Source organism: Lonchura striata, chromosome 1 (genome assembly GCF_046129695.1).
Source record: "Lonchura striata isolate bLonStr1 chromosome 1, bLonStr1.mat, whole genome shotgun sequence".
In the NCBI taxonomy this organism is placed as follows: domain Eukaryota; kingdom Metazoa; phylum Chordata; class Aves; order Passeriformes; family Estrildidae; genus Lonchura; species Lonchura striata.
Window position 1 is genome coordinate 18,357,472 of NC_134603.1, and position 72,089 is coordinate 18,429,560.

The window sequence follows — 72,089 nt, forward strand, 5'->3', positions numbered from 1 at the left end:
CTTTGTAACACCTTCCATACTAAAAGCAGACCTCTAACCTCACTAACATTTATTGCATTAATTTTGTTTAAAATATTGATCTTAACTGCTTTAGTCAGCAATCACTTTCATTGCTTTCTTTCTCCACTTTAGGTGCAGATGGCTGTATTTGAAATGTTATTCGTCAACTGCTTACAAACACAGAGCCAGGGTATTCAGACAACTATCTGTTCTGCTTCCACTTAGGAGTCTGGCAAATGAAGGACACTAAATAAATTAAAAAGAAAAAAAAAAATGGTGCCTAAATTTAAGAATAAAATCCATGTCTAAGCACTTAAGCACTTAAATATGTGGTCTGATTTAAAAAAAAAAAAAATTGGAATCAAGAAAGTGCCAGCAAGGCCAACTGGGAAGTGATGACTTGGAGAATTCCATCCCTAATTTTGTTGTCTAAATATGAATCCAGGAATAGGGCCCAGGATCTCATTTTGACCAAGATATTTGTATGTATGCTGCCTAGAGCTGGAAGGAATAAATTGGATCACCGATCTCCTCTGAACAGGGAAATCACTGGAATTTTTTTAAAAAGCACTTTCATGTTATTACATTCAGAAGATTGAATACGATGGGCATTGAAAAGACACAAGAAAGTTTGTTCTCATTCTCACCACAGATGTAGGAGCAGAGTACCAGGCCCTACTACCTCGGCACAGGAGACCCAGGTGTTATCAACCCAGAACTAGCATAAGACACTGCTCCTTGCACCGACTCCAGCCACCCACCAGCCTGTCAGGCTCGTACCCCCAAAATTCACTGTTATATAGTTAGCTGAAACACCAAACTTCCTTTTTCTTCAGCAAACTTCACACTACAAAAAAGGGTCTAAAGAAAATAAGATATAAGTCTCTTGCTAGGCTTCTCCATCCAATTCCAATGATGGTATCATGTATTGATTTGCTCTCAAAGATACTCTCAAATGAGCACATCTACATCTCCACTGAGAAGATGGTTTGGTTTGCATGTGGAAAAGCCTTGATTTTCTTTGAAACTACTCTAATAGTTGTAGCTGTTTCTTTCATATGGCTATCAGGCTCAGAATTACCTGAATATGGGAGTTTCCCAAGAGGAGCAAATTATCTGTATTAGCAAAGGCTCCTTTCTAAGTCTGGGTGGTGCCTACACTTAACCAAATCAAATTTTACTTAAAAGCTTTTTAGAGCTTTTGGCTCCATGTGGACATAACATTTCTGGGAAGTTTTGATCAAAAAGCTTGGCATGACTACAATTACAATATTGTTACAAGCACTAAATGGTATTGATATGTTTAAAACAGAAATTCTGTGTTCATTTTATATACAATTTACCTCAATTGCATAAATACCTGAGTATTTGTAGATTAATCAGTTTTCATCCTCTCCTTGAATCTTTCAAATATTCACGCTTACAATAAAACCTAATAATAGCCAAGCAGCCCATAGAATAATCATTTAATTAAAAAAAGGAGTAGCAACACTGATTTCAGAATTGGACAGCAGCTATTGACTTTTAATAGATCTATTAATATAATTTTATAGTTTTCATTCTTGATTATAACTTAAACAGAATAAACTACAACAGTTGTCCAGGGAAAGAGATATAGTTCTACTGGGTAGTTTTCGTATACTGCTGCCCACTTCGTGATCTATCCCCATTTACATGGTTTTCAATGTTTAAATGAAACAAACATTCTCAGATGGGCAGTGACAGCTATGAGTGTCGTAACTGTATTTAATGGAATAAAAAACACAAACTAACTTGTCAGACACACCACGGTGTCAAGCTCAATTACCAAAATAAACAGAGGCAATGGTTAATTTTACTTGCTGCTCACTTGAGACTGCTTCACTGTTGATTTTTGCAGTCTCTTCCTGGGAGGATTACATCTGCCTGGTTTAAAGTTTCACTTCCAAACATCATGTCCAAAACCTAAAAGCTTGCTACAGAAAAAAAAAAAAAAAAAAAAAAAAAAAAAAAAAAAAAAAAGTATAAATTTGGGAAAAGATCCTTCCTTCTCCAGGGAAAATTAGCCTGGATCCTTAGAGGAATGTTATTTAAACAAGCCCCATCTATGAGACAAGAAGTGCAAACAGGTTGTAGCCTGCCATGATGGAAGGCCACCAGAAACTTCCCATGTGAGCAGGCACAATAAATGTGTCTTTCTCCACTGCCTTGAAGTAGATGCCTACATGCCACCCAAATGTCATGAGGAACCATAAGATCAAGTTCACATTGAGAGCAGTTAAAATACACAAGGATGATGAGAGAAACATTTTTTCACCACATTATTTTTTTTTTTTTATTTTAAACACAAGCTAGCATCTATCATTATTTTGGCAATGCAAAAGTGCAGCAGATGTTGTCACCTACTGCAGGGCAGAGAGCTAGTGGATCTCTGCTTACTCACTCAAGCTGAAAAGGTGGCTCATCCTCCCTCCAGCCATTCCTTTGACTTGGATAAAGAAAGAGCCTCCCATCTGGAACTGTTTTCCTGAAGTGATTCACCCCATGCTGTTTCACACACTTGCACAAAAAGACCCAGTGACTGTGAGACCCAAACTGCAGTCTCATCACCATAACAGATCTTGCTACTTCCAGGTCATTCAGCAGAGATCACATCCAAACTCAGACACACTTTGACAAGTACCCACAAAGGGTTTGACCAGACTCAGTCCAAGGCAAAAGCTCACATGCTGACCTTTAGGCGTGCACTGGTCACTCAGTGCACTGAAGCCAATAGTGTGCAAAACCTTCACAGAGGCAGGATCACTCCAGCAACTGATCCGTCTGTACCTTCACCTCTACAGTCCCAAAGCAAAATCAGAGCTTCTGCAAGATTCTCCAGCTGTGGAAATGCCAATGGGAGAAATGAAAAGCAGAGGACAGAACAGTCCTTAGCAGGAGCAAGATGTGGGGAGACTTAGGGACTCCAGGCAAAGTGCAGCCCTAGGGGCAGCTGGGCAGAGCTCAGGCGCTGTGCTGGGTCTGTGAGCACATGGCCCTGAGCACCAGCTCTGCAGGCTCTGGGCTGTGCCAGGCCAGCCTCGTTTAGTCCTTTGCACCATGACTGCTGAGCTCCGGGATCCCGAGTGCAGATAAATGGCACGTTCTTTGCAACATGCCAGTGGAAACCCTACTTTAGCATTGGGTTGAACAGGCCTGTGTGCTTCTCTAGCCTTTCTTCCTCCCTGGTAAGCATTGAAAAGATTGCATTGCTTTGTACAGGAGACTTCCTCATCACAGGGCAAAATAAAGTCACCTATGAAATGCACTGATAAAGGTTTTTCATTTCACATCCAGCAGCTGAAAAACAACTTTACCAGCTTTACCAGTGGTGTTGGTGGGGTTGATTTATTTTTGTCCTTTTTTTCATTTTGTTGGTTGTTTTTGTTTTTTTTGTGTTTTTTTTTTTTGGTTGTTGGTTGGGTTCTTATTATTGTTCTGGTGGGGGTTTGGGTTTTTTGTGTTTTTTGGGGGGAGGGGTTGGGTTTTGTTCTTTGTGGCTTTTTTTTTCCAGTTTAAGAGGCACATTAATGACCCATTTATTGCTGGTAACTAGTCTCTGGGTAGACTCAAATAGTCTGTTGTACTACTATAGACAGTAGTACAGAGGACTACTTGCTGTAGGTTAAGCAATAGTCCTGACATTCTATTCATACACTGAACTAAGCAATATTTTGAGAAATACTAAGCCACATTAATTTTATAGACAAAACCACAGTCAAAAACTGTACTAATGGTCCTCTACTCTGACACCAACTTGAAGGAGGGTGGGCGTAGTCCTTTCCTGCATAGGGGTATGTGCACATCACATAGCACTGTTTCACTATCTCTATGGTTTAGATTACAACGGAGTTTTGAGTTTAGAGCTGAATATATAGAAGCTCTTAAATTACAAGAATTATTATTGCAAACTTGACTGCAGCTACAGTTGGTGTTCTTGGAAGATGAGAGTGCAAGTAACAAGAAGCTAACAAATTCATGCCAGTAAGTTAAGTTTAATTTGCTTTCCTTTTCCCCTCCCTTCTAAAGCTGGCTGAAATACAAGTTCCACTGTAAATGCAGTGACTAGCAAACATGGATGCCATTACAAATACAGCAGTGCCAAGAGGAAGTCCTCCGTTGACTAATAACAGAGTTTCCAATGGCAACCGTAAGATATTCTGGGCACTGAACTGAAGAGATTTAGGGATACATTCTAAACAAGATTTGCTTTTTGCAGCTACATAATATGAATTGCATAACATTTGGACAAAAGGTTTTGACGAAGTTACCAATAACTTGTATCACAAAGGCAGAACTGGAGGTTTTGGTGGCTCCTCAATGACTTTTACATCATCAGGTAACACTGAGCTCTCCTTGTCAAGCCTATTACCAAAGTATGGTTGAGAAAATAAAGATAGTCATTGCTACACAGCCTGGCATTGCAAATGTCCCAAGCTTTTGCTGTCAACTGAGACAATATGAACACATAGACTTTTATTTTGGAAAGAGGAGACTGAATGCTTGATAATACTTTTGTGTAGCATTTGTCACTGTCAGAGCACAATACAGAACATAATGAAGTTCATTTGTTAATTAAGTAACCCATTCTCTGAAAACCTATTCTTTAATGCAACACAGCATCTGTAACATTACAAAATCATTTACTAGAATTGGAAAATTACTTTTATAAAGATCATAATATATGACAGCTTCTCTTCTCAGCAAGCCCTTTCTTGCTGAGTGCAGGGCATTTCAAGCAGTTACTGCCCCTGCAGAGGATTTTTAAACTTTATTTTTAAATTTCAATATGGAAAATACTCTCAATTTCCATTGCTGTAATTCAATAGTTCTGTTGGAGATTGCCCATGCATTTTCATTGGAGTAATTTATTTAACCTTTGAAGTAAACATAAATTTGTCAGAAATATTTGCAAGGTTGACTTGTAAGCTCTACTATGTGGAAATCTTGCCAAAATACAAGCACAAATCAGAGTGCTAAATAGTAATTTCAAAGAGATGCCAAACTAATGAAAATGAGAAGGTGCTAAGCAGCCAAATGACATGAAAATTGTCATCAAATAGCTGAAAACAAGAAACAGAACAAATTTCCTTACAGAGAAACTGATATACTAAATGCCCAAGTCTGACACTGCTTTATTAAAAGCTGCCTCTGAACAAAGCTTTATATACATCATATTTCAGCAGAATGTGCCTGCTACACAAAAATACTGCATTGCTGGTTTTTAACAGCTTGGAGGTAATTGTTATGCACTAAGTAATTTTAACTTTCCCACCGAGTTTCATTTTAAAATGCAACTAAGTTACACGAGATGTAGGTGCAACAGAAAAAATTACTAATGAGGGCTTAAAACTCTAGATGGCACACTCATACAATCAAACGACTACAACAGAAATACACAGCACCAACTATGATATCTTCTGACTTTGATGTTTTCCACCCAAAGCATATATAATCTAGCCACACGTACTGTTCTGAGGCCAGTTTGTGAATTATTATTATAAAAGGATATGCACTATTTCCCCAAGTTACAATTGGGTGATTTAATAAAACATTATGCAATATCTGCAGTTTTGTATTTCAACAGCAGTGATTAAGCTATTTTATGATTCCACATACAATTAATTCTCATGTCATGGCATCCGTTCTGTCACACTCCAACCTACTTCGTGGATAAAACTGAGATCCTACATGTTTCTTGAAGGCCCAGTCTCATGCAAAAAACAGCTCGGTTATACACATTTACAAGCTTTGAAGGAAGTTTTTTTGCTGGTTTGTCTTTAAGAAGGAACTCAGCTGTATTTTATTACATCAAGTCCAGGATCATAATGAATACATTTCAATACACAGCCTTTAACCTATCCATCTATATAAATCAGGCAGTATAAAATCTAAAAGTCTAATCATCCTGGATGGTTGTAGCAGCCATGAAAACAACATTGCAACACTGGTATTAGAATTTGCCAAGGGTACATTGATGCTGTTATACAATCTTACTGAAGCTGTAGTAAATGAAATGATAGCTGTGCAACTGAATTGCCACAGTGCACATCTGAACAACACCCAGAATGATCAGAGGTGCAAAATATTGAATTAGGGTGTTTGACTCATTATCTGAGGAAATAAACCAGTGCCTGAAGACAAAAAGACCACAGTTTTACAGTGTGCTGGATGCTTCGTGCTGATGGTGTAACAAACACTACCCCTCAGAAAGTGCAAGGCACCTGAACAAGCTCTCATGTCACCCTGTCAGTGCAGTACCCCTTGCTCCAAGTGGAGAAGCACCACAGCAAATGGGTGCCCATACCAGGGACACAGAGCTGTAGAGACCAGCACAGAGCCCCAGCGGAAATTCACCATGTGGAACACATGTACAAGAAAGGAGACAGAGAAGGAAGAAAAAAAAAAGGAATATGCATACACCGATCAGAGAATTATGTGGGCATGGAAGCATTTGCCCACAAAGCCACAGAGAAAAATGTCTTTGCCCTTAAGCCAGTACAACAGCATCCTGGAAGCAAAGTCCACAACTAAGTTTTCTCCATTTCTACAGTACTAGATATGAACTCATTAAGAAAACCCTTAACAAACTCTGTTCTCTAATAAAGTGTACTCATAATCACTCCTTGATGTATTTTCCAGAAAGTGTACCTCTGTAGCATGTTTTTACTCTTAAATGTGCAATTAAGAAAAATATTTAGCATATGTTATTCATCTACATATATAAATTTAAGTCTGTATTTTTTTAATCATTTAATAAGTTTATTTCTACAAATTATGGCTTAGAAGCAAGTACTGTACATACAAAAATCTGAGTATACTGATGTGCGGCACGTCATTTCTTTGTGTTGTTTATGTAGATAAGTTATTAATTTCAGTGGGTATTGATCACATTTCTTATAGCAGCAATAAATAGGCATTTTACTTTTCATAAAATGTTATTTTATATAGCATGTAATCAATACAAAATTAACTTTTAACAGCACTAGAGTAACATAACCCACAGGTCATTACAGGTTGAGTGTGGTATTGGAAAATTTCATATTAGTTCTCTGTGCCAAGCTAAGACTGAGTGATTTGCAGGGTCTCCAACATGTCTTCCACTGCCTTCAAGGAGTATTTAGTTTCTTTCTTACTGCGACCTGCAAACTAAACAGGAAAGAAAGAATTTCAGATATATGACAACTAACAATCCTATGTCTAAATCCTGTGGAAATAACAGTTATACACAACAAATACCAATAATTAACTCTATTTACTAAAAAATCAAAAGCACAAAACTAAACCTCAGATTTTTTACAAGAATACAAGCTTTATCACCTTCTTCTATGAAGCAAAAATACCTTCTGTTAAAGGAAGACAGAAAAAAACCCTACTTATCAAGATTTACTGTAAAATAATCCAGACAACATACAATTATATTTTATAGTTCAAAGTAGCCATGTGGGATAACATTGTACTTGACTGTAGCCTCCTATTAAAACTCCAATTTCAGAGAACATTTGAAATAAAGTCTGTCTTGATAAGAAAGAAAGATACAGCTTAACAAATACTACTAGTGGCTTTAAAAAGGAAGGAATAGAAGGACAGGAAATGTTGACCATCCCATGTTGAACTCAAAAGGGTTTTTCTAATGATACTGGCAATTGCCATCACTCATAAGCCATATCTAACAGAGAGGATTCATTGACCAGGTTGGTCTTTAGTCAAATGAAACTCCTAACCATTTTTAACACACCTGCACTAAAAAGTTTTGCATTTCAGGTTGGGAGGGGTGGTAAAGAAATTACAGAAACAGTAACTAAAACTTGCTTTTAGTAAAACAGCCTATCCTCTACTTAAATGTTAACATCTAAACACTCAATAAATTTTCAATTTGAAGTTTTTTATTTCAAATACTACTGGTGTTTTGCATAGTTAGTCCTTGATTTATAATGTGTCCCTTCTCTCTTATAATTAACTTAATTTAGCAAACTCTTCATGACCTGTTAAGAAAGATTAAGTCATCAAACTCAGGTAATATCACACCAGCAACAAGCTGCAGGACCTGTTAACCTGCTTTTGACCCCTAGGCTACAATCTAGCATTGCAATTCCCAATCAGCACTGAGTTTTTTTTAAAAATAGTTTTGGCACAGTAAATAATAAGCTATCTCAAAGAAAAGTTAGGAGAAATTTTGTTACTGTGACAACACTTTACAGCTTAGAGATGTACTGAAAACACTGTCTTTTTCATGTTTTAGATTTCCAGGTGATTAACTGGTGTACCACGTTTTGATTCTAGTAATAATATATATATATAAACCCATTCTTCAGGTTGTGCAGTTTCCAAAGTGACACGCAATAGCCAACTTCAGAGGAAAATCCAAGATTTCTTAAGATATGTCAAGGTGAAAGCAGCAACTTATGTTTTTATCTGATTGAATAAAATATCCTCTCTTTGTCCACATTAAACAGACACTTGGAAATTCCAAATCCTTTCACAAAAATAAGCAAGTTTAAAAAACACAAGTCAAAAGTTTCAAGTGAAAAATTGCTTTCAACTCAAAGCATTCAGAAATTTCAATAAAAAGCATAGAAGCCTAAATGTACTGTGGTCAAAAAGCACTTGGCAAGACACGCAGAAAGCATGCAGAGAAAAGCTCTAAAATAAAGACAGATTTTACTTATTCTCAACATGGACACTGGAAGCAAAATTGACATATGACATTAGTTTAAAAAAATGCTACTTGCTAATTTCAAGAGTGGTTGCCTTCATGATGCTGACATGTAGTTTAAACTGAAAAAATAAAACCAAACTCTACGTCATAACAACCAGAAGCACACTTGGAAATGTAATCACTTCAAATTTGCCCTGACGAACAATTATTTTGTCTATTTAGCCATTACACAGCAATTTGACTGATTGAGCTGGAATCCATTTCTTAAATCATGACTTAATTTTCTGTTTCCCAAATGGTTAGTAACAAAATCACCTCTCTCCAGCCATAAATAAAATGTAGATTGCTAACACAGAAGAGTTTAGCAGTGTACCAAAGAAGCATGTATCTGGAAAATTACTGTAAGTAGGATCACATTAAAGATTTTTGTGAGCATTAATCAAACTCGCCTTCCTCTGCTGAAATGCTTCTACCAGAGGACATGCTAAACCAATTACCTAATTGAAGAGCACCAGGTAGCTTTATTTTGTTTTGGTTTTAAAGTAACTGTGACTCATGTCCTCAGAACAGACAGAAGTTCTTCTCAGGGTCTGCACATTTGGACTTATCCAGTTTCCCAGTCATAAGGCAAAAGTAACCTTGTAATAATAATAAACTTTAAACTAATTCTTTGAATAACGAATTCTTAATTAACTTCTGAAATAAAATATTAAAATTAAATTTTACTTGGGTCTTTTTTTCCACCCAGTCAATTAAATTTAAGAAGCCTGGAGCATAATGACTTTTTTTTAAGAGGATGTGTTAGCAGCCAGGAATTCCAGCTCCGTACAGCAGCCCTAGCTACAAAACCTTTCTGTCTTCCTGAAGAAGTTTACATTTCTCCTAGATTAGATACAGATGAGAAGTACTAATCAGCATGGATGGTTACATATTTAACATCAAAATAATTATATTATCTAGCTGCAGTGTCAAATATCTGTACATTTCAGAAAATTTTTTAGCCATTCTTTATCACCATGTTTTCCTCTAAAGACAGTGCTGCACAGTCTAACTAACATTGGTGAAAAATGTTTTCTTTCTATACTCAAACACTGCTTTCTTTAAATGACAATAAACTAAGAAGTTCTTCTGATTTCAGACAGGAATGCAAAGGAAAACAAAAATCAAGTGCCAAAGCACACTGCTTGAATGACAGAATAAAATTTAAAAAAGGGACCGGTAAAAATATTTCAAGTAAACTGCACACAAAATACACTTAAAAATAATTAAATCATTTTTAAAAAGCAACTGTAGCCAGTTGTTTGAAAAAATAAAGGCAGTTTTCCAAAATTATTGAGCAAACTCCTGGTAATTCAAGTTCAAATCCAAACTGGAAATGGGGAAAGATCTCATTGCAAGACAATTGCTCAAAATTAACTTTTTGCATTAATAACTTGGAATTTAAAGTCACAAATTCATATAATTTGTATAGACGTTCAAATCAGGATTCTAAATTCATCCTGCTCTCTAGAACATGCACCTGAAAAAATTCATTTAGCAGTATGAGAATGTCCAACCAATAAAACAAGTCAATGTCAAACCCAACAAGCTGTTAAGGCTCTTACTGCACTTTACAGGTGGATAATGCATGGAAAGTGTGGAGAATTTACAGAGATCATATAAATATACAGCTTAAGACCTGTCTAGACATACCCTCCCACTAAGGCAGGAGCACTGTATGGGCTTCTCCTGGCACAACTGACCAAGATTTCATCCTCAGGTCCAAATGGTGACAATTTCCAACTGCTCAGCTCATAGAGCAGAGGAGCAACAAATCAACACTGACATAGGGGAACTGCCACCTACTGCATCACCCAACACCTCTGGCTGTAGCTGCTGGAGGTTCTGAGTCTCTGACACAGAGACTGGGGCAGCCAAAAGCTTCTGCAGCACTGTAACAAGGTCAGGAGGGTGGACTGGGGATGTCCTGCCCAGCTGGGCTCACTGGAGCTCCTTGTGGTTCTTCTGGGAAGGGGAATGGGGGCATTCACCCCATTTATTTGTCAGATCCTGGCTTCAGCTTCAGTACTTCCATTTTCTCAAGAGCTGGATTTCCCTATATCCCAAACACCTAACAAGAGCAGAAAAGGAGGCTATATATGTATGTACATATGTATATGTGTGTATCTGTATATGTATGTATGTACATTAGGTGTGTTGACACAGCCTGTTCTGGTAAGCATCAGCCAAAAATGCTTAATGTAGGATCCAAAAGAACTCCACAAAAACAGTAATAGGAATTTCAAACTAAAAGAAAAAAAAAAAAAACCAAAAAAAAACCAAAAAAACCCAAACAAACCAACAATCCCCCCGCAAAGCCCCTAAACCCCCTGCACTTAAAAATGCCCCCAAGCACTACACCACTCCCAATAAAATTCATGTTTTATTAGAGACATTGTATGGTAACAGAAAGATATGAGGAGAAAATAAGGAAAAGGAAAAAAAAAAACAAACAGGTGTGCTTATCTGGATGGGAATCAGTTAACTAGAAACTGTAATGATTAAACATCCATTAAATTTAGAACTAGGAGATGCCTATTTCCAGGTCCTCTGTGCCATTCCACAGCCTGCACTGGTTTTAAATTTCCACCCAGATGAACCCTGAAAGGGACTGTTTCCCAGAAGTGCTAACAAGTCTCTACCAGTACTTTGAACTCCAGTCACAATATTTACTTAAAACATATGCAAATCCACTCTATTCTAAGCAACTGATTTTATTAAGATGTAAAACATGGAATACTGGTTTCCACTACAAATTCACAAATCTTTTAAAATCTGTTTTGTTCTGTCAATTATGAATCTGTGGTGTATTCCATTCTTTAATATTTTTTCTAAGTGTTTGGCTGTTTTGGTTGAATTTGTGTTAGGATTTTTTTCTGTTTCTTTGGGTTCTTTTGTTGTTGTTGTTGTTGTGGGTTTTTTTTGGTTTTATTTGGTTTTTAGCCTGCAGTACTTGAGTTTTCCATCTTCGCTGCGCTTACAGGAATGTCAGGCATACCTCAAGTCAAAAGAAGCCCTGGTTATTTACAAAACATCAGACAAAGTAGTTAATTCATACACACCTTAGCATCATGAGCTGGTAAATGGTTTATTACTGAAAAACAGAGCGATTTAAAGAGCAGAAGAGAAATAAACTTTAGGCACGTAAGTATAAAATGCTTCATTGTCCCTAGAGATACAATGCTCTTCACTGTACAGTCAGAAGCTACAGGCCCAATTAGGAGAAATGGAAAATACCTCTAAGTTGGAATATATCAAAAACACATCAGCCACAAGAAGCTGCACACTTGGCAAGGAACCGAAATGCAGTTAAGTATTAAGAAAACAGCACTGTCTGTAAAAGGAAAATCTAATTTAATTCCATAATAGATGCTGCTTGTAAAAAGGCCATTTGGTAGTATTAACTGTGAAATGGTAGCAAGAAGAAAAAAATTAAATATTGGGTTCCAATACTGAAATATTGCAGGGAGAAAGAAGAGCTACATGTATACAAAGTCTTTGCATTTAACATCAATACTTTTGCTCAACAAAAAAGTTGTGGGGAGAACTGGACAGTATGCTGTTGATGTCCAGGATTACTTATGTATAAACTTTGATTGGCAGATCATTAAGAATAGCTGTAAGGGAGAAATATTTGGGAGAAACAGACAGCAGAGCCTATGAGCTAAAACATGTTTTCATTCATATTTATAGAAAGAAATAGAGGCTTATAACACAGCAGGAAATATAAAAGTTTAAACATAACTTTTTAAAAAGTTGGAAAGACTCCCAATCACTTCAGCAAGCTTTGATTATGGCCTACAAAGTCTACATTTTCACAACTCAATGAGCATTTCTCTACAAAACTACACAAAACCAACTTCAGACAGGAATATTAAGGCAATTAAATATGATTTTGAAAGGTTAGAGTAAACTCAAGGAAAAAAAAATCCTAGAAGTTTCATTTGTTTTCTAGTAAAGTAGAAGTGGATAACAAAGTTACTCTAAGAATTAAGACATAGCAAGTTTTATCAAAATAGCTGTAGAACCAAGTCTTGAAGGTCAATATTACAGTAATGTACATTCAGTTAATGTTAGTAGGAAAAATATGCTTAAAGCTATTAAGTAAATGATAGCAATTAGTAACTGTAAAATTATTAAGGTTTCCAGGAAACCTTAACCTTTTATTAATTAAGGTTTCCAGGAAATCAAACAGAAGCAGAATGAAAAAAATATAAGCAGATTATGCTGATTTACATGTCATATTTAACCTCTTGAACAGTAGCTGATAAAAGTGCAGAAAAGAACTATAGAGCATGTTACGAGTATCATAAAGCAATGAAGTACTAACCTGGTATGCTCTGTTTATTTGGTTTGCAGCCCAGCTGGCATATTTCATATTATCTTTTTTCATTTTTGCACTTGCTTTTGGATTGGAAGCAATATGACTGGCAGACTAGGAATAAAATAAAATAAGTGTAATTATAAAATTTATGTGCATGAAATAAACTGAGAACACTGAGCATCTCCTTACAGTCTAAGCCCTATGCACAGTGATAGTGGAAAGAGACAAAAAAAAAATGCTAAAAGTTACCAGAAAACAGCATCCAGGTAAGAATCAGCTAGACTTTTAAAGATATTGTTTGTTCTATTTAAAGGTACATTAGACTTCAGTTCAGTTCTGTACTGACTTAAGAACCAAACCTGGACATGATCAGCTAATCCAATCTTCTTCTCCTAAAGTAAGAGTTATGAATTAGTTTTCTACATTCAATTTTTTACCAGAGACAATATAAAATACATCACTTGTATGTCCAAGCTGCCATTAAAAACATTACATGTTTCCCTGTAATATCAGAAAACACATTTTAAAAGCAGATAAGACTCTACATAAAATATGCCCACCTTCACCTGAAAGAATAAAATAATATTATTTAAGAACCAAATTAAGTTTTGTACTTATATAAATAAATCCACTGTGCAAAGAACCACTGCTACTATGCTGGTGTTTTTCAGCAGTCACCTTCTAGAGAGGATGCATGACTTTAAATCCTTTTTGAAGAAGTTACCTTCCCATGCCAATAATAATTCTTTTGAAAATACAGGCAAGACTTAAAAGTTAAGAGCACTTCTGTAAGGAGTAGTTACTAGCACAGAATTATCCCTACTCAAATAGTATGTAAAATACTCTGAATTTTAGAACAGTGTTAATCATCTGAGCTATTAAGTTAAAAATCAGGGAAAAAACAAAACAGCAAACAGCAAAGGATAATATACATGCATAAACAAATTTAGAATGATAACATGGAAAATACCTAATCATGCTTACCATGTAAAGTCCAAACAGAGCTCTCATATTTCTGTTGTTAAGCTTCAGTGCTTGTGCAAAATACTTTCTTGACAGCTCAAGGTTTTCAAGCCCCCCCTGAGTATATTTAACCTGTAAAAATGGTAAACTCCTGAAACTTGCACGTCGTTCATACTTCAGGCATTCAATCTCAAGCAACGATACTACAAAAATTTACTCCAAGTTTGTTTCACATGACATTTCTAATCACGTGAATCCTATCAAAAGCCTATCAAAATATATATCTTTGCAATATATACATTTAAAAATATTTAACTATAGGAGAAAAAAACACAGCATTAATTTAATTAATTAATTGCTACAAGATTAAAAAGTGATTATTTTCACCTATAAATACTTGAAACCTTGGGATTGTCTCTTATAAAAAGTAGCAGAAATTTTAAATCTAAATTCTGACTACTAGAAATCCATACTGACTCTATGTTCCCACAGCATGCATGAAAACAGTTCGCAAAACAACACAATGACTTTCATTATGTATTCAAAATAGCACACAAAGTTTAGAGGATTACTCCATTATTTTTCTATTCATTTTTCCAGATATTAGATCAACAAAAAGAGGGATAAATACTAGAAGATATGCTTCAAAGTCTTTTTATGACAAAGCTACTTAGGCTTTCAAGTTTTAATGTCAACCCAATTTTACCCATGTTAACTAAACAAATTAAACCCAATCTAAGCAGTTAACACTATAATTTAGGAAAAAAAATAATCTGGAAAAAAAAAAGACAAATTCAAATGGCTAAAACCTTGAGCTAAAACTTCTAATTTTACCTCTAACTTTTACTTCACTTCCACCAGTGCTCCTTCAGGCAGAAATTAGTGGATTCAAGTATCTGAGTCCACAGTAACAGGCAATACATCATAACCTCCTAGGCAGCATTGTTGTAGAGAAGTTTAGCTTCTCATGCACTTAATTTGAGAAGTGCATAAAGACTTAAACAAGAAGAGTTCATTTAAAATTAGCTTTTATCTTGAATAATTCCTCCCCCAACTCTTATATTTAGCTTAGTCACACTGTGACTGAGTCAGAGTATGAAAACACAATTTCCAGAACATGTTCAGTTCTATGAGATGTTAGCATTCTCTGTGAACTCTTTTAAAATCTCCTAGGGAAAAATTAAAGAAATCATTTTCACCACTTCTGTAACATAAAAACAGAAAATGTAATCAAACATAATTGATTTTTCTGAAATACCTACTTCAGCATATTGTTGACAATATAAGTGGTTGTGAGGATTAGTCATCATAAGCTCCTCTAAGCAGAAGGCTGCCTTTGCATAGCTGAGAAATACAAAAACAGTGATAAAAAGGAAACATGAGTACACAGCTCTTTGCTTCAGTTTTTTTTACAGCACAATACAAGTATTACTTTTCCCCCCAAAAAATCACATGATTCACAATTAAAATGCTTCATTTTAAAATAAAGTTTAGAACCAAGTTACTATTTTTGCATCATAAACAGAGGAAAAATACACAAAATCTAATGGAAGAGCTCACGAAAAGCATTTAACATACTAATCTCTTATTAATAAGTGCCAGTTGTTATCAGCAGGAGTGATGATAGGTATTAGGTACTGTAAGACACTGATCTGAGACAATAAAAATAATTCCTTTTTTTCATAAGAAAATTCAACTACCTGAGGATTCATAAACACAGCTACTGTTCACAGCATTTACACTGTCAGTTAACTTTACCTGCCAACAGTTAACCACAGAACTAAGACAAAAAACCAACAAACTAAGACTATTTCTAAAATTCAAACAGTCCAAATCTATGTATGAAAATAGCATCAGACCTCTCCAAAATGGGCATATCCTTATCATTTGAGATGGCTAGTCCTTGAGTTTTTTAGTGAGAACTTTCAGAGAAAATTAAGAAGTCAAGCTCAAAATGCAGGTTTATTGAGAAGAATCTTGGCTTTTTAATCTGTCAAATAATGGAACTGCATGCAGAATTTGCACCATCTAGAGATATGTGATAGCACTATTGCACAGTTTATTGCATAGGATTCCAAAATTCAGAGATAGAAGGTTTATGATGGCAGTGTGGATAGATATTTAATATTGCAGTAAAAACAATTTAGCAATTATGAGACCATATTAAGCCATATTATCTGTAAAATCTTGTATCCTAAAATAAATATGCTGTGGTTTTCTCCAGTGCATGTTATGATTGTAATGTATCTGTATCACTTATTAATCTGGAGATACAAGGGCAGCCACCTCATTCTCCAAAAGCAGAAGCCAGAGTCCTCATTGCAGAACAGGGTAGAACTGAGGACTGTGTAAACCTTGTATATCTATGTGTGCTAATGAACAAAAATGAGAGCATGGTGATTTCACAAGCCCTGTGACTTGTGACCCTGATAAAACATATAAGCTGATGAATTGCATTCTTTTTTAAAACTTAACTTTTAGTTGCTTTTAGCTAAGATCCCAGTTTTTCCCTATTAGCACAATAATAATAATGATGCTTATGGAAGTATAGAGAGGACAGTGAATTCTTTCCATGAACTGAAGTTCTACATATTGCTTTTCATTGGAATTACAGGCCAAAACAAATACAAGCAAAAGCAATTTCTTTCTCAGGTTTTATTGCACAGTTTCATAATAAAGATTATAGTGAGAAAAACACAACCCAATAATGGGATACGTATATTTGAATCACTCTATCATTCACTTTTGTACTGACAGATTGGCAAGCTCAAATATCTTTCCAGAAAAATTTTTTTAGTAGCTATTTTCTTGGAAAAGGGGCTGGTAGATCTCCCCAAACAAATGGAAATCTAGGTATCAAAATTCCTAGTTTATTCCTGAAGTCATCATTTAAAAGAGTTAAATGACTATTTTCTTTGAGAATGGGATACAAGGAAAGGTGACTGGGGAACAATTTTTCCCTCACAGTGAGAATAACTTCCTTGACAATTTGATTCTTTTACTACCCTCTGAAAAGGAAAGAAGGAAACAATGTGATAGAATTCAGGCTGGCCTGAAGAACCAAAGAAAGAGGGAAAAAAAAAAAAGATATGCCTTTTGGTGGAGGTTTGAATTAATGCTGTGATATTAGAAAACTTGCACTAAGGCTTTGGAGCTAATCCTCTCACACTGGGATTTCCTCCTGTCACTACAGCAATAAAAAAAGCTAACAAAAACATTAAATATCCAATAAGCAAGTTACTACAACACTCAGCATTCTTGATCGCACTGGGTTTTGTACCCAGGCGACCAGATGCCTCCAACTCTCGATCTATGTTTTGCTTTGTGGGTTTTTTTAAAAAAGGTACTAAAAGTTCTGGGAGAGGTAAGCTAAAAGAAAATTGGAATATTGGTTACTGTGATCAATTGATTTAGAAGTAACAAGTAAAATACATAACTTGAAGAAAAAATTATGGGAAGTAAGTGCTGTCCTCTGCTGCACTCAAACCACTTCTTCCAAACATCAGATTTTTAAAAACTACTGAAACATACAGGTAATTAAGTAAACTCTTTTTGTTTGAAAAACAAATGCCTTCTTAAAGTATTTGCTAGCCAAATAAGCCCGGTAATTATTTCCAGTTGAGACCTAGTATATTGGAAATGAGACAGCATACTTTGTAACACTAGTCCTTATAAAAAAATCACTGTGGTTTTTGACGTACACAGAGTGGGTTTCAAATTAACATTTTCTATGCAGACTCAGCAAACAACTTACTCATGTTCATTGATGTAAAGTTCTGCAAGTTCATGCCAAGCTTCTTGGTCACCAACAAATCTGTATTGAGAATACAAGAGAGGGAAAAAGGAAAAAAAGAAAGAATGTGGAAGGGATTCTGTAAATGACTAGCACTGAAGCAAAAGCGTAAATTAAATGCAAATTCCACTTTAATTAAAAAGATTTATCAGAACAGCAAAACACAATCCGTATTCTTTTAAGACACTCACTGTTCCAGATACTCATTCAGCTCTCGGATGGCCTCGAGATTTTTCCCCTGGGCTTTTCGAATGGCAATCTTACGCTTTCTTGCTGCCTATGGGTTGACATTAATAAAGGATTAGGCCTCATAATTCCCTGGGTTTTTGTAAGGAAAGCAATTTGACTGTGCAAATTATTATCTCAATACCAGTGGAATTCCACTGCAGAGACACTGCCAGGTTGAAGTTTATAAACATACCCTATCAGATCCCACTGAGAGACTGAAAACCTCTTCTTACAATCACATTATGTATGCTTTTCTTTGGAGGCACAAACTGTATGCATTATTTCATTCAGATAAATGACTGTCCAGATTCTGATAATTACAAAACAGCAGGGGATGCTAATCTTCAGCCATTCCGACTACCCCACCTTGTCATTCACAAGATCCATGACTGTAGAGGAGAAATGGTGACTGAGCCCTAGAGAATCCCACAGATGCATCTTGGTTGTCTCTGTGTAAGTATGGCTTTCAGCCATATTATTGCTGAAGTGCTGAATGGCACCTTTAACTAATGCTAAATGCACACCAATTCCCTAAACAAGTCTCTCATCATTCTTGGAGTACAAAGTAGGGTCTGCAATGAAAAGGCAATACAAAATAGCTATTTCAATGCAAAAACCAGTACTTTGATATGTGGGTAAAAAATGTATTTTGACTTAAACAATATAAAATCGAGTTATAAGAATTATAATGTATTTAAATTTTGAAATCCATAAAAGTCAGAGACCAGAAGGAAGAAAGATACAGAGGATTGTACTGGCTGATTATTCTTTATTTTAATCCAATATTCCACCTTCTGAATGATGCTGGTTACAGTTTTCAGGACCCACAAGGATCTCATTGAGTCCAGCTCTTACAAGAACGGTTCTAACATATATAAAACCTGTGACCTTGAGAGTACCAGCACCATGCTCAAACCAACTGAATATCAACAGACACCTGAGGTGTGATTCAAAACAAAGGAATCTTCCCAGCCAGGAGCAAACAGCACACCTCAGCCAGCCTGCAAGTCATCAGATCAGAAATCTAACAGAATGGAAGGAAAACACAATTCCAGCAGAACATTAACTCAAAAAAGGAATGCCATTAGCCTCCTTCTTTGCCTCTAATCCCTGTGCTCATGGGTGACCACAACCACTGAGGTCAGACATGAGACAACACACGGGCTGGTGTCTGTGACATCAATATGTACACATGCCCTCTCGTTTGTCATTTCTCCAAGAGATAATATTGATAACAAAAAACATAAAGAACACTTCTCTGGTAATTAAGTCCCACTCTATCCCCTTCATAGCTCTCATACTATTTCGTATCTTCTAAAGAGTTTATATAGGTGGGTATCATCCTTTGGAAGCCTTGACAGGACAACTCTTCAACAAAATATTGAACAATTTTAATCTTTGAATTTCAGATAGCTCTGAAATACATTTCTTCATGATGTACCCTAAGTTCACAATCACATATACCCTTCAAGAGTTTGTGTATATTTACATAATTTTAAACATAATTACTCTCCTAAATAATTTTTTATCCTTTAATCCATTTCAACAAATCAATTGCTTCCAAAACAAAAGAGTGGTAAATTAGTTCAAGCACCCAAATAGAAAAGCTAAAAATGCTTTTAACATTTTATTAATTTCCTTTTAATTCATCCCCTTTATCTCCCTCACAAACACATATTCAATAGAAATTCAGTGAAAACAACTCAAGTGAGAAAAAAATATTTCACTCTTCTGACTAAATGTAATACACAGACAGAGAGAAGACGAATCAGAGGCCAAATCAGAACTCAATGAGTATGGCTGCCACTGCTTCTTTGTCAAACTGCAACCTGTGAATTTACATACATCATTATACTTTTTCTGGGAGACATCTGGCTAAAAGCCATAACAAGAAATTTTAACTGCTGACACATTTATTACTGTAAGAATAACACACTCTCTATTTTACTTTTGCTTTTCTAAAAATTAAGGTAACAGCATAATTAAACTTATTTTCTTTCAATTCAAAAATAATAATCCCACATGCTGATCATGTTGCTGTAACAAACAAAATAAAATAACACCACAAAACAACAAAAAAACCTCAACCAAACCATTGTTTTCTGTCACATTTTATGGAGTTCTCAAAGCATTTGTATAGCAGGTCACCCCCTTCTATGGTGGGGAACACCAGGGCAGTGTTCCCACTACCCAAGGCTGACATTATACACAGCCCAGTGACCTGCCCACTAAGCCTGAAACATGAAAAGAGGAAAAGTGGGGATAACAACGTGCACAGCCAAAGAAATGCATCAAGCAATTACAGCCTAGGAAGACAAAAGGGTTTTTGCAGGTAACAGACTATTGAGTTTACAAATGTAGCTCCTGCAAATAACTCAGTTATTTTCAAAATCTAAAGAAATCAAGAGCCTGACTAAAGTAAACCCTTGAGAACTAAAATAATCCATTAAATATATAAAATCAATCAGTGCATATGAAAACTTAATTTGCAATGGCAAACAGGAACAGTCTACATATAAATCTCTCCTCTCTATTTCTAATGCAACTCCTTCAATTGCATCCAAGTCAGTCCTCCAAGAGAGTGTGGAAAGAGATTTTTTTTCCATAGCTGCTTTATTTCTTAACCACAGCACTCATACGAACATAAATCATAGGAGCCTCAAGACATTAATTTATGAAAAGCTATTATTTTTAGTCACCAATATAAGCTGATGTTTACCTATACCAAGCACGTAATCTAATGCAATCAAATAACAAAGACAAAAGCATTAGACACAATTAACATATACCAGTGGGAGCACTTAGGAACTAAATTAGTTTCATTTACATTTGACAGAATCTCCCTGCTGCACCAAATCCATAGAAATTTCTTCAAAATCACACTTTTACAACTTTTAGAACTGCCTTTTTTTGTCTACCTTCCTCATCACCAAAAATATAGCAGCATCTGGGCTTGGAATCTGCACTCTCCTCAGCCTCAAAATGCTGGGAGATAAGTTTATTTACAGAGAACTCCAAGTTTACAAAAGAGAGGCTCAGCCAGTCAAAACAGTGCTGACATCCTGAGGAGGAACAAAACGTTGTATAGTAGCACAGAATTTCTGAAAGTCTTTTAAAAAGTGCTGGAAAGAATTCAGTGAAGATGTAGAGTTTTTTTTAAAGCAGATTCTTACTTTTTCCATCACATGAATAAAATCATAAAGCCAAGAGATATGCACAGAGGTGTTCAGTAGATCTGTGATTTGCAGAATTGATATGACAGGTGAAAAAATGAAGATATGAAGACAAACTACTATTGCTTTTATTGGCATTCACTACTCTCCTACCTGACTTCCTAGTCCAAGTTTTTCTTTCAATCATTAGGTATATCAGTTTTTAAATAAAAATAAACTTCAATAATTCCAGGAGTCACTACATTAAGAAAAATACATACAAAAAGGCCTGCATTACAAACAAAATATGGACCACAGTTTGTGTGCTGTAAAGTTCCAATTCTTGTTCTCATTTATACAGCCCCTGAGCTCATTGTGTGAGTCAGCTTAAGTGCTGCTCTGTGAGCTGGAGTTCACACAGTTTCCTGAGCATCCTGAGGACAGCAGCATAACTAATGGCATTTACACTCACAGCATCAATTTTTCTTTATTTCCACACAAATTAGACAAAATTCTTTACTGCACAGAACCACTGCCAACACTAATAACCACTTTAGTATACAAAAATAGTTAGTTTTTAAGTAAAGCCAGACTAACACCAATTCTTCAGAAGATTTACCTAGAATTTATACCATATTTCCTATTTATTACCTGCCTTACAAACAGCTGATAAAAAAAAAAAAAAAACAACCACAGGCAATTTCATGTTCCATTATGTTGAAGGCCCTCTTTACCAAAAACCTCACATCTCAAAACACAAACTCATTTTTTGGGGACCTATTGCAAGATACTAAAAAACTGCAAAATGGAGAGTACAAATTTGTTCAATTATTGATTTTAAGTCCACCAAGAATATTCTTGAGAAATTATTTTTTAAATACAGGGACTTGAAATTATTTTGAAGTCTAAAAAGTCTACTAAAATAGTCACAAATTATTACATTGATAAAAATTTTTAAAATAGCATTCAAAGGGTACATTTCTGTTTGTCACATCACAACAGTAAGACTTTCTAGAGCAAGCCTCATACAAAAATTAACTCAATCTTCTTTCTCCTTCCACCTTAAGTAAAAAGGAAAAGGCAATTCCTCCAATGCTGTAACAAGATCTGCAGGGTTTGACCACACAGATACTATGACACAGACTTCCTCCTCAATTTTCCAAAGTTTAAAGCAAAACATTAGAACGGTTTTTGGCTAATTCTCTAAATCCATAATTCTTTATGGAAAGAAATATGCATCTTAAAGGAATACTTAAAGAATTAGTATCATATGGACTAAGCTACTTCAGTATGTACAAATTTATTAAGGAGTGAACCTTTCTAAGGTATTTCTTTTTTAAAGACTAGTAATTCCCAATCTGGCATAAGAACTAATCCTCCATTTGTCATGATTCTTTTTAATTAGCATTAAGTAGACTCAAAATGAAGTGAGGACTTAACATTTATCAACTTCTGCATTTCATTAGTAAAACATAGCAAGAGAGAGTCTAACATTGTTCTAAATTTCACGGCTGTAAATAAAGTATTAGTAGGAGAAATTTCAGGGATTGAGCCCCCTAGGAAAGGAAGAATTTTTTTATCTGTATAACTACTACAGCCTTAAACACATGATACTTTTAATCTTAAAAAGAAATTTTTCTTTCCTTTTAAGGTTTTAGAAAATGTGTATTTGGTCTAAGAGTTTGATCCACTGAAATATTTTCCTTCAAAATATGCAAATCAAAACAGAAGTGTAAACAGCTGCAACTGAGATACAGGGAAAAAATTACACAGATGTCAAAAAAGCACATAAGCAATGCCAACACAAAATCAGAAAATCCACAATAACAAATTTATTCCTACCAGAATTCAGACTTTTTTCAATGTTAATCATGCAAAACAGTTAAAATCTTGCAAACCTATGCAGGCACAGAGCTACTGGTTTGAAGCTGTTTGCTTAGGAGCAACCTCAACGCGAAACATAACTTTTTCTATCAAATAAACAGCCTATAAAGTCTAAGACCAGCACAGAGCAAATTGGTAGGAGGTGTATAGACTGAAAAACTAAAGCCTGGGATTGGCAAACATGAAAAATGGTATATACCAACAAAAAATAAGAACAGTTTACACAGAGGAAAGTCAGGCTTCCCTTATCTAGGGGAGTTCTTCAAGGAGTCCCTAAGTGTACATAAATAAAGAACCATGTAAAAGTCATCTTTGACACAAAATATAATTTCAACAGGATTTCTCATCTTGATGCTGAAAGCTCTGAGGGAAACTAGAGTTACCAAGCCTAACAAAGGAAGGTTTTCACATGGATAAATAAGTCAAAAGATATGAAATAGAGAAAAGAGTTCTCTGCACTGAGAATCACAGAATCACCTGTATTAAAATCTACTGCTCAGCCCTCTTGATAAGAGATGTAACAAGGGAATTAATGGTGATGTAAAGTTAAATGATAAGGACTTATTTAAGTATAAAGAACAAAAGACAAGTGCAAAGAATAGCATTCACAGCAATGAATCATAATGAATACTTTTACCAGCACAGTAAAATGACCTGTGAAATTTAATCTACATAAATGGCTGCATATAGAGTCAAACAATGCTAATTTAATGTACACAAGAAACCTGTCTGAATTTGTCCAGTTAGGAGGGAGATACTGGACTTGCAATAAACAGTTCTACAAAACATCAATTCAGTCTTCAGAAACCATCTTAAAAAATCCAAAAACCCTGCCCCAAAACCCTAAACTGAAAATACTGTGATATTGGAATTATCAGAAAAGAATACAGAAGAGATATCTGTAGCATCACTTTGTTATTTGTAAGTTCACAATGCTCCTGCATTTTTAATACTGACTGCTGTTCAGTCCTTTCATTTCTCACCAAAATATAAGAAAAAACACAGAAATTACATGGAGAACAGCAGAGTTTTAAGGCACAGAATGGCAACAAGAATAGCTGCACATTAAGACTCCTTAGCTCAGAGGCAAGAAAAGTGCAAAAGATCCCTAAAATCATGAGCATTAATAAAGTGAAAACAACTGCTGAACACCAACAGACAAATTCAGAGGCATTAAATAAAATTGTTAGATTGAAGGTGTGGGAACGGAAAAAAAACACCACAAACAAGGGAGATTTACACAATCCATTAAAAAATTACAACATTTAATTTCTCAATTATGTTGTAGATGTAGGCATGGCAAACAAGAAACTTTAAAAGTAAATCTATGCAGAAATTTCATGAAGAGCTATTAAAAACAGAGTTAACATTTCTGGCACAGGAAAATTGCAACATGAAGGTGAATAGGAACTGGCAGAACAGACCACAGTATATTGTCATTGCCCTGCTCTTATACACTTCTGGTATCTGCAATAAGTCAAAGCCAGACACCGGACAAGTAAAATGGACTTTTGCCACAACTGCAAAAGTACAGCAGCTCTTCTGTTCTCAAATACTTAATTTCAAGAGACAGAATCTCCATAACATTTAAAAGTGCTACACGCACAAAACATGGGACAAATGGTAGAATGCACTCTGCTCTCTCACTTCACCAATCACGACCAAGAAGCAAAAAAACCCCACAATGGTAAATGAGGCTCTGTCAAAAGCAAAAAAACAATTTTTTAGGACCACATAGGGCATTCTCAGCTTACCCATCAGGTCCCATTGGGAACTAACTGAAGCAAGAACAGCTGCTCTTCACAACTCTCACCAACTCCATCCTGTGTCAGTCAGTGCCAAGCTATCGTGTTCAACTCCCTTTAAAACTATCACTGTACACACCTATGTTTAGGTCTAGTTCTGTCTTTCCTGGCAGAGTGGCCAATATATTTAAGGAAACACACATCACCGCATAAAATTCTGCCCATTAGTAGATGCTTCATTTGGTGAGCAGTTTTCCCTTTTGCAACCCAGAACATCCTGTAGATAAATGTATAGAGTGGCAAGATCTTCACAGGCGGTCCCTGTTAAAAATGAATTCACAGCTACTGCAGCAGTTTTAAGGAATTATCACGGTTCAGATGATAAACAGATATCCAATGCTCAAATTCAGTGCTTATGATTCTCATCTGACTTAGTGGAGACAGGGAGGTAGGGAAAGAAAGGTTACCTATACAGTCAAGATGGCAGTAATGCAGAGTCACAGAAAGTGATGAACTCAAATATTCATAGTGTATAACTGCTGCCTATTTACATGATTCTAAGATATTGCTCTGAATCCTTCTAGTATTATAGAGGTCTTCTAGTATATAGAGGTCTTCAACCACCTCCTGTGCCTCTTCTGAAATATGTCCAGCTCATCTACAAAAAGAATCTCAAAATAGTAAGAGAAAGGGTATCTTCATGTGACCACATGCACACAGTTGTTCCTGCCCACTTCAATCAACAACAGAGTTGATGAGAGAACAATCTTATTACAAAAATTTTAAATTCTTCATTCACACAATTCTATTACTAAACCCATGATGGTAATGAGACTATCCACACGTTTGAAGCTAAGAAAGCAGACAGAGTGTCTTGCATGAAAAGCTTGGTTGAAAATGTGGCAATAAAAACAGTTGAAGAATAATCCTAATAAAGACTCCAGATTTTCTATGGATTAGAATTAAGGCAGAACTCTGTGCCTTAATCTCACTTTCCCTTGGTGTTGACCAAGTGCTCTGCAATCTTCTTGGTGGTTGAGCTGAATAATCAAGAGAAACTGCAGATCCACTACAATGACAGTGCAGTGGGTTAGACACCAATCTAAGTCTTGAATACATGAACTTAATTTCCTTTCTCATCAACAAGCTTCTCTACTCTGCTGAATAGACCACCTTGAGAAGAGCCTGATTGATGAAAAATATTTAGCTGTCTAACTAAAAGGTCTCCCTCTCCAAAGCAGAGCAAGATAAGGATTTGTCAATGAAATACAAAAAGAGCAAAAACTAACAATAAAACCCTTTCTACAAACACTACTAAAACACAATAACTCTCTTTTATTTTGTTCTGAGAAACAGAATAAGCATTTTATCTGAGTATCTACAAACAAATCAGTCACTGTTCAGCATCACTAGAAACGTTTTCAATTGGACACTACATGAAATTTTAATTAATAAAAGAGCCCTACAATAGAAAATACTATGCAGCCTTAATAAGAGGAAGCTGTCAGCTTGACCTCTAACATGCCATCATTTCAACCCAAACAGACAAAAATGGAAAAGATTCTAATTCTTACCCTATTGAAATGTATGCAAGTTATGTATTGCACAAGAGTCACACTTCATTCCTTAAAATCTTTAGGAAAGAGACTATGAGTCAACATCTACATACTTCGAAAAATGAAACAAAATCTCTGAGGTGACATTAACACTATTCCATTGTCAAATAAATCATCTTTTTCAGAAAATAAGTGCAGAGTGAGATAAAACTTAGAGATGATCCTATTTTAAAAAATAAAGACTATTTTGAATTCTATCCTAAGAAATTAAGTAATTAATGTTAATTTCACCAATGAAACTTCACACGAAAGTGTAAATGTTCATTACATAATTTGAGTTCAAACTTTACTTTTCATAATGGAAAATTTTGCTATGTGTCTAAAAGAAGTAATTTTTTGGAAAAATCTTTTTCCATACTACTTTTTGATAAGTCAATGCAAGCTATGATTTTTACATTGTTTGTGTGAACAAATATCTATGTTTCACTTAAAGCACTTGCCAAAACATCTAATGTATATAAGCAACTCCGTGTGTCAGCAGACCAGAAGAAATTTCTATAAAGTTTGGTGAGAGCCAAGACAAACTCAGCAACAGTTGCTTTTCTAAAAGCTTGAAATATTTATTTTCCTACAGCAGCCACATGTGTGCATGGAAATAATTAACAGGTAAATGACACAAAGAAATCTATACATGACAACTTATCAAAACTTTTTACTTAACTTTCAGTTTTGACATGCAAAAGCCTTACCCAACCAATTCTAGTTATATAGCAAGGAACTTTCCTTTGCATTTAACATTCGCCAATTCTATTATTAGAATGAAGAAATTCAACCACACAACTGTTCTAATATTTACAATTTATGCTTCTAAATATTACAAATTTATGGATCTTTATGATTTGGTTACAGAGAAAATTCCAATAAAAAATAAGCATGCATTTTACTCATTTAAATATATATTTTGCTTTGTAATGCCATCCAACAAAGCACTCAGATGATGTTAGCTATGTTGTGATGAGCAAAAAATAAAACTGCCAAAAATGTATACTTCGAGATCTGTTGTCCATAAAAGTCACTGCAATAGGGTGCTCCATTTTCCACCAGTGTCAGCAAAAGATCATAAAACATGTACCAAGGTGACCCATTCTGTGATTTCACTGCATGTGGGTTCCATATTGGTCCAACACAACTCTGAAGATTTCATGTCAAACTCTTTGGGCCATGTACTGATAAAATCCACCATTTACTGTGGACACCAATGTACTCAAAACTTTGTTGAGCTCAAGTTTCTACTCTTTCAGGGAGAGTGAAAAAGAAGAGTCTAGAACTGAAATAGTTCCTTTTACCCGTGCACAAAATCTGTGAGCTCTAGCACTGTTAACAGACAGACTTTAAGCTACCACTGTTATCCAAGTGCTTAACTTGGTATTGTTTCCACATGTGTTGCCTCAAAAATAACATTCTGGTGTTTTGGGGTGTTTTTTATGTTGATGCTTGCTTTTTAAATTTGTTTTGCTGGATTTTTTTTATGGTTTACTTAGTTAAAGGGATGGTGCATCATCTATATCCAGCTCTGGCATACCCTAGTTAATCCCAGTTATCTGTGTTTCTGTGGGTTTTCCCCTCCAGAATAGCCAACCACATCAAATAAGCTGACCAAGGAAAGGGAGAGGTTCAACACACACCTAGGAAAATTTATGTCAGATTGCCAAAACATCTGAAATAGCCCAAGTATTACATTTACATAGAAGTTTACCCAATAGACAGTTACTCAAAACCAAGTAACACATACACCCTCAACGATTAATAATATTTTTGATTTTTCAATAAATAATTATGTCATACAAAAATCTGAAACTCCATAGTTTATTCATTTATAAGTTTTACCCTTGTGGGTAAAAAAAAATAACAAAAATATATTGCTGCAAGTTTCTCTAGACTTTTATTTTCCCAGCTAGTAGCTCACAGTGGCTTTTACAAACAATACTCAAAAATGCTTAGAAGAACACTACAGTCTGTCTCAGATTTTTTTTTATACAACTGGCATGCTTTATGCATTTTGATTCAAGAGCTAGTAAAATGTCCCAGACATGAATCAAAATAACTGCTATTCAAGCACTACCTGAGTGTATTAATAGTTAATCCTTAAGTAAGATTAAGCATTAGGAACATAGAAGACATGTGACAGACTCTATTAGTCTTTTAAATACTCCATATTCTGAGAAATGAAAGACTTTAAAGACCCAGCTCTAAACACTAATTAGACTTCTGGAAAGATCACTAGTTATAATCTGACTTGAAAAATCAGTATTTAGGAAGTATTACATCACATCTTCCCATCATGAAATGGTAACACTGGTTATTATAACAGAAAACTAAAGGAAACAAATACAGCAATACAGACACACATTTCTTCAAACTGAAACAGAAAATATAGTCATAATTTCAAACAACACATGAGTGAAGTTTAGAATTATCTTTTAAACTTACTGTGTTAGTTGAATCTTCTTGTAAAATTCTGTCATATAACTGGATAGCATCATCATACCTGTACAAAGAAATCATTCGCATTTATTTCTGCTAAGACAGAACTTCTGACTTTTTGACTCTCCTTGCAATAGCTAATTACCCTCCTGCATTTTTTTATACTGAAATATAATATACATATGCTAAGCAAACTATATTTATACAAAACTATTTTTGGGAGTGCTTAGTATAAACAGCAGTATTTTTTGTCAACAATTAAGAAAAACACATGTAAGTTGCTTCATGAAACACTGTTTCAGCAGCAACTTGGATATTTTACACCCAGCATCTCACTCTCCTGCTTGTTCTCTTGATGTCCACCCAACAGGTTCAACCATCACATCCCTACTCCCTCTTTCACATCTCCCAAGAAATAGAAGCTCCAAAACTTGAAAAGCCATCCAAAATAATGACATTCCACTTCACTGTTGTAACTTAAAATTTCATGTAATGAAGTTCCTTCTGTTGTGACTTTAAAAAGTATAAGCAGCTGCATACAGCAAACTGAAAATATTCCTATAGGAGTCTACCAAAGATTATAACATAAATCTTTACAGAAAATATTTTCCACCATTCATCACTTTTTTTTTTTATCAATTAATTCTCCTAGCTGAAGTGTGCTTGAAACAGGTAACTTCAGGTGCTATGAGCACTTCAAACCTTTGAACCTTCTGGTAAACAGCTCTGTGTGTTTCCCAGCAAACAAACAAAATAATTCAATTCAAACCACATTTCACTACACAGCTGTTGAACTATTGCCACAGAACTAGGCTAGATGTTGTGTCTTCATGTGTAGTTTGACAAGCAGTATGGCAGAGATACTGCTGATTGATTTCTGATGCTCTACATTCCTTACACATCACCTTAGACACTCATTTACATCCCTGCACTGTTCCCTAAGCACTGCTGACACTACCACAGCTCAGCTCTCCACTCCAGCTACACTAAGGTATAGGAATAATGTGAAAGGAAGCACAAAAGCAGAAACGAGTGGAAACTGACGGCTACACACCTGAGCAGAGTAAAATGCTCTATTTGTGTTCTCTGTTAGTTGCTGCTTTGTCAAATGCATTTTAGAAAACTGAATCTGATGACTATAGTCCCAGCTTTACATGGTGAAGTTTTAGAACATTTTTTTTTTTTTTATTAGCAAGTGCCTTCAGGGATGTCTCAGTCTCTGGGGATATTCTTCACTGTTTCCTTTTCCTGTTGAGGAAAGCAGGATACTCCCTAGATCCTACAAGTCACTTAGAATTTAAAAAGAAGTTCACTTCAATGGAAGTGAAACATGATGCCTGCAGCCTAAATCTTTCTACATTTCTTTTATAGTCAGGGGAGACGGACACACTTATCTAGGGCAATGGTTAGAGCACCTGCAGATGGGTTCCTGTTCAAACAACCCCAAGCTGAAGCCTCCTTCTGCTCTGGCTTCTAGAGAAAACCTATGGACACAAAACTTCAGTTTTTGTTACTTTCTCTGGTCCTTGATAGTATGATCTCAAGGATCTGATCTGACAGAGACATTTTGTTAAGAACTTTGATGAATGAGCACTTTCAGAAAACCATGGCTCAATAGTGTTTAATTGCTGAAACCACACGGTGTTTGTGCAGCAGTCATCTTCCACAAAGATCAAGTCCCATGCAGTAACATCTTTAATGTAGTCACATAAGCCTGAACAGAATTATGATCTATAGTACTTCTGAATAAGTTTCGAGAAGGGGGAAAAACTTCTGTAATTCTCTGTCTTCCTACCCTATATAAAATGAAGACAAGAGAGATAAGTTTAATGGAAATCCTTCACAAATACACACCTTATATAAAGTGAGTGTGAAACAGAGCATCTGGTTGCCCTGAGATGGCTCCTGTGAATGGAGTCCACTTATCCATTCTCGTTGATCCAAGCAATGGACATTTATCAGTGCTTCATATCAAATATTATTTTAAAAGCTAATTTTGCAAGAATATAATGGATGAAGTAAGTATGCTAAGTATCTTTTAAAAAAGCATTTAGGCTGTATTTTCAATTTATTTTTATCAAGATGGCCCAAAGGCTCAAAACTCACCAACTCTGTTCAAAACGTGGCATGGAACAGATTTCCTACCATTCAAATTATATCAAATATCATTCTTCACATCCAAGACAAGTGCCATAGAACAGAATGTTGACAACTAAGATGCATACAAGGAGAAATGTGTACAATAAAGTTAACCTGCAAGTCCTGAGGTCATTCATCTGGAAAGTTGCAAAGTTTTGATCTGTTCATTATTTTAATAATTTCTGTTGAACTTAGTATGTCATAACCCTTCTATATGATATTGAAAAAAGGTCTGATTTTTATGTTCAGCCATTCTATTCCATTTGTTTTTTGATTTGTTTCCATAACAAACTCTATAGATTTAATCTTTTTTAAGTTAATTTACCCACACTCAGGAAATAAGGGTAAAGAGCTGCACCCTGCAATAATCAGGAGTATAGAAGAACAATTAAGGCAAAAAAACCACTGGCACTGATTTTCATATGCCAGCCTACATCTCCAAGATGAAACCTACACCTCACAGAATTTGTCAAAAGCTTCTGCAGTGTTTTGCTGTATAATGACTTATGCTGTGAAGTAAGAGATCCTTCAGGTCTGTGACCTCTGATGGGAAGATTGAAAAAATGAAACACTGCATAGTATCTGCAAAAATGCAATAGAGATGTCTAAAAGTCTTAATATGATCATGCACACTGTTATTTCCTATAAAGGAACTGCCCAGCATTATTTAGCCATTTTGCAATGGCTGAATGCTTTTTTAAGAAAGAGCAAACATTTTTTCAGACAGAAAGTACATTTTTTAAAATTCAGGTTTTACCTTTCCATGGCTTCAAATCTCATCCCAGTTAATCGCTTAACTCTGTGGCTCCCAGGAAACTGCCGCCTCAGTTCCTGAAGACAAAACTATACAAAGAACCAAAAATACTATTGTGAATATAATTATCTTCACAGAAGCTAGAAGAAGAAAAAAACATTAAAAAATGGACTTCACTCATAATTCAACTATCTACCATCCCAGTTCTGAGTAAAAGTAAATACCAATTTTTGAAACAAGCAATAAAATGCCTTGACAAGGAGAAAAGTCGGAAAATGAAATTCTGTCTGTTAGGTGACTGATTTTAAGAAGTATCTTCCATACAGGGCATTAGATTGTCAGGCCCCCTTGGAAATAGTTATGCTCCCAGAAAATTACACTCACCTACTAAAACAGCTCTGGCACTACTAAAACTTGAATTCTATTTAGTTGCCCCAGAGTAACACAAGACAGTAAAAAAAACAAAGACAGTAAGAGCTTAAGTGATACTTCTTTAATAAATGGATATTTCACAATGGAACAAACTATGCTAATATAATGCTCTGTGTTTATTTTTAAAATACAACTTTGAAATCCAAAGAAAATGTTTGCCACTGGCTTGGGTACAGCCTGCTGGCAGAAGAGGCATAATTTTTAACTCCTGAAATCAATGAGACACCTAGGATGGATAAAAAGAATTCATCAGGCAGATTTTTCTGGATTAGCAGAGAATATTTGGTAGAGGGCCTGAGTCACAACTTCCCCACAGTAAGCTAAGTCATAACCGTATCATGGACATGGCTATTGTGAAGTTCCTAACTGACTCATGACAGTGGGAGGCAGGACAGTCCATAGGCTCTCAAAACAGACCAGTGGTGTGCATCATGTTAAAAGCTTCATGCTGAATCCTCTTCTAGGCACTTATTTATGCAACTCAACTTAGGAACTTGTTCTTCAAACATAAGGTTCTTAGCAGAGACCTACATAATCTGTTCCAGCTCATCAAATCCACTGGTCAAAGGACAAAGTACAAATCAGTAACAATTAGGATCCCTTTTTGTTTCTGTAGATAAACAGGTTGCTAAAGCATATCCAATAGGAATATCTGCATCTCTCCTAGATGCTAAGAAACAGAAAAGAGAAATGCAACAGTGACCAAAGTTGTGATGCTTAGCCTCAAGCAAGAACAGACTATTTTCATCACAATTAACTTGACTTGCAATGAATCAAGATACTAACAATGCAATTTCATGCAGAAAGGCTCAGGTTCAGCACAGAAATTGTTTACTGGAACTTTGAGTGATGTCTAGGTGAACTGCTGTTGCTCTAGTCATAAAAAAACTACATGTACTTAGCAGTATGTTACATGATGACTGAACTTTTCCTGTCTCTTAAGAATGGTCAGACTGAACTCTGACCATTCTTAAGAGACAGAAAAAGTTACATGAAACTCCAGAAAAGTAGATATATTCCAGCTTTTAAAACCCAGACAACCCTGTAGACATTAAAAAGAACTTTTGCATACAATAAATCCATCCTGTGGTCTAGTGATCAGTGAACCCTGAAGGACAGTGATTTTTATAAACACATGTACTATTTTTCTCCAAAAAAAAGTACAAATAAAAAATTATAACATTTGCAATACTAAAGTCCACAATCTGTAGATAGGCTTTTACATCTAAAAAATCCTCATTGACAATATGAAAGTAGTGCTCAAGTGCAGGAGTAATGCAAGATGAGAATTGCTCACATTAGATCTCGTTACACAACCATTACTCAACTGAATACAGCAGTCCAGGGGTCACAATAAACTCCTGTAGATTAAGCTATCAGACACAATACAGTGACAGGAAAAGTTGTAGGAAAGTCATGAACAACTCATTGTAACACTGATAAAACCAAAAGCAAATTAATAAACTACACCAGCTATATCTTCAAAATGTTCTGGACTCAGCAGCACTGAATGTCCTCTTTTTAAACTGGGATTTATAATCCCCATAATAATTTATTTTATTGAGGACCTGTTTTGCACCACGTCAGTAAACAATCTACTTGTGAGATTTTCTCGGTTACAATGGCAAACACAATTTGCATGTGAAACTTAACTTGCACTTCATTTGCTTTCTGAATTTTTAAACATCAGACAAAGGCCAAAAAATATAAACCTGGACTTCAGCAGGTAAAACACTAGTAATGCAACTGCTGCCAACAAAAGGTGACTGCACTAAACCACCTGTGTGAACTGACTGCCTGGCTGCAGCAGGGGCATGCATTACACATGGATTTTTGGTGCAGGACAAAAAGGGCAAAGTAATAAATAAGGAAAGAAAAAGAAAAAATGAAAAGTCATAGGAATTACTCTGAAAACTACCTCAGCTTCTCATTTGGAGTAGATACCTATCCCCCTAAGCAAAATGCATCCCAGCTATCAAAAGCTCACTGCTAAAAAAACAGAAAAGCCAAAACTGTTTGTCTACTTTGGAGTTACAGCTGTAGTAAAATGCCAAAGGTGATGTAAGCTTGTTCAAATTAACTACTTATTTATTATAAATTAATAAAATTTTTAAAAAACCCTCTAAGTTTCCACCTATGCTTTTAATCTCATCAAGCTGCATACAAAATGTTGCATTCCCTCATCTCAAGCAATATTCCTTAAAGGACATAGACACTGAAATTTAAACTCCCTGCTAGGGTTAGTAAAAACAAAGAACGTTTCACAACTGATCTTTCAACACTGGCTCAGTCAACAATTTTATGAAAGTCTTCTTTAAAAGACCCTGAAAATAAAGACCAAATCTGTTTTACATATAAATCAGGACACAAAAATGTATTTATTTAAAGAGTAAGTCTATTTGTTTTTGTTTAAACAAACAGCTATACTACAACAGTATTTTCTTCTGAGGGACAAAAGAGAGGGAAGTTCAGTTGGGTTCACAAGTTCAAAGTCTTGTAGTACATTTTCCAGCATATTCCATTTCAACATATATATATATACATATATATGGCCAGATAACCCTGTCTAGTTCTGCCTACTTTCAAACTGCCCTTCTCCAAACTTCATCCTCTAGTCTGACCACTTGCAGTAAGTTTTACCAAAATGACATCACATGAACCTCAAAGATTTTATGAGGTATTTTGTCATCTGACAGAGAACAAGGCACTGGAGGAGTAGCTGTGGTGAAGGATCTGGAGCCCTGAAAATGGCTTTTTACCTAGGATAAGCTCAAGCTTGATGGCTTTCAGGGCACAAGGTAAGCCTCTGTTTTCTTCTGACTGTTTTGTGAAGGAGGGGTGAAAAGATTAACATTTTCCTGTAAGACAAACTTTTGCCTCTTTCTGTTTTTGCCTTTAAAGGATCAACTAAGCTGACTGGGTTGCTTTGTTTGTTTCAGTGTCTTTTTTTGTTTTTAATTTAACAAACAGGTTACAGTTCAAAATAAGTTAATTCTATCTCAATGGTTATTTATATCATTCAAATAAATTTGCATACAAATTGATTCAAATATCCATTAACAATATTTTTATCAACAACCACCAAATAACTTGGATTGCAATGGACTTTTGGAGATCACCTGCTCTGAATCCCCACTCAAAACAGAGCCAGTTTCTAAGGGAGTTCAAAGCCATATCCCAATCTATTTTTAAGCATTTCCAAAGGAGATTTCGCAGCTTCAATGTGCCATTTGTCATAAAGCATGCAATAAATTTTTCATAATATGTAAGTGGAATTGCCTTTGTTACAGCTTATGCCCACACTTGTCTTTTGTTGCACACCTATGAAAATATGTGCCCAGCTTCTTTATACCTTCCTTCCCATCAGTATTAAATAATCCCTTCTTGGCTTTCCTAGGACTTACCACAGACCTCCAGCCTTTTCTTATACACTATGCAGTCCAGCTCCTTATTAATCTTGAAGACCTGCTCCAATATGTCAGTGACTTTCTCTCATGGTAGCCAACATGACATATAATATATGTAAGATGGGTCATTTTACCTCAAAACATTCAGAAAACCAATATAATTTGAGAGGTTTTCAATAAACAAACCCTCTCTGTACAATATGGCAACTTCAATATTATTCTTGACCTTTAGCCCATACCAGAGTAGCTGTAAATATTTTCATGGCTATTGGAAGAGATGTGATCTGTCTAAACAAAAGTTATGCCTTAGACGAGGTAGGTGGTGGCAGTTTCTTCATAGCTGTGCACTTCTTGACAGATATTCTTTCTACCAGTCCAAGCCATGGAGTCAGAATATGCTGTAACTTCCAAAAACAATCTGGAAGAGACACCCAGGATGAATACATACAGTGTGAAAGCAAAGTCAGCTTGAAAACTTACCAGTGCCAAATCATCTCGACTACAGTCCAGGGCAGCAATCATCACCTGTTCATAAATTATCCAAACTGGACACAAAGAGACAATAAATGCAGATAACTGGTTTGGGTTTTGTTTAAGATAATAGGAAGCACCTATCATGTAAACAGGAATAGTTAATTCTGTCTGTACATTTTTCCCCTTCTACTCTCACAAATCATGGCTGAAACACAAACAAATTAAGAAACTGCTGGAATTAATCAACAACTTATTTAAGCAATTTAGCACTTTCAGTGCCAAAGTACTTTCTGATATCTTGAAAGACAACAAAGCTCTTATTCTTTATTTTTCCCAACATCATAACTGCCATGTTCAGGACAGATCCCTGTGAGGACTTGCTTCAATCTCTGTCACACAGTTGAAGATCAGAAAATCATGCAAATAATATCTTAGTAACAGTTTCAAATTAAGTTTTCACATTGAAGTCTAAATACTAATATAGCACGCTAAGAGTTCTATCAGGTAATTTTTAGGGCTGTTTTCACTGCAGCATACATTTGGGAAAGAAATAAGCTCTTGGAATTCTGGAAGCCTACTAGACTAACAAAACAATATATATTTCATCAACATCAACACATCCTGGAAGACAACATAAAAGCTGTTAACTAAAATACAGACTGAAAAAAGAAAACATAATCAGTCAAGGAAATTTTTAAAATAATGATTGTTTACTTACTGTCATCTCCAAGTTTAGATGCATATTCATTAATTAACTCTTCTCCAACATCCACTATCTGTTCACTGTTTCGGTAGTTTTCTTCCCTCCATTTCCTCATTTTATCACGCATATCTGTGGGCAAAGGGGAGAAAAAAATTGAGATTTTCAGATAGTAATGGCATTTGAATGTGCATATGATAGATAAGATACACATCTGAAGAATGTGATTAAAGAGCAACAGAGCTAAGAAAGTGATTTCTACTAAAATTAAAAACTACTAGAGAACAGATCTCTGAAACCTTATTACCCAAACTGTGCTCATGCTCTAACATTATCAATTCAACTTCTAAGTTAGCAGTCTCTCAGGACAATTACACATGAAATAAAAAAATGTATACCTGGTTATCCAATAAATAATAAAATTTATCCATTGTTAGCTAAAATAGGCTACAAGAGATTTCTCCTGAGTATTTTCACACATCTACAAACAACACTAAAGTTGCTTTTTTGCTACATGTGGATAAATTTTCACCTGAAATTTTAGAAAAAACATTAGAACTTCCACTCTGAAGGAATCTCCCCATTCCTAGAGAAAGGAGCTCCAATAAAGGAGCTTTGCATGGATGCAAAGGCTTTCTACACCATGGAAGTGTCCAAAAGTACAAAAAATATCACTGTTTACCTAGGCAATGTAGAAATGACAGTTTATTTTATTATTAGGATTTTTGTTTCAAGAGTACATTTCAGATCTCCAAGAAAGCAGGCATATTCATTAAGTCAGGTAGAGAACACTACCTTGCCTGAGCTTTATTTATCCTCTAGACCAGGAAATGGCTAATAATGAGATTTTATATACACATACATTTATCTAAGTATAGCTGTTCTATACATAAGAACAAATTTTGAGCAAACTTAAAAGAAAATAGTTTTCATTACCAGATAGTGGCTTTACTAATAAGAAGGTACCAGGATAACTGTTGCTAGTATTTATTTTAAACTTTACAACAGCTGAAAAAACAAATACAGCGATATATCTAAACACTGTCAGTTTTTCTTGCACTTCACAACACAGAGTTAACATAAATGACAGTTAAAAATTAAGCACTGAAAGTTGTTCCATCTACCTGAAGTGATCTCGGATCGCTCATAAGACTGTTATTGTGCTACATTTTGTATTTTGAAATTCAACCAAAACCACCACAGGGTTACATTTCATATGCATGGGCAAACTTAAATGGTTCTAGACATATGATGGTCCCTGGAAATTCAACGTTAGACGGCAAGAATGTGAGTGAACACAAACATTCACAAAAGCTGACAAGCTAAACGCCTAAAAATAAATAAGCTGTCTGATTTCCACCCACTCATTTACTTGGAAATTATCAATGCCTTCATTCCAGTGTGATTCCAAATGGAACAGTGTCTGAATTATGTATTAACAGAAGGTACATCTACCATTCCTCACACAAGTACATTTACAGCAATGGAAAAAACCTCTAGGACAAAGAATAGAACATCAGCTGATGAATGAAACATTTATTAATTTTAAAAAACCCTGAATTTTCTGTAAAAGGTAGAAGAAAGAAAACACTAAGAACTGCAGTAAAATTATACAAGTCTTTTTACAATGTTGTCAAACAATGAATTTTTTTACTAAGAAATCTATCAAAAGAGACAATAACAACTCAAGTCTTGGAAACAATACAAGGCTGGGGAGACATAATTAGGGATTTTAGAAGAAAAAGACAAGTAAGATAAAGAAATGTCTACATTTTAATTAAAACTTCTGTCACCTATAGGCTGGTACTGAGCAATTGATATATTTGTTTTTAGACTTGGGTTTTTCTAAATTGGTACTTAAGGCAGAGGTAAATCAAAATGGTACAAGGTCTAAGGAACAGAGGCACCTGGGACAATGTTTGCTTTTGCCTAAAATCATGCAAGAAATCTACCGCAAGCCAGGAGATGCAACCTGTGTTTCATTTTTGTGTCTAGTGTCAGTTCATTTGGCCTGAGCAACCAGATATGAAATAATCCTCCTCTAATTACCTACACTTCCATTCATGAATTGGATCATAGTTATCAAGTCCTTGATATCTAAAAGCACCTGATTAAATGAAGGAAATCACCACTTTGGGGCAGGCAGAAATTGCAAATTCAAGAATATCTCCCTGGCATATTGCTGCCACCATGGCAGTCGCTCAGGGACCCCGCAGGCATTATATTTCCAGAGATCATTTGTATATTGATTCTCTGTTACAAACAGCAAATCTTCACCCACAGCCCACCTCTGTGTATTCTCATCTGGCAGGTGCAGGCTGAGGCACAGGTGTCATGCTGGATGCTGCAGATGCTGCCTCTAACCCTGGCAACTGTGCTGTCAAAAGGGCTTCAATTAAAAAAAAAAAGAAAAGAAAAACAGCATCTCACCTTTGCCTGTTATAGTCCCATAAATCCATATATAAAACCCAGAGTAAACTGATCTGACCCTTTGATTACAACTGAAAATTAGGAATAGCTAAAAGAAAGCAAAGACAGCACAGAACACAACAAAGCTATATCAGAAAGAGTTAATTGCAGAAAGACTATTACAGAGATGAAATGCTACACTGTTTCCTATTTCCTAGAGACTTGCTATACAAACTGAATATTAATTCATTTTCTAAGTCACAGAAAGGGAGTTTGTCACCTAACACTAAAGATAGAAGGGCTTGATTTTTAAATTAATTTGGAATTTTCTCATTTTGTATGTAACATTTTCCCAGATACACATTTACAAGAAATACACACACTGGTAAACTTCACCTTATAAAGCATTTTATGGTATTTTCAAAAGTGACAAAGAGTTCCTTGAAAAAAGTTTCACATGAACATGGCAATGAAAAGTTTTAAAGTGTTACTATTGAAGAAGTGCAATTTTTAATACAGAAAATAGAAGTACAAATTTAATTTAAGTTACAGATAACTTAAGCAAGGGGCATTCAGAGCTAATAAAAATCTAAAAAAATACTTCTTCACTTTTTCAATTTATATCAAAAGAAATCTAGTTTAAAGAATATACCATTCCTGTCTCTTTTCCATTTTTCTAACCACTTAGAAGAATTACTGACTGAAACAAGAGTTGTCGTGACGGCCTCAAAGATCCCCACAAAGCTCAGCAGTGACAGCTGAAAGGCACTGCTTCCCTTTAGCAGGGTGTGATGTGTTTAACATCATTATGCTGCTGTGCAAGGTTAAGAAAAGAAAACCTGGCTCATTCTGTCCAATTCTGACAATATGTAAGATGCATTTTCAGTGAAAGTCAACTGTTATTGAACTGCTGTCTGTTTGCAGATTGTGCTACTTTTACACTTGTGTACTCCAAAATCTGCTCCTAAAATTTAGGTGTTTTTTTAGTATTTCCACTCATGGGACAAATTCCTCTTTAATGTATCATTTAAAATATGATAAATATTTATTCTACGAAGTTCTACATAGCTTAAGAAAGTCCTAGTAAGAGGCTACACATCACCAGGTACCAAGTGATGTGCAAACCTACTACATCACACTCCTTGGCTACACCCTCAGTTTTTGGCTTCTTGTCACTCCACATAGTTTCTTTTTTTATGAAGGAACAGGAAATATGCCATTTTCTCTAGAATAATTAGAACCAGTATTAAAAAAAAAAAAGGAACAAGATATCACCTTTGTCTCAAGTAAATAAGCGTTACTGTAAAATATATGTTACATAAAAATATATAAGTTCCTCTTTCAATACCACTGCACTCTGTGGTATTGGATCATCTAAGCCCATTGATCAAGACCATGAAGTTGAACAAGATGTTTTCCTTCTACACAGATTTCTAAGTATACTTTAAAGCTTGAGATACAGCAACAAAGTAAAGAAAGAAAAAACAAAAACCACAGCTCCCACACTGGAAAACCCAGTTATTTTCAGTTATCTTTCCTAACCACCTGTACCATGCCATGTACCTAAAAAAAAATTAACCATGGTTAAACTCCTAGCTCTGTCTCAAAGAACCTGAGTGAAAAGCAAAGCAAGGTACAAACTATTTAATTTGTTACATGTTTTTCTTCTTTCCTAACCTTGAATTGCAGATTCATCTTTAACCAATATGTACGTATAAAATGTCTTGTTTAGAGACGCCTGGGTATATAAAGGACATATGAACCATATACCTAGTTTCACATAAATTAGGCATTTTAGAGATCATTCAAAATGAGCAACATAAAATTCCTAGAACTGTGCTCAAGCTCTTTGCTAGGAACTAGGTCACAACACTGCTGGGATCACCTCACCCATGAAAAGCTACGTTGCATCAGGATCTGTTAAAGCTCACACAGAGAAAATAGAAAAGCTATCTTTTTTAAGAAGAGTCCTTCCATAGTCTGTTGCAGGACTCCTTTTACACTTTACTTTTCATCTCTTGTAATAGAGAAAAAATAATACAGAATATTTCAAATGTGTGCTTCCAAAGTGGAGACAGTCCCTTGTACCAACACACACCAGCCTTACATTTGGATGAACAATTGAAGAGACTAAGAAGTTGATAGATAAAGCTCATAAGCTGGTCCTCTGAAATTTCTCATTCAACCCCATCCATACATGAAATTCTACAGCTAGCACAATGCCACAACTGTCAATCAGAATTCTTGGAAACAAAATGTGGAGGTTATTTCTAAGAGTAGGAAGCTCACCTCAGTATGAATTAGCCAAATCCAGAAGCATTAAGCTTGAATATCCTACATCTGGCCTCTATGTTAGAGTATAAACATACACTCTCCAACACCCTAGGCCAAAACAATCTGGGGCTAAACATACACAGACAAGTTCACAGTGTGTGTTGCCCACCCTGTGAAAAAGCTCATTGCTCTTTTCCGTCACTGATACTCAAGAACAATCGGGAAAATAAAACCAAAAAAACCCACAAAAAGCCATAAACAACTAAGTCCCTGCATTTTGTAACAACATCTGGTAAAGAATAATAAAAACTGAAAAATTTTTCAACACAAGGTGGTTTAGGGCAACTTCTGTGAAAATCTTAACAGCAACACCAGTAATGATCTATATGATCTTTCAAGCTGAGCTTTACAAGAAAAGATAAAAAAGAATGGTCAATCAAGGTTTTCCCAAAGTTTATCCTGTTAGCTACAAAATCAAACAAAGCATTAATTAATGACTGGGGAATTATTCTACTGCTCAATTATTTCTTCACAGATTGGCAGTACATAAATGAAAACCCAAGATGACACAGCTTCTCTCTATGTTATCTTCTCTACACTATAATGTTTGCAGTGCATGGTACATAGCTAAAGGTTCCCCTTTATGGTCAAAATTGTTACTATAAACCTTTCATTTATTCTTGATAGGAGACTGGAAAGGGCTTGAGTGCTGTCTTGAGCTCACACATTAATACCGGTTATGGAAAAATAACCACTGAGAATGTCAAGTAAAGCTCAGACATTATTGCTATATGAAAAATAAATCACCATTATGATCGAACACACGAGAAAGCTGTAAAGACCCGGAGGACGGGATTCTCAAAAACTTTTGTTACTTAAGACGTTCTTGAAGTTTCCCCACAAATGCTTATGACCTAGTTTTACTTATTTTCAGTTCACCAAATGATGAGCCATGACGCAAACTGCGGACCCTGCCAGACCACTCTTGCCGGTAAGCGGTGTCCCCAAGGGGGAAGGCGGGCAAGCGGCGACGCCGCGGCCGCCGCCGTGCCCCGGGGACGCGGGATGGGTCCCTGCGGAGCGGACCCAGGGGAGCCCAGGGGAGCCGAGGGGAGGCTGGCCCGCCCCAGGGGCGCTCCGGGCCAGGTGCGCCTCACCGTCCGGGGACCTGCGGGCACCGAGGAGCCGAGCGCAGCTCGCCGCTTTGGCGGCCCGGCTGCCCGCAGCCCCAGGAGCCGGGCGGCGGCTCCGCGCTGCTGTTCCCCAGGCCTGGGCACGGCCTCCCGGCGCCGGCCCGCGCCCGCCGCGCTCCGGGGGCGCCGCCCCTCCCCGCGGCCGGGGGCCGGTGGGGCCGGCACAGCCCCTGCCCGGGCGGGGACCGCCGGCTGCGCGGCGTTACCTTCCCAAGTCACGTCGTACATCTCCGACACCTTCGCCATCTTGGCGGCCGCCGTGACGCAGCGCGGTGACGGCTCCGGCCGTCATTGGCGGAGGGCGGGAGCGGGGCCGGCCCGGCGGCAGAGCCGGCGGCGGTGCGCGGCCGCCTGATGCCCGCAGCGCTCGCTCGGGGCTCCTTCCGTGCCCGCCCTCGTCGCCCCGGCGGCCAGAGAGAGCCTCGGCCCGCTGGAGGGGAGCCCCCGAAGGGCCGGAGGTTCAGGCATCCCGCGCCTGGCCCGCCGGGCCTTGGGCTCCGTTAGTCCTTGCTGGCGTCGGGAGCGCACTGTGGGGCCCCGCGTGGCCGCCGCCCGCGGCGCTCCGCGCCTGTCCCGCCCGCGGCACCGGGGTCAGAATCTCGGAGCCCAAACTGCAGGTGGCACTAAGCGCTGCACGTTAATTCCGTGTGTTACCGAACGTACAAACTGCCCAGGACCAGTTCGCATGGCATGAGCCGTGTCTTGAACACACGCCGGGCGCAGAGGTGCTCGGTGTGGTTTGGGTTCAGCATGAGAACTGCCAGTATTTTTCCTGCCCCTGGCATCCTGGAGAGAGGCACGGACCGTCAAGGGTGAACCATCGGTTTCTCTGTGCCTGGTTTGACACTGGCCCATCGCCAGGCACCCACGAGTGTCGCTTGCTCGCCCTCCCGGGCCACAGCTGGGCAGCAGACATAGAAAAAAAAAAAAAATTAACAAAATGTTCATGAGTGAGATAAGGACCAGGAAGAACACTTCAGTCAAAACAGTCTCAGCTTTAAGGTTGCAACGTGAAGCGTGTTACTAACAGAATCAGAGGAGGATAATGAGAAGTAAAATAAACTCTTAAAACAACTTTTTCCCCGCAGCATTCCCTCCTTCCCACCGACAATGGAGGCAGACAGGGCACGGGGGTTTGGTCAATTCATCACCAAGATTCTCTTCCGCTGCTCCGGGAGAGGAGTCCTTCCCCATGGAGTCCCTCCCACGGGAGACAGCTCTCCGTGAAATTCTCTGGCGTGGGGCCACTCCCATACCATACCTGCTGCAAACGTGAGTCTCTCCTACAGGCAGACACTGCCCCCAAAACTTCTGCAGCGTGGGTCACTCTTGCACGGGGTGCAGTCCTCCAAGGACTCCTGGGAGCAGGGTCCTCCCCACCGGCTCTCCCAGCCCTGGAAAGCAGCCTGGATAACAGCCCCCTCCAGGCATCCACCCGCTCCGGCATGGGCACCTCCCCATGGGCTGTGGGTGGATTTCTGCATCCCCCGTGGATCCCCACGGGCTGCGGGTGGATTTCTGCATCCCCCGTGGATCCCCACGGGCTGCAGGTGGATCTCTGCATCCCCCGTGGATCCCCACGGGCTGCGGGTGGATTTCTGCATCCCCCGTGGATCCCCACGGGCTGCAGGGGCACAGCTGTTTCACCATGGTCCGCACCACAGCCTGCAGGGGAATCTCGGCTCCAGTGCCTGGGGCACCTCCTGCCCTTCCTTCTCACGGGCCTTGGTGTCCCCATGTTGTTTTCCTTCACATGTTCTCACCTCCACTTCTTCTCTGACTAGAAGAAAAACCAGACTTTGTATTGATTTCCTTCTGAAATATGTCATCACAGAGCTGTTACCAGCCTCTCTCATGGGGCCTGGTTTTGGCCAGCAGCATCTCCATATTCAGAGCCATCAGGGAAAGCTTCCAGCAGCTTTCCACAACAGCCATCTCTGTGGCCCCCCCGCTACCAAAAACCAGGCTGTGCAAAACCAATAAACTCTTCATGTGCCCCAGATACCCGACGGGCAGTCAACCAGCACAGTGATCAATTTCTGACAATTGGTCAGGGAAGCCCTGAGGGTTTCTATAGAGACAGGAGTGGGGCTACCAGTGCCCACCTCTGTGTTCTCTGCACTTTTTACCTTCTGGCATCACAGCTTCTGCTGTGGAGATGAAACGTTTCTTCGTAAAAGAGGCTCCCAATTTCAATACTGTATAGTTGGTAAGAAATAGATTTAGCTGAGATATTGAAGAAAAAAAGTAGCGATGGATTGTCTCAGCATCTGTCCCTCTCACTGGCATGCCCTGCACTGATTGACTCTGCGGGCAGTGGGGGCCACCTTCCCAATCCACGGGTGGCAGGGACGGCGGCTTGTAGGTCCGGAGCGACCAGACCCGGGAGATGAATGGCGATGAGAACAGAAGCAAATGAGTCGTCCTTTTGGGGGGATCCACAATCCACGTTTATTGGGGAACTCCAAAGAGCAACCGTAACTCGGGGGGATGCCCACCATAAGGCGCCGAGGGTGTTGTTAATGGGGTAGCAACAAGGGTGACACACAGGGGAAGGATCCAATGGGGAAGGGAGATAGGAGAGAACCCCAGAGACCAGCACATCACTCGAGGCCTTGATGGAACTTTCCAGATGGAGAGCAGAGGCCTCCGAGCGACAGACAGGCCCCAGGGTGGGGTCAGGGGAATAACTGCAGAATTTAATGCAGGGTGGGTGGAGGAAGGGAGGATTGACAGGAGGAGGAGGAGGAGGAGGAGGAGGGCAGGACCATTTAACATAAAGGGGGGAATAGGAAACAACCATCTTAGGGGGAGAACCTAAAAACACAACCCAACAATGGATTTTTAACTTCATGTATACTAAAGAAATTGATTTTAGAAAATATCACCAGAAACTTAATTGTCTGACATTTAATTCTGACAATATCTTGTATGGGAAATCTCTCAGTCAAGCTCAAAATCAATCCCCTAGCTCCATCAACAAATAAACCTTAGTATCAAGAATTCTCTCTGTATTTATGTTCCTCCTCTGACTAGAATAAACTACTAATTCTTAATACTATCTACAGTGTAATTACATATCACAACTTTGACAGCTAAAAGGCCTCATGTAGAATTCAAGTGGTGGTCTAGAAAGATGGGGGGTGCCTGATTTTTCTTCTCATAGTGTATGAATAGGAAACTGATATTCTTGTTCTATGTGTAAAGGAGTGAATACAGAATTATTATGATCCAGATGCAAAAAGAATTTAGCACACACCTGCTCCACACATTATGGGTAATACTGAAATAGCTGAGGTAAAAAGAAAAATTAACTTGGAAGGTTCAGTGCTGCTGGAATGCCTAATGTGGGACAGACAGAACTTTTAAGCATATAAAAATCCAATATTTTGGTCCTTTTAAAAGCTCTGTCAGCTGTCATCTAACGCTGAAGGAGCTGAAATTTCAGAAATGTGTGTTTGAAGCATTTGGGAGGGGTTTGGACTTTTGGTTCCATGCTTGTGCTCCATGCTTGTGCACCTGCCCACAACTTTGTCTTGGCAAGAGGCAGGCAATGGTACACCACAGGCACTCAGTCCAGTTACTGTTCTCCGTGATCTCTCTCCTAGCTAGATTTAGACAATTCCCTAGTTATGCAGTCCTTCACCTAACTGTAAGAGGAGACCAAGCCCTGAAGTTATGCACTGTAAGTGTTGCCTGCTGCCTTTCTTGGACGTGGTATCGAACGACTTGCCTAAAATCACATATGCTGTGTTCTGCCAAGCTCAAAGCTGACCCTTCCACTGCATAGCTCTGCTCTTACTTTGGAGCAGAAGCCATCCACACTCACCAAGAGACGGAATTACTGTTACAATATCACATTATGCCAGATACTGTTATAGTTGGAAACAGAAATGGTTTTGGTATTAAGCTTTTTCATCTTGGAAACTAAAACAGTGGTTTTCAAAGCTGTTTTCTGATGCCAAGGATCTTCATCACTTAATTCATAGTGTTTTGTTAATAAAGCTTAAAATGTTCTAAAAAGGGAATAGTCGTGTGAAATCTCTTTTCTGGATCTGTCATTTTCTGCTCTTCTGTTATTTTCTGCCATTTCTACAAGAACCAAGTAGGAAGGCAGGGATCCCAATCTTACATAATAAGATGTAAATGCACAGGTTGTTTGAGGGCATTATTTTAAAGCACAGAAAACTCACCATCTACTTTATGTAGGTACCACAGCTAGTTCTACATTTCATCAAATAAAAAAAATAGGGTTTTTTTGTTTTTGTTTTTTTTTTCTCAGTGTGCTATTAAAAAAAACCTTTCTCTTTATTGTGAAACTAATCTGTGAGTTCATTAATAATCCATTCAGAATTGCTGTTCAGGCAAATGATACTTGCAAAGCAAGAAAAACAGAATATTTTCATTTGCAGCTTACCAATGGAAGCAAAGTGTGGAAGTCTGTGTCCTGTGCATGAGATATGGGGTATATAGAAACATTTGGGCTCATCACCTAATAAATAGCATCTATTTTAGTTAAGTAATATTGAGGGATTTGTTTAGTAATCTAACAATGGTGGCATCCCTCAAGTAAGTAGAACATAGGAGAAAATAACTCCAGGACAGCCATGACGTAAGGAATAATGTGCACATGTAGGAGCCATATATGTTGTGAATGAATAAAGTGAGAATTTATTCTCTCTGTGAATCAGTTATTCATTTGCTTGTTAAAATGCAAGATATGGATGAGCTTCATTTTAAGATATTACTGTCTTGTTTATTGATTCTAAAGATCAGTCCCAGAAATTAAATAAGTGAATTAAAAATATAGGGAATTTAAAAAAATTGAATAATGCTATTGAAGGCTTTAATGTAGGCAATTTGCCGCGCTTCCTCAGCCCCAGGTGCCCTTAGATCTTCCACTCTAGCCCCGGCTAGCTCTTTCCTGGGGCGAGTAACGGGCAAAGGAGGCACCTCCCGCGGCACCCTTGAAAGGGGTTTAGGAGGTGGCCTCGTGGGTCCTGACTCAACGCCGGCGATGCCTCGAAGGAGGAAGGAAAAGCCGGATCCAGCCTGGGGTAAACTCTTCTTTATTAATGGGGCCAACGGGGCCAAACACGGGGAAGACACACCAACAGGCTGGAAGCCCGGGTGGGGTTCGGACCAGACTTTTATGGGGTATGGGAGGGGTTGGTCATGAGGGAGAAACCAATGGGGAGCGGGGAAGGGAGTGGCTCCAGGGTGGGGTGATTCCGCCTGGCCCAATGGGAGAGGGTTATGGGAGTGACCCCAGGCCCTCGTCCAATCACTCGGTGCCCTGAGTGGAAGCTTCTGGAGAGAGGGGAAGGAACACCGAGTGACAGACAAGGCACCTGGGAGGGGATAGGGGAATACTGACAGGTGCCGGGAAGGCGGGAAGGGAGGACCAGGCGGGAAAACGAGAACAAAAGAATGTACCAAGTAGGGAACAGGGGGGAAACCGGGACAAACTATTGGGAAATACAAATATATAAAATCGTATATAAAACATATGAAAAACGCACTACCACATCTCCCCCTTTTTTGTTTAAAAAGAAAGAAAGGAGAGGGAGGTAAAACATAAGTCTTTTAAACGGGGGAGTTAGAGTCCTCGGCTCTTTCATCGAACCAGATGTTTTCGTTCGGGCGCTCTTCTGGTGGCTGCTCTTCTTCATTGAGCGGCTGGAGCTCATGTGGGTCGGCTAAGGCAGCGTGGTTTACATTGATGGTGTTGTTCAGGGCCCTTATTAACAGTTTTTTGATCATGCTGAAGCCGACGATAAAGATGGTAAGTCCTAGCAGCAGCATTATGGCCGTCTGTATTAAGGAGCGGATCCACCCAGCGAGGCCCCATCCTTCGAAGAGGGAGTCCAGCCATCCGGCGGACTCCTTCTGGATGTGATGGATCATCTCCTGCATTCGAGAGATGGAAGTCCGGACGTCCTCAGCCTTCGATGTTAGATTCATACAACATAAACCCGCGAACTCCTCGCAACGATGATTGTGGAGTAATAAAAGAAAATCGATGGCGGCTCGGTTTTGGAGGGTGGCCTGTCTCGTTGTTTCCTCATCTGTAAGGAGGTTGCTAAGGGCAGCTGATGTAATATTTGCTTGTTTTACGACCCAGCATTTAAGTCCGGCCAATTCGTTGAATGCTTGAGCAATGGACAACCACGGAAGAAATGCGGTGGTGACCACGCTCTTCATTTTAGACCAATGTGTAACTTCGTCCTTGCAATTTTCATCCAAATCTACAAGATCCGTGTCTCTCTTTTTGCGAGCCAATTGACCTGACTGATTTAGGGCTTTCCAATGAGCTATGTGAGTTTTGTTAGGCATAAACAAGCTCAGTTGCCCGAATGTGCATGGCCCTCCGACCAGGTGAGGGGGGATGCCTGCCCACGCTCTGTTACCACAAATTAAAAACACACCCTTGGGGAGAGCGTGGGGTTGGTTGTCGGGGGTGGAAAAGCCAGGGATATGAAGGACTTGGTCGCACCAGTTTTTGGCAAGGTTTTGGGATGGTTTGAACTATTTCTCTTTTAGGGTAAGCAAAAGGGTTATCAGAAACAAAGAAATGAATACAAGTGTAGGCCAGGGAGGATCCGAGTAATTCTAATTCTTCAGGGTCCTTTTCTATTAGGGGGAGTGCTCCAACCCACTTCCTCCAGAGCTCAGGCTTCTTCATGGTGTGAGTGAAGAAGATACTGGCTCTGGATTTGGTGGGCGGAGCGGAGGCATTCGGGGGTAGGGTAAAGGGAAAGCTTTTTAGGGGGTACGGGATCCCCACGAGACAGAAGAGGAATGGGTTGGCGGCAGAGGAAGTCGATAAACATAAATGATCCTGATTTAATGACTTAGCAAGGGTTGTCCAAATGTTGGCGGGTGGCTGAGGAACGATCCAGGAATGCAGGAGATGCGGGGCGATGGAGAGGCCCAGAAGGATGAGGCACAGTGATGGCGTCATGCTGGGTGGATCGGTGGTGGGGTGAGCTCTGAAAAACAACTGAAACAGAAATTAATATTTGTAACGGGGAAGGTCCATACGCCAAAGAAAGAGGGACTCCATGGAGCCGAGGAATGGTAGGGGGAGGTCATATGAGAAGGACTCGGGGTCAGGGGAAAAGGACCTTCTCCGCCTACGGAGGGCGGCGTGTCCCACCTGAGGACTGGACGGTCTATTGTTGGTGGTTTTTGGAACGTAGGGCTGGACGAACTTGGAAGGGACCCATCTTAGGCCTGAGGGCGTGGACACGCAAGCGTATCCCCGTCCCCAGGTGACTAAGTCATAGGGTCCCTCCTGCCGCCAGGTCTCAGGATTTTTGATGAGCACTGGCGGCTTTTCCCTGACCCGGCTCTGCTCTGACGCGCTAAAGTGCCTCACTATAGGTGGGTTGAGGCAGTTAAATGAACAGTTAAGAAAATTTAACGTAAACAGGGCTCGGGACAACTGGACCTGGGGGGACTCGTTCTTGGATGCTGAAAGTTGTTGCTTCAGCATCCGCTTGATGTTCTGGTGAGTCCTCTCCACCACCGCTTGACCTGAGGGGGAATAGGCGATGCCGGTCTTGTGTTCTATCCCCCATTGCTGCAGGAAGCTGGCAAATTCCCTGGAGGTGTACCCGGGGGCATTGTCAGTTTTGATTAATTTGGGGACGCCCAGCATAGAGAAGGCCTGGACTAGGTGTTTTTCAACGTCCTTTGCCCTCTCCCCTGTGTGGGCAGAGGCGAAAACTGCCCCAGAGAAGGTGTCCACAGAGACATGGACGTACTTCTGCCTCCCGAAGGAGGGGACGTGAGTAACGTCCATTTGCCACACCTCGCAGGACTGGAGACCCCTGGGATTAGCCCCTGCGCTCACCGATGGTAAGGGGAGCGACTTACAGGACGGGCAAGTTGCCACGATGGCCTTGGCCTGGTCCCGGGTTAGGCGGAACTCCCGGACCAGACCAGGCGCATTTTGATGGTGGAACTGGTGGCTGATCTTCGCCTGTTGGAACTTTTCCGGGAGTGGCGCCAGCTGCACGGGGGCGGCAGCGAGAGCATCGGCACGCCGATTGCCCTCGGCTAAGAACCCCGGCAGGTCGGTGTGTGACCGTATGTGCATCACATAGAAAGGTTGCTCTCGGTGGGAGATTAGCCTAACCAGCTTAGAGAGCAAGTCATTGAGGGCCTCGTTGGTAACACCCTGCAGGATGGCATCCTGTGCCCTAGATACTACACCTGCAACGTATGCCGAATCGGTGACCAAATTAAAGGGTTCAGAGAACCGCTCAAAAGCTCTGACGACTGCGGCCAACTCAGCTAGCTGAGGGGATCCCTCCACCACAGCGACATCTTCCTCCCACCGCTGAGTCTGAGGATCCTTCCAAGTCACCACTGACTTGTGGGACCCTCCGGACGCGTCAGTAAACACTGTCAGAGCTTTCAAGGGTTTTTTACTCTGAATCCGTGTTGTTTTTAGCTCAAATTGAACATCCGAATCAAAAATTTTGTGGGCCGGTCTCAAAACAGAAATTTCACCCGTGTAGCTATCTAGAGCAAACTGCAAGGACTCGTTCTCTCGCAGCAGGTGTTCCAACATGGCCTTTGTGAATTGGCCCGATTCCAATTTTAGAGGTATGTGTATGCACTTAAAGTCAACACCCGCCAACTCCCGGATCCGCATTCGGGCTTTGCGGATCAGTTCCGCCACCAGTTCTTGTGGCTTTGTTAACCTCTTGGACCGCGTGTGGCTCAGGAATACCCACTCTATGATAGAGAGTGGGTCCCTTTTGCCCTGGTCCGTGCCCTTTCCCAGGGTCTCAGTCCACTGAAAGATGATACCGTGGAGGTGTGGCAGTCTGCCCATGATGATGAATTTAAAGGGCAGGCCCGGATCACATCTATGGGCCTGCCTGGCAGACATGGCCTCCTGGACCCTTTCTAAAGCAGCTTTGGCCTCTGGGGTGAGCTCCCTGGGAGAACTAGGCTCGTCCCCCCCTTTCAATAAATTGAAACGAGGGGCTAGGTCTTCGTTGGAAATACCTAACCAGGGTCTCACCCAGTTCAAAGAACCACACAGTTGCTGCACGTCTGCCACATTCCGAATTGTGTTCTTTATGGCCAATTTTTGCGGCACAATGGTCCGCTTGCCGATCTCCAAGCCTAGGTACTTCCAGGGCGGCATCCTCTGAATTTTGTCTTTGCGCAGCTCGAACCCTGCAGCAACCAACGCACTGGTTGTCAGTTCAAGCGCGTGTGTAAGCAGATCATCGTTGGGGGCACAAATCAAGATGTCATCCATATAATGATGGATGACCACGCCCTCGGTGGCCTTGCGCACAGGGGACAGCAATGAAGAGACATACCATTGGCAAATACTTGGGCTGTTTTTCATGCCTTGCGGAAGTACTTTCCAATGGTATCTCTTCATTGGGGCTTCTCGGTTGATGGAAGGAACCGAGAAGGCAAACCGCGGCGTGTCATCAGGGTGTAGGGGAATTTGGAAAAAACAATTTTTTATATCAATTATAGCCAAATTCCAATTTTCTGGCAACATCGCTGGGGACGGCATCCCAGGTTGGGGAGAGCCCATGTCTTCAATTGCAGCGTTTATTGCGCGGAGGTCGTGAAGGAGCCGCCACTCGTCTTTGCCCGGTTTCTTTAGGACAAAGACGGGGGAATTCCAAGGAGATGTAGTTTCTTGGATATTCCCTTTGGCTAACTGCTCCTCCACGAGCTCCTGGAGCGCTTTTAATTTTTGCTTGTTCAACGGCCACTGCTCTACCCATACCGGAGTGTTCGTAAGCCAATTTAATTTTTGGGTAGGACGCTCCTCAGTGGTTGCCGCCTGAGAAACTTGAGGGGTCGGTATGTTAATCGTGACCCCCCATTGGGCCATCAGGTCTCTCCCCCACAAGGGCTCCGTGTAATCTAAAACGAATGGGCGTAAATATGCCGATTGCCCATTCGGCCCCTCAATTTTCACGATGTTTTTCGACTGTTTCGCTAATTGTGTACCCCCCACACCTTGAATTCTTCCCGCCACGTTCTGCAGCTCCCAACGCGACGGCCAATCCCGTTCGGGAATGACCGTGACGTCTGCCCCTGTGTCCAGGAGTCCATTGATGTGTTTGTACTCCTGGCCCTTCCACATATAACATCCCAACTTCGGCCTTTCCTTCCCGATTACCTGGGCCCGGCACACCCGATAATCCTGTTTCACTGACTTTCTCCAAAGATCCTCTGGGTGTACCGGAGGCCCAGACACTGGTATAGCTTGGGTGATGATATGCCCCTTGGGAAGGAAAGCCGGGGGATGGGAACACTGCAGCCACACCACCAATTGCCCTGTGTACCTCGGTGTTATGGAGGGTGCAATGGTGATGTCGAGAGGTGTGTGTTTTGTGTCACCAAGGACGATGTACCTACAGTGGATGTCTTCCCAGGTCCTTGGGTCCACTGCCTCGACTGGGATGGCGGTCCAGTCGTCGGTGGTCAGGTGCAAAGCCGATGTCAGGGCCAACCTACATGGGGAGAAACCAGTAGAGATGTTAAGTACTGGCTTTGGCTGACCGGGGTACCGGTCAAGCCACTCAGCGGAGATGAAGCTGACATCCTCCCTCATGTAGGTCGGTTCGTTCGTCCGGGTCCTACGTGTCCTATCCTGTAAAGAAATGTCCTCAGGTGGGTTTTTGTTGTTAATGTCCCTCCCCTCCTCTGCTGGAAAACTCCCCACCAAACTTGTGTCCCGGCGCAGGGAGGGACTGCGCTCACAACTTAGTTTTTTGGCCTAGCCCCCAGATTGGGGGTAGACCTTCCTTGCTGCTGTTGTTGTTGTTTAAACTGAAGAAACTCCTCCCTCAGGGGACATCGGGAGGCCCAATGTCCTCTCTGCTGACACAGGCTGCAGATGTCCTGTTGGGAGGCTCCTCGTGGGGGTGCTCCTGGCGGGCGGCGGTTGCTAGATGGCGTTGCTGGCGGCGTCAGGGCAGCGGCGAAGGACACCCTCCTCGATGGAACTTGAGGGGTCCTCCGCGGGTCCTCGGCAGGGACCGTGACTTTGCGGGCGCAGACCTGGAGCATTGCCTGCAGGGTCGGCTCAGGTTCCAGAGGGAGGCTCAGGATTGCCTGCCGACAGGGCTCATTGGCATTCTGCCTGGCCACTGTGGCAAGCATCCCCTCCCTCAACTTCTCATCTGGAACCTGAGCCTCCATGGCCCGGTGCAGGCGATCCACAAAGGACACAAACGGCTCATGTGGTCCCTGCTTGATAGATAGAAAGTCAATGGCTGCCCCGCGCGATCTTAACGTTACCAAGGCCTTTTCCGCCGCTTTTGCGCTGACTTGCAGCGCGCCCCTTGGAATCTTTTCGGCCTGTTTGGCCCCCTCTGTCCAATCCCCCTCCCCGCACAGGTGGTCAAGGGAGATGACCGCCCCATCTCCATCCCTGGAGGTCTCTACAGAGGCCCAGAGGTCAGGGAGAACATCCCTGATCTCCCACTTCCATTCGGACTCCCATATCAGGAACTCCCCATGCGATATGAGGCATGATATGAGAGTGCGAATATCCGCGGGGACATATTCGGCCGCGGAGAAGGTCGCTTTAAGCAAACCCCGAAAATATTCACTCTCCCGGCCAAATTCCCTCTGTGCCTTGTAGAGCTCCTTAATCACATGTTGTGGGATGGGGGACCATTGTGCGAGGGGCCCGGCCCCCTGCCGCGGGGTGTAGGAAACCGGCGCGGCAGAGAGGGCCGGAAGCGGTGGAGATGACTCTGGGTTCCCACGCCCCCCCCTTCCGGAACCGATGTCGTGGGAACCGGAAGTCGGAGCGTGGGAACCAGGGGGCGGGGCGGAAGGGGCGCGGCCAGGAGCGGGGGGAGTGGCTGGGTGGTGACTCCCCTCCCCGGAGGTGGAGCCAGGGGGCGGGGTGTACCCCGCGTCATGAGGGGTGGAGTCCGGGTAGGGAGGAGGAGGGACGTGGGCGGGAAGGTCCAGGGAAGGGGCGGAACTTTGGGAGGCGGGAAGAAGGGGGTTGTGGGAAGGGGGAGCACAAGTGGCGGGAAAAGCCACGCGGCCTCCGCCATCTTGTGCCCGGGGGAGAAAAGGAGAAGGGCGGCCATTTTGTGGGGAGTGGGAGGATAGGGAAGACGGAGGGTCTGGGGATAACTTAAAACGAACTGACCCCCTACGGGATGGGGCTGTACATTTCGGGGAAGAAGGGGAGCGGGAAGAGGCAGGGACGGCGCCAGCCCCGCCATGAGGGGAGTCAAGGGCATTCCCGGAGAGGCCAGAATCTGCCTGCAGCCGTTTTCGGCATGTCTGTCCGAGAATGCCCGACTTAGGGGCAGAGGGGGAGGAAAGAGGTTTAGGGCTACTACACCCACCCACAGAACTGGGGTTCGGTTTGTCCGATGGTTGTGGCAAGTTCCCGTAATTATTTTTAACGATATCATGAATTTGTAGTGCCAATAGAGTGAATTTGGCCAGAGAGAGATCTGACTTGCGCAGGATCTCCCTGCCGACCTGGTCCCAAAAGGGGACTTGATATAATTTCGCGGCCGAAACATCGGGGAACGCTTGAGACAGCCATTTGACAAACCTTTTAACTTCATTCTTCTTAACTTTTATCCCACCCACTAAAAGGATTCCCGCAACTTGGACATACAGGCTTTTCTGGGGCACTGAGAGCTTCGCACCCATAGGTCGATGTTAGATAGTGCCCCAGAGGATACGACCAGAAAATTACAACTGAACCAAAAAGACTACCCCCCCCGCTCTTTCCCTACCCTCGAGCACTCCCGCCCGGGAAGGGAGGCAACCAAAACCAAATGAGGGATAGGGGAGAGCCGGACTGTCCCTACGCCGAGGGCCCCCCAAGGGAAGGTAGAAACGAAAAAGCGGATCTTACCTCTCTCACTGAGGTGGAGACCGACGCTGGAGGTGCCACCGACGCTGCCGGCTCCGTCCCCCAGGAGCGCAACTCACTAAAACGGAGCCTGCTCCAACCGGGGGTGACTGATGGCCACGAGGATCGCTCCAAGGGTCCAGGAGACCCAAAAATCCTCTTCCGAGGGGTCCAGAGACGTGAGTCTAGGGCCCCACGTTGGGCGCCAGCTTGCCGCGCTTCCTCAGCCCCAGGTGCCCTTAGATCTTCCACTCTAGCCCCGGCTAGCTCTTTCCTGGGGCGAGTAACAGGCAAAGGAGGCACCTCCCGCGGCACCCTTGAAAGGGGTTTAGGAGGTGGCCTCGTGGGTCCTGACTCAACGCCGGCGATGCCTCGAAGGAGGAAGGAAAAGCCGGATCCAGCCTGGGGTAAACTCTTCTTTATTAATGGGGCCAACGGGGCCAAACACGGGGAAGACACACCAACAGGCTGGAAGCCCGGGCGGGGTTCGGACCAGACTTTTATGGGGTATGGGAGGGGTTGGTCATGAGGGAGAAACCAATGGGGAGCGGGGAAGGGAGTGGCTCCAGGGTGGGGTGATTCCGCCTGGCCCAATGGGAGAGGGTTATGGGAGTGGCCCCAGGTCCTCGTCCAATCACTCGGTGCCCTGAGTGGAAGCTTCTGGAGAGAGGGGAAGGAACACCGAGTGACAGACAAGGCACCTGGGAGGGGATAGGGGAATACTGACAGGTGCCGGGAAGGCGGGAAGGGAGGACCAGGCGGGAAAACGAGAACAAAAGAATGTACCAAGTAGGGAACAGGGGGGAAACCGGGACAAACTATTGGGAAATACAAATATATAAAATCGTATATAAAACATATGAAAAACGCACTACCACACAATTAATGTGCTTTAATGTAGGTGACTTTGAGTCTGATCCTAGTGCCAGTATTCATTCATTAATGTTGGAGCTTCAGATATTTTCTTACATCAAATTTAAAACTTACCAAAGTGAAAAAAATGAGGTAAAAAAATAAATTAACACATTTTCTTTAAAATAATTACTATGATGGTTAATATATACAGAACATTTTAACATACTTTTAGGTTTTATCACAGCATCACCACAGTAAGAAGTGGCAAGTAAAATTTTTTCACTCATCCTGAAAAATCTGAGGGCTTTTATATCATTTTGACCAACACAAATATTATATATTGAAACATACGTAGCAAAGTGATATCATTTCTATTTTTTAATCCAGCATTAGTATTTACAGTCAATTTAAAATTAATTCCCTGCTTTGGATTCCTAAGCGAAAGAACAAGAGGAGAGCATAGACAGAGGAATTTTTTTAACCTTAGGCTATAAATCTTCCTGGCTATTGACAATCACAAATGGAGAATATGTCAGAATCACATCATTCAGTGTGCCCTGAGAGAAGGCAAAAAGGAGACAATTTTGAAAAGCTGGAGAAAATAAATATAGATCAACTTGACGCATTGAGAATGTTAGTGATCCTTAAGCATGTCAAACAACACTTCCTCTATGGCTTGATACTCTAAACCTTGCCCTGAGAGCCTGCTGAGACTGATTCTAAAAGGGCAGAAAGGTGAACAAACAGTGCAGATCCAAGTTTCTGATTCCACAGAGTAAGGTAGTGTAAGTTCGTGTGTACTAGCTGAGTGTACAAAAGCTTGAAATGGCTCTCCTACAAACACCTCTCTGTGCACTTAATTAAGAATTTTTGTGGAGTGTTGACTGTGCCTGTGGCTTTACAGAAGTGTAAGAGTTCTTGAATTGTAATATGTTGCCGAGGCTTAAATTTGGTGCTGGAAGCTGTTTTTCCTTATCTCTAAAATCTCAATTTGTAGTTAGGAGAAGCCTTTGCCGGGGTCAGGCGAGAGCTGAGGAGAGGACATCAGGCCAGGGCAGCCCCTTTCCCTGCCGGTGGAAGCCAGGGAGTGCGGCCAGCCCCGCTGGGAGATGCCCGGAGCACGGGCCGGGCACGGAGCGGGGCCGGGCACGGAGCGGGGCCGGGCACGGAGCGAAACCGGGCACGGAGCGGAACCGGGCACGGAGCGGGGTTGGCACGGAGCGGAACCGGGCACGGAGCGGGGCCGGGCACGGAGCGGGGCCGGGCACGGAGCGGGGTTGGTACGGAGCGGGGCTGGCACGGAGCGGGGCTGGCACGGAGCGGAACCGGGTACAGAGCGGGGCTGGCACGGAGCGGGGCCGGGCACGGAGCGGGGCCGGGCACGGAGCGGGGCTGGCACGGAACGGGGCTGGCACGGAGCGGGGCCGGGCACGGAGCGGGGTTGGTACGGAGCGGGATCGGGCACGGAGCGGGACCGGGCACGGAGCGGGGCCGGGCACGGAGCGGGGCCGGGCACGGAGCGGGGCGGGGAACGGAGCAGAACCGGGCACGGAGCGGGGCCGGGCACGGAGCGGGGCTGGCACGGAGCGGGGCCGGGCACGGAGCGGGACCGGGCACGGAGCGGGGCCGGGCACGGAGCGGGGCCGGGCACGGAGCAGGTCCGGGCACGGAGCGGGGCCGGGCACGGAGCGGGGCCGGGCACGGAGCAGGGCCGGGCACGGAGCGGAACCGGGCACGGAGCGGAACCGGGCACGGAGCGGGGCCGGGCACGGAGCGGGGCCGGGTACGGAGCGGGGCTGGCACGGAGCGGGACCGGGCACGGAGCGGGGCGGGGAACGGAGCAGAACCGGGCACGGAGCGGGATCGGGCACGGAGCGGGGCTGGCACGGAGCGGGGCTGGCAGGGAGCGGGGCTGGCACGGAGCGGGGTTGGCACGGAGCGGGGCTGGCACGGAGCGGGGTTGGCACGGAGCGGGGCTGGCAGGGAACGGGGCTGGCAGGGAGCGGGGCTGGCAGGAAGCGGGGCTGGCACGGAGCGGGGTTGGCACGGAGCGGGGCCGGGAACGGAGCAGAACCGGGCACGGAGCAGTCCGGGCACGGAGCGCTCCCGCAGCCGTGCCGGGTGCGGGACGGAGCGGGCCGGGCACGCTGCAGGCGCTGCTGCCGCCGCCCTCCGCCGAGTTCTCTCCCGCCGGCCGGACCGTGCCCCGCGCTCCTTTGGAGGCTCGGCAGTCCGTGCTTCCAGCGGCAGTGCCCCTCTGGGAGACGGCGGAGCAGAAGTGCCTGTGCGGCGGCGGACGAGCGCTTCTCTCCTGCACAAGAAGACGGGCGGCGGTGGGAGCTGGGAGCGCGTCGCTCCCGGGCCAGCAGGCGTGCCAGCTGCCGAGCCGCCGGCTGGGAAGAGACGGAGGAGGGCTGGGATCTGGGGGTCTGCAGCTCAGCACGTCCCATGGATTGCCTTCAGGGATAGCGGGGACACAGCAGGCAGCTGTCAAGGAGGGTCAGATGTTCCGTCCTGCATTCACCTCTACAGCTCCCAGCCCAGTCACTCATCTCCTCATAGCTGCAGTAGTGTGTCATATACATTTGGGATCGTTTTTGACTGACTAGAAATAAATTGTACTGAAGTTAAGTGAATTGCATTACTCTCTCTGGGCTGAACTCTGCTCTCCGAATGTTTCTTTAACACCCTTCTGACATCCTGACTGTTTAAAAATCTTCTCATTTCTGAACCCCATATCTGTCTCACAAGAATTCCCCTGTGCTTTTCCCCATCCTTATTTATTAACTTTGTTCCCCTTCTCGAGTTCTCTCCTTGTGTTCAGCTACATCTCATTATTTTTGTGGTGTTTCTGAGATGATTTCTTCTGGGCAACCACTGCATTTGGAGAGGAAATGATCTCTTTGTAGGGCAGCATGTTTTATTCATGGATATGAATAAAAGTACATGGATATGAATAAAAACACAAAAAGTGATTTGTGTTTTTATCCTTAAAAAGAAAGAGGAATCAGTTATTCTACCTGCCAAGGCAAAATTATGATGACAGTTTGCCTCTGTTTGATAATCCATTCTTGCTTCAGCAGAGGCAGGAACGAATTCCATGCTGTTCCTTGAGCAAGGCATAACCTCATACTGAGGAAAATTACCAGATTCTGTATATATGTTTTTCATCTCACACAGGATCACAGATTTCACAGAATCACTAGGTTGGAAGAGACCTTAAAGATCATCGAGTCCAACCCATGCCCCAACACCTCAACTAAACCATGGCACCAAGTGCCATATCCAGTCTTTTTTTGAACACATTCAGGGATGGTGACTCCACCACCTCCCAAGGCAGGCTATTCCAATATTTTATCAATCTTCTGTGAAAAACTTCTTCCTAATATCTAACCTATATTTCTCCTGATGCAGCTTGAGACTCTGCCCTCTCATTCTGACATTTGTTGCCTGAAGAAAGAGACCAACCCCCACCTGACTCCAACCACCTTTTCAGTATTACAGATGAGAAAATTAAAATATGAGGAACTCATGTAACTTATCTAAACTCCAAAACAAAGGACTTACTCCCCATTTATGCATAATCCAAATGTCCAAATAGAAAGTCCTTATGCCTGGTTTCAACCATATTGCTATTTAGCAATCACACACATTTCTTTTACATGCTGCTCACATCGTGCACTGCCAGGTCCTGTTGCAGTTTGGGTAAGTTTGTGAAGTGTCAAATTTCAACACTAATTTTTTTTTTTTTTCTAGGTATTCCAGCCCTTCTCCTGCCTTGACTTCTTAGAGGCTTAGTGGCAATATATATATCACTTTTTGTCATTTAATCTCTCATTTTCCTTACAAAGTTTTGGAAGCTGCTTGGCCAGCCTTTACAAGCTTCCACACTGCCAGCTAGCTGCTGTTTTACCAGTCCAACCAAGTCACAGGTTAGAAAAGTAGAGTCTGTGTCCAAAGAGTGGGGCATGTTTGAAGGAGCTGCAGTGAACACAAACATTGCAGTAGTAAAGCACATCAGTATTAACAGCAGTCACCTCAGCTGTTTTTTTATTATACCAGAGGCATGAGCACAACACACATATGAAACAGCTTAGTTGGGAATCAAATGAAATTCATTAAAGGGCCAAGAATGTCTTCACTATTTAACCTGCTACAAAATCTTGAATTTGGACACTTGCTTATTCTCTCAATGCTAATCTACTCTTTGCTTCATTCAATTCTTCAATTTGGGGCTTCTTTCTGGAGGCAGAAGCAGAAGAGCAGTAGTAGAACATGGACACTGCAATAGCAGGTATCCTCAGCAGGCTCTGTGCTCTGCCTGCTTCATGAGATAGATGGCCTGGAGAGGTTCTCCACAGATGCTTTTGTAGTGCAGCCTAAGTTGCACCCTCTGCTACTAAAAAGTCTCAAATTTGCCCTCTTTGCTTGATCTTGGAAGAAAAATTTTGGAGGGGAGGAAGTTTTCTCACAGATGCATAATGGAAACAGATGATTTTGACTCTTCTGGGGTGTCATTAGCTTTGATTTGGAATAGAAACTTTAGTCAATTGTTTACACATCTCCCCCACCTTGCTACATTCTTGGCAGTGTAGCTGCCAAATGACAGAAATTATACTTTAAAACCACAAGCAGAAAATGCCTCATAATAGTCAAAACTGTGATTCTAATTACCATGACATTATTACACACTACTATAGCTGTTATATAAGATTTTAAAATAATGTACAATACATCATTACAATCTGCATGAGTGAGTGTTAATGGACTGCAGCTCCAGAAAAACTTAATCAAAACAAGGCTGTCATTTTGCCTGCAAATAAAATTAGTCCATCCATGGAAACTGTTCCTGTTAAAAGTCAGCAGCCGAAGGGTTCCTCTCACTTTGGTTTGAATCTATACAGTCAGATGTCTATATACAAGCTATTTATCTCAGGTTCAGTTTATACTCAGAGGAGCAAGTTATTCATTTGTGGGGTACATATCCTATAGAAGGTGTCCAAGGCACAAGCTGAATCACAACCAAATGCAACTCTGTCTTTCCATTAACTCTGAAGGGAATTGAGAAGAATAACTCATTTGCAGATGTCTTCATTGACAATGTCTGTGTTTAGTTAGATGAAGTATCTCTAGAGGAGTATATCCTGTCCTTTCTTAAGCCTTGTTACAGCCACTGAAAATGAGACAAGAAACTGCTTTTAGATCTCTCTCTTCTTAGGGAATAGGCTATTAAACTTCTCAACACAAAGCTCCTGAGCATCTTCTTTCTTCACACTGGTGATGTTCTTCTTTCCTCAAGCTATTATAAAGAAGTGACATTTGCCAGTTTTTATTAAGTGGTGAATTAAAGAAATTATCATGTCCCGTAGTTTATGTGTATCTTCTGCAGTCACCAGACTTGGAAAAGAGTGTCCTTGAAGAAAGTTTTTCACTGGCATGAAGAACACCATGCTTTTTCTGTCAGGAACCTCTGAAATATATGTGTCCTGAACAAGATGATCAGCTTAAAAGAAAGCTATGGAGCCCTGAGTAATGAAAGAGATTTTTTTTATCAGTCATGACCATGTTCCATTTGCAGAAAAATTGCAACCCACCATGTTAAAAAAAAGATGGTGAAGGTAATTAGGTGTTGTAATAGACTGCTTGGGCAAATTATGGAGTCTTTGTCAGTGAAGGGTATTAAGAGCCAAAAAAAACCAGGAGTGACGAGGATGGATCTTATGTTTCTATGACTGCCTATATTGACTGAAAAGACAATAACTTACCTTCTAGTATGACAACAGTTGCTTTGCCTTTCACTGTTCACCTCTGCATTACCCATCCTGGATACTTGTAGTCTTGATAGAACCATAAAATGCAAACTGTAGCTTTATAATACTCAAGATAGGATACAAGAGGAAATGAGGAGAAACTCTATGTAGTCAATTGAAAACAAAACACAGAACAAACTATTTAATTTCACACTGAAAGTACATGGGGGCTTGGGTGAGTTGGCTGCTGCTCAATAGGAATATGGCAATGCTGCTGCAGATGGCTGGAGGATGAACCCTGAGGGTCATTCCATGGGTGCTGGAGAAGTTCAGCAGCTGCAAGGCCATGGCTTCCTCTTTTTCTTAGAGACTTGTTCATGGGGAAAAAAGGGAAGGCAAAGTAGAAAACAAAGGGAAAAGATCACAGAGGGCATCATTCCTAGGGGACCATACTTATGCCACATGTAAGATTAGGCAGCAAGACAGGTGTGAAGCATTGCCTACCATGTCCAGGTGTCATCCTGAGAACACAGGTATCCTCAGTTGTGCTGGTACAACTGTTCTTTGGTTCTCAACTAGTCAATACAGACAGGTGAAAATTAACCCTAAAAAAGCTTTTAAAAAGAAGGATGCCTTCCTTCAGCTCAGGGATGGCACTCCAGTCTCACAGTTAAGTTGAAAGAGCAATGGATAGGAGAAAATGGCTAAGGATTTCTTTACACATGGAATGATGAATCTCTGCTTTAGTGGAATTGCAGCTGGGTAGTGCGACTATTCTTCTCTTGAAATTTAATTTTATACAGACTTCACTTTTGGAATTATTCTGCATTTTAGTTATGTTGTCTCTCGTTTGTTGTTATTTTAACATTTAAAAGAAAGCATTTGTTTATTTTTGGCACAATTGACTGTGGGCTTGTTTAGCTTTCTTTATCACATATTTTGCCAGTTTAATAAAACTCAGTGTTTGTTGAACAGTTTATTGCTGTAAATACAATTGCAATGAAACAGAAAGCCTCAAGGCATTACTGAAATATTGCAAACCACCAAGCAATATATACAAGCCTTAGAAAAAGTGTTCCATGATCTCAAAATTGGAGGCAGAAAAAGCTCCAATTAAATCAATACTTAATTCAGCAGAAAAAAAATCAATGTTTTATACACTACCAGATTTAGATTTTTTCAGGGATAACATCTGTCCTACAGATCAGCATCTTCTTCAGTGCAGTATTGCAGCAGTAGGAGCGCTTCCAGTTTGCAGAATAGCACAAGTTAGCAGGTGACTTCTTGAAAGGATAACTATGTGTGGCATGAATGTGAGCACATACATCCTGAGTGCCATATGGGCTATATTTATTTGGTGTATATATGCAGAGGAGAAATAAGTATATGTGTTACATTTCATATAATAAAACAGGTGGTGTTTCTTTTTGTAAAACACTTTTTGTCCTTCTCATGCTTTTCTGTGAAGGCAGAAAAAGCAAGCAGGAAAAAAATGTGAAGAATTTCAATAACAAAAGGTGCTATAAAAATGCTATTGACCATAAAGTGGCCAAAATAATTATAATTATACTACACACAGTAAAGTTCCAGTGTGACTTCCCTCATTTCCCTAGTCTCTTGAACTGGGACCTCCACTGCTTTTGGGAGTCCTTTCCAGATTTTCAGATCAGCTAATGAGTTCATCAGTATTCAGGTATTATTGTGATAATAAACAAAATTACCTCCTGTTTCTCATATGTAGTAAATAGGTAAAGCAGATCATCATCATAATATGTATAGTATTTATAGTACTGGCATTTGAGTGACTCTGGAAACCATGCCTTCTTGCCTCCAGATTTCCTAGTGAATTATCCACCACCATTCTGCAACTGTTACAAGATGTAATAGTGCACACTGGATGGATGCACTTTGTGCATATTTGGCTTCTTAAGTCCTGGCAGTAGAAGCTAGATGGAATTCCTCAAAATAACAGGAGGCACCTGCACCCTATTGAGAATGTTATTAGTGGGAGAGAATAAAGATCTCAGCTTGTCCAAGGGTCTGTGTGTCTTATCTGCTCCAAACACACGTGTTGCATATTTTGCCAGTGCCTCCCAGGCTGATGCTCATAAGCTTTCTCCCTGGTTCTCAGGGCTCTTAAGGAACCCCTTATGGCTCACTTACACACCGAGTTCCTTGGTGAAAAGACAAATAATGAGCCTATTTGTGCCATCTGTTGCCTCACTGCAGTTTGTAAGCACCATTCTCTGTAAGCCAGACTCTAGTACTTATCACACAGAGGTTGAAAACTTTTAAACGAACATCACAAATCATACAGCTTTCTGATCATCTTTCTGCCTAACAAACATTTGGTCCACATTGTAAGAAATTATTCTGATGGATCTGTGGTGGTTGCTTCATGCCACATGACTAGTTGTTTTTTGGAGTTTTTTTTACAGCATTTCTGTGACTATTTTCTTTTAAGTTTATACACTAATTTCTATTGTAACAGGAACATTGCCATGGCGCTCCTATAGTAATGAATGGGTTGAGGACATTTTGGGGTACCACAGAGATCCCTTGTCTGCAGGCCTACTCTTCTGAGGCTTGAAACTCACACTGTATTCCTCTTTGAGTTCTATCCTTCTGCCATCTGCCATTGCATATTTATTCATCTTTAACAAGGACTCCTCTGTAGGGCAGATGTGCCTTCTCTTAGCCTGGATCTGAAATTCCATTTTTTCCTCTTCCAGCTTTCTGAAGCTGTAATACTGTAATACTGTGCCTTTTGTTCTTTCTGATGATCTCCTAAATATCCTGATGATTTCTACTCAATATGTGACCATTGACTATGCCCACTATATTTCTTCTGTACTTCTTGATACAGAATCTCCTTTTTCTTCTACCTTTTGTTTCATTTGGTCATGTGATGGCTTACACAGTCACAGATCAATCTTTTGGGTCTTCTAATAAGCTCATATCTGCAAACCTGATTCGTTCTCTTCTACTGCATGCCTCTCTTGACTTCATTATAGATTCCAGACATGTTTCTGGATATTCTCTTCCTTGGGGTCTATCAGATGACTGAGTATGGTGCAAAGTTCTGTTGAATGCTCAGTTGTTAAATTCAACCCACCACTGTATTATGCAGATAATCCTTTTTCTCTGTAATTTTCTAGATCTCTTCCACATCTCTAGCAGCTCCCATCTCCTCTGTCTTACAAGTAAAAAACCCATCACAGCAACCACAAAAACCAGACCCGCTGCAACCTTTCCCTCTTTCTGTTGTCTGCCTGCAGTTGTCCTTAATTAAAGGACTCAGGTATTGACAATTTTGAAGTTTCCTTACTTTAAAATAAATGTTTCACTATGTAAATAAAATATTTTACAATGCAAATCTAAAAGTTGCAGAGCTTTACTTCCACAAAAACATTAACAATGATAATCATACTGGTTGAGGATGAAACTGGACAACTGGTAACCTGAATTTCATGCTTGTTCTATGATGAGACCCTATTATTAAAAGGAAAAGACTTAATTATATTATCTATTTTTAACTGAGTATTTCCTCAGCATTTTTTTTTTTTTTTACTAATTTGTGATTCTGTGGAACCCCTTTTTTTGAAAAAGGCAGCAGTGAATATAAAAATGCATAATGTGCATTGTCAGTAAATAGAACAAGGTCAGTAAGTAGAACACTGGTGGAGGATCTATAAAAATTAACACCTTTGAAGGCCACAAAAAGAAATGTATCTGGTTATTTTTAAAATTTCTGCTCCACTCATTTCTAGGTCTCAAATTTTAATCTCTTCAGATGATTGTGAGTGGCTATGCATCGAGACTCATCAGGGAATCCAAAATCTTCTCTAAAATAATCAACTGCTTTTTGTCTAACAATAACTTCCCTAAAAAAGACCAAATAATAAGGGAAGTTATAATCTCAAGATGCACTCCAGACCTCCCTCAAACACTGCTTGACATCAGCAGCCCTTTCTTGCAGTAACTTGCTTATCTTAGATTTTCTGAAGGCAAGTCACAGAGGGAAGCTTTGACTAGGAAGGAAGACAACATGTGCTGAAATTGCTTTCTGTGGAAACCCAAAGAAACTGCACATATGTCTTTAGGCTAGTTCTGCAGACGAGGGAAAATTGTGAATATATACGTTTTAACAGCCTCTGTCTTGTGTAAGAAATCATACTGTGTCATTTACACTGATAATGTCTCTTGAAGAGCTGGCATCAGAGAAATGGAAGGGAGAGCTAGTGGCTAGATCACCTCTGACTGCAGTAACAACCATCTGGATGCTATGAGCTAAGTCTCCATGGTGCTCCTACAGTGGAGCTGCCTCTAGTGAATGAATCCCAGGGCCCAAATGCCAGTGTGAGAGCTTTCTGGAGAAAGATCCCTTGTAGTGAGAATTAAGAGGGTTCTTGAAACTTTGTGTACTTCTCTAGTAGTACAAAAAAGGCCATGGCTGTGGGTGATGCTATTCAGACTGTCATATCCTGAAATTCTTAGTGGGTGAAAGAGCTGCATTTACCCTGGGTCAGGTCTCAGAGGCTGATGGGGCCAGACATGGTGGCCACATCCAAAGAGCAATGGTCTCTGGCCGATGCCTCCGCCTGGATTACATCTAAGAATTACTTGGGAAATTGCTAGCTAGCCTTGCAACAGCCATCACAGGGACTCTCCTGGCAATTTACCTGTGGACGCAGTTAATTTCCTGGGAAACATTTGATTTACTAACCTAGATGCAGTCACTGAATATCCTTTAGAAGCAAATGTGAATTGAGGGATTTGGCAGAAATCAAAGGAGTGGAACTCAGATACTGACCTGTGAATGGCAGAAGATTTATGGCATCCTTACTTTTACATTATAATGTGGATTTTCAGTGCACTGTGGTTTTTTTTTTTTTGTTTGTTTTTTTTTTTTTTGAGTACTCATTTTTTTTCTGCCTGCATGAGCCTATTATAAATCTAAAGGAAAATTTTTCACTATCATTAAATGTTTTTTCACTACATGACTGATCCTACAAATATTATTTCCAGAGTATGTTCATGCTTAATGGCAAGAAAAGTAGGAAAATATGTCCTTCAATGTTTAGGGGAGTGAATTTGCTATGCTTGCACCCTCAGTTTTCCTAGACACACCAAGCAGAGCTTTGATTGCAAAAAACAAGCAGAATGTGGACCAGTGCATGCGCAACAAATTATTTAGTCAGCAGCACTTTTCTTGTCAAATAGATGTCTGCTAAAAATAGTAGTTATTGCTGTCTTCCCCTCAACTGCACAGTAGTTCTACAGTGAGTACCAGAGATGCATTAGTAGATCAATCAAGCTTTTCAGCCACAACGTTCTTCTCAAAGGTATCACTACCCAGGGACATTAAGTGGAAAGGGACAAGAACTTACTTCCCCGACATGAACTACAAGCTATTCCTGAACTAAAAATCTGCAAATGTTGACAAAAAAAAAAAAATAGCTACTCTGAATCTCATAATCTATTAAGTGTTGTTACTGGATCACTACTGAGACAAGGAGTTCAGGTTATCACTAAAATATATTTTACTTCTGAAAATCAGAGTGAGAAAGAAAGTCCTAATTAGAGGGAATTAATCGTTAGATTCAGTATCATCTTTCATTTTATTCAGTATTCACCTAGCTCTACATTTACTGACAGTTTAGGTAAAATGTTTTGTGATTTCATGACAAACTGGTAAGTAAGACCTCACAAAGTAGTTGATGTTCACCAGTGTATTGAAGAGATCCAAAGGTAATGTATGGGATTTATTTGGTCCTGGACTTCATCTGGACTTCATCTGACTCAATCCAATTTAATTTTTATTTATATAAATTGCTGGAGTTTGCAACATGTTGCAGTATATATGTGAGTCAATATGCTAATACTGCCCAAGTGTTATATTAAGTCATGTGGGTCTATACAGTGTGCACATTTTATGTCTCAGACAATTTGCATTCCATGCTTCTGTTAAGAAGAGAGAACATGGTCTGCTGCCAACACAAATAGTTTCCTAGCTGATCCTATAGGTCACACCATGTTCTTCTGTGATTCTTATGCATAGAGCACAATTTGCATACTAATAAAATAATGGAATGTTATATTTAGGTGTTTGCATGGTTGCAAGGTTGTTAGGTGTTAGGTTCAAGTGAAGTGGTCAAATTCAATATTAAAGGTGGGCGATGTTTAGATAGAATGTGTGTTTTAATGTCTTGATTCTTCCTGCTACTAAGCAAGACAATTAACATTTACACAATTGCAAAAATTAAGGAATATCTGACTTCCTTAGAAATTACAGTTTATGGTACTACAGATGAGTTGTAACTCTTGGTTTGTAATTTGTGTGGATTTCCTACTACATATAGTTAATGATATGAGTTCTTAGCAAACAACTGAAATTTATAATCTAGGTCAAACCTAATATGCATAGATATTCTACCAGTGCCTTCTTACTGTTCTCATTTTCCATCTTTATTTAATAACACAAATGCCTTTTGTTTCTGCAGGAAAGGATCTGCTCCAAATCCTGATGTCCCATGGATGCCAAAAGAAGTTGTACCTCAATGTCTGTAATAATTCTAAGCAAATTTCTTAGTATTTGTGCCATACATACTTTCATTTTACTTTCCTCTCTTCAGACTGTTAAAATGTCCTCGATTTTTTTTCCTTCCCTGGTTGAGAGGCATCACATTTTACTTTTCTGTAGGTGAAAAAATGTTGTGTTGAAGTAATTTTAAGCAGAGAAAAAGAGCCCTTTTGTTCTGTTAGGAAGTTCTAACTGAGCCTCTTTAGTCACAGCTATGAGAAAACTTGGCTGAAGTTTGAAAACTGAGATGCCACTGCTAAATTGACTAGACGGCTATAATGGTTACATTTGACTGAAAAAACACTTCTGAAAATACTCACTGGACATCTGTCAAGAAGCAGCTCCTCACTCATAATCTCACATAGGAAATGGGAAGGACATTATTTATCTGCTGAGTTTGATAAAGCCAAGTGAGTTTGAAGAAGTGATTGTATAAAGAAGACTGCAACTGCCTTGTTTCTGTACAGAACAAAGTTCTCCCCAAAACTCTCGTCTTATCCCGAGGGTGGAAGGGGAAACCCCTGTGTGAGCTAAGTGCTGTTAGTCAGATGTTAGACTACTCAGTAGTGTGCATTTAAGAGGTCAGTATGCAGAGAAGCAGTCTGGTTGGAATATTGCCTTGGTCTCATTCTGCCTGTGCACTCTGGGAAAGCAGTGTATGCAGGACACAGAGAGACAAACACATCCCACAGAACCTTCACTGCAAAGGGCAGGAAATGGGCATGTCTTGTCTGCAGGTGCAGTTGCTCCATATTTGCAATGCACTTGTGCAATATTTCACTTGTAGGGAACAAATTTACTTGATTTTGTTTGTGTGTGTGACATTTTTTCATTTCATTTTGAACTCTACTAGTTTACCACAGAAATTCAGTATCACGATTACTCCGTGCATGTAACAGTTCCAGTTCCCAAAATTAACTAGCCAGTGATGTAACCAGTAGCCAGCCAAAGACACTGACACAGGCACAATACAGCTGTAAACCTTTATCCAGAGATTTGAAAATCCTGAAGAGCTGTACCAATCTATTTTATAATGAAGAGCTTGTAAAAAATCTTGGCCCATGAAATGCAAAGGTTTCATATGTTATTTTCACTGCTATTTTATGTTATTTTCATTGGAAATTACTATGAACGTGTGACTTCCCTGTGCTTGATGTACATGTGGTTAGCTAAACACAGCAGCCTCTCAAAAGAAAAAGGACCACTGTAGTCAGGGTAACATTCACCATTTTCTAGATGGAGGCAAAGCTCAATCGCTGGGAAACCACAAAGGTAAATCCTCCGTGCATTCCACAGCTGTAGTTCTGCAGGAAATGAGTACATCTTGTGGGTACTACAAGTTATAAAGATAAACTTGGACAACCACAAAAAAGCATTAATAATGAAAGGCAGCCTGACTCGTGTTTCGTTTTTCCTTTTGAAGGTACACAGCTCACTGTCTGTGTCAGTGTTATGTAACCACAAATTGCCTTCTCGTCTTCTGCAAGCTGCATTGCTGTCAAACAACAGTGATGACCCAGCCACACTGTCTAAAGATGTCAGGGGAAGAGAAAAACCAGACTACTACAAATGACACAGTGAATACTCCTTTCCTGTTACAAATTCCACATTAAATCTAAGTAATTATTTGGCTGCAGTGATACTTAGTCCACAGGACAATGCATTTACAGGCATTTAGGAACAGCAGTTTACAATAATGCTTGCATATGGGTTTGATATCTTGTGTTGTTAAAACAAATCAGCAAGTCTAGACTGTAATTTGCTGAAGCAATTTATGGTTATTTCATGGGTTTTTTTCTCTGAGTAGAGGTGAATACATTTGACTGTCTTAAGAGAAAGGATGGTAGTGCACATTCTTTTAATTTTAACTGTAAGACTGATCTGAAACAGAAGTATTAACATCCTGATTTTCATACCACATCAAAAACTGATCTAAACTATTAGTGCTTTATTCCACTATGATATTCAAATATTTTGGGAACTCCTGATTAATCATGAAAAAACAATACTGCAGCCATTTCTTCACAGATTAGTAAACTGAGACTGTCAATACAGCAAGTCAGTAGCAGAGCAGGGAGCAAGGACCCATGTGGGAAACCCTCAGCTGCCTTAAATTCTTACTGAAATCATCAAAGTGTAACAGCTGCCAGTAGTTGAAGGTTCTCCCTTAGCTTTTCACTCCTAGGCTCCTGCTCCACTAGCAAGGCAAAACAAATGCTTTTTGTATTTCTGAAAACATTGCAACATTGCTTTATGCCAGACTTGACAGTACTTTTCTTCCAGGTGAGCAAGTACTTGCAGGTAATTTTCTCACACAGTTTTCCAACCTTATTACAACTCTCACACAGCTTCAAAATCTACATAATACAAGAACAACCCAAAACCAACCGAATAACAGCAACCAAAACAAACAATCAAACAAACAAACAAACAAACAAAACCCCCAGGCTCTTGAGAGCTAAGAAATGCTTTCCCAGTGAGAGTTTGATTTCCTTATGCCTTTGAGCCAGAGAAGAGTCCCCAGTCCCACATGGCTGGTGCCAGTCTCTCTGCTGTGGTACACCCAGTTACCAAGTTTCCAGACAAAACTGTTCCCACATAAAAAACTCAGATAAAAGGCTCTAGAGTTTGCAGTGAACCTTACAGAGCTGTCTCCCACCTGTCTGTCTCCCAAAAAGAGAGCCTCCTCAGACACTGTGGACTACAGCTTCAGGGCTCTCACCAGCAAATGAGCACACTTAGCACTGACAGAACAGAAGACGGATTTATATGGACTAGTCATTAGATGACTATTAAACTGAGAAAAATTTAGGTAATAACTTTGTTATAAAGTTTTGTAAAAAAACCCAGGAATTTAGCCAACAGAGACTTTTTTCTTTGCATGGACTGCTAAGCTTTCCAAAGCTAATCAGTTATTATACTGAAGTTCTTCACGGACATGATGGAGTCTTGTACTTTCTTTATTTCTTTATTTTTTAAACACCTATGTAGATGTATATGAATTACATTCTAACAGTGTACTGTTTAGATAATTGTTTTGGTTTACTGCAGTTGTCATACTGACAGACTGAAAAAACAAATGCATTTACTCTTCCTAGAAATCATCAGATTATGAATTAACGAGATTATGCCTTTTTGTTGAGAAGGTAGAACGTGCATCAACTTCTCTTAGTACAAAATGGCATAACTCCACTGAAGGAAGTGATTTGCTACACTACCCTGTTTTAATTAAAAGTAGAGGTATGTTATGAAAGAAGTAACTGTATAATATACTAATTACTTGTTGACCTTAACCAATACCCAAGATCCTAGCTATCCCTCTCACCTTTTCCAGTGGCTCCTCATTTCAGTGCTCCAGACAAGCATAAATACATGATTTTGTGGT

General features: G+C 40.4%; 1 protein-coding gene across 1 annotated transcript; it reads right to left on the bottom strand.

The window, feature by feature from the left end:
* Positions 1-6,937: 6,937 nt before the first annotated feature.
* On the bottom strand, positions 6,938-42,942 carry EMC2 (ER membrane protein complex subunit 2). The gene is made up of 11 exons (XM_021546574.3): positions 42,834-42,942; positions 36,770-36,883; positions 36,058-36,122; positions 31,742-31,827; positions 28,852-28,909; positions 17,988-18,073; positions 17,758-17,817; positions 15,266-15,347; positions 14,025-14,135; positions 13,047-13,151; positions 6,938-7,167 (listed from the first exon to the last, which is right to left on the bottom strand). The coding sequence occupies exons 1-11, from the start codon at positions 42,871-42,873 to the stop codon at positions 7,081-7,083; spliced, it is 894 nt and encodes a 297-aa protein (XP_021402249.1). The 5' UTR covers positions 42,874-42,942; the 3' UTR covers positions 6,938-7,080.
* Positions 42,943-72,089: the final 29,147 nt, after the last annotated feature.

Bases quoted from the DNA above. Each gene is read 5' to 3' on its own strand.
- EMC2 (XM_021546574.3), bottom strand. From the start codon at position 42,873: ATGGCGAAGGTGTCGGAGATGTACGACGTGACTTGGGAAG. The intron at 31,828-36,057 runs GTAAGTTTTCAA...TTCTTTGTATAG, and splicing joins GTCGAGATGATTTGGCACTG to TTTTGTCTTCAGGAACTGAG. The intron at 28,910-31,741 runs GTAAAACCTGAA...TTCTTTGTACAG, and splicing joins AGATTTGAAGCCATGGAAAG to GTATGATGATGCTATCCAGT.